The 72,089-nt window shown below is 37.5% G+C and overlaps 1 protein-coding gene, 1 long non-coding RNA gene and 2 other non-coding genes across 4 annotated transcripts; all 4 read left to right on the top strand.

Annotated features, from left to right (window-relative positions):
* Positions 1-37,293: 37,293 nt before the first annotated feature.
* Positions 37,294-42,834, top strand: COX7C (cytochrome c oxidase subunit 7C). Its single transcript, XM_072606204.1, has 3 exons — positions 37,294-37,479; positions 40,599-40,735; positions 42,735-42,834. Exons 1-2 carry the CDS (start codon positions 37,405-37,407, stop codon positions 40,713-40,715), a joined length of 192 nt encoding a protein of 63 aa, XP_072462305.1. The 5' UTR covers positions 37,294-37,404; the 3' UTR covers positions 40,716-40,735; positions 42,735-42,834.
* LOC140502911 (small nucleolar RNA Z39) lies at positions 38,117-38,182 on the top strand. The gene has a single exon (XR_011966634.1). It is a non-coding gene; the product is annotated as a small nucleolar RNA Z39 (small nucleolar RNA).
* LOC140502910 (small nucleolar RNA Z39) lies at positions 42,455-42,517 on the top strand. Its single transcript, XR_011966633.1, has one exon. It is a non-coding gene; the product is annotated as a small nucleolar RNA Z39 (small nucleolar RNA).
* A 5,754-nt stretch (positions 42,835-48,588) lies between the features above and the next one.
* Positions 48,589-71,193, top strand: LOC140501982 (uncharacterized). The gene is made up of 3 exons (XR_011966471.1): positions 48,589-48,723; positions 65,816-66,025; positions 71,096-71,193. It is a non-coding gene; the product is annotated as an uncharacterized lncRNA (long non-coding RNA).
* The last annotated feature ends 896 nt before the right edge of the window (positions 71,194-72,089 follow it).

The following is a 72,089-nucleotide window of genomic DNA, read 5'->3' as shown; positions in this document are numbered from 1 at the left end:
AACGATGCCCAAAGGGCTGAAAAACCGTGTAAACTCTTTGACCTAGCAAGGTCTTAGCCTAAAAGACCAATATCTCATATTGCATTATGGATTTCTCCAGTCATCCTGATGAATATCTGGTCACTGAATCCAGATGGCTCAGGAGGAGAAAGTAAGATGGTGACCTTGAACAGCCATCCTTTACTCAAAACAAAGTCAAGTGCCAGTCATGTCCATCATTTCTCTGATGTCATGGTCCTCTTCAAAAACAAAGGACTAAGACAAACAACAAAAACAACCGCTATTAGGTCTGTATCCCAAAGAGCCCAAAGAAAAGGAAAAGGGTCTGTGTGTGTATGTGTTTTTGTGTGTATAAAACAACTACATATAACTAATTATAAATAAAACAACTATATGTAACTGTATATACATATATATATAAAGCACAACTATATATTTGCATACATACGGGTGTATGTATGCACATATCTATCTATCTATATCTATCAATCTATCTATCTATCTATCTATCTATCTATCTATCTATCTATCCATCCATATGTGCTATAGTTATAGCTGCTCTCCTTGTGGTGGCAAGGAATTGGAAATTAAGGTGATGCCCATCAACTGGGATATAACTGAATCATCTGTGATATATGATTGTGATGGAATACTATTGTTCTATAAGATATCAGAAGCAGGATGGCTTCAGAAAAACCTGAGAAGACTTATATGAAGTGATGCAAAGTGAAATGAGCAAATAAGAACATTGTACATAGTACCATCCATATTGCAACAATGATCAACTATGGATGAATTAATTATTCTGATTAATACAATGATCCACAACAATTCAGAAGGATTTATGATGAACAATGCTATCCAGCTTCAGAAAAACAACTGATAGAGTATGAATGCAGATTGAAGCATGAATTTTTTCACCTTGTTTTTCTTGTTTTTTTTTTCAACATGACTATTATGGAAATATATTTTGTATTATTCCACATTTATAATTGATATCACATTTCTTTACTCTTTAATGTATAAGGGAGGTGTGGGAGGGAGCGAGTAAATTTGCAACTCAGTATTTAAAGAAAATGAATGCTAAAATAAAAGAAAGGAAAGAAAGAAGGAAAGAAGGAAGGAAGGAAAGAAGGAAGGAAGGAAGGAAAAAGAAAGAAGGAAAAAGGAAGAAAGAAAGAAAGAAAGAAAGAAAGAAAGAAAGAAAGAAAGAAAGAAAGAAAGAAAGAAAGAGAGAAAGAGAGAGAGAGAGAGAGAGAGAGAGAGAAAGAAAGAAAGAAAGAAAGAAAGAAAGAAAGAAAGAAAGAAAGAAAGAAAGAAAGAAAGAAAGAAAGAAAGAAAGAAAGAAAGAAAAAACAGGTTTTAAAATTACAGGACCTTCACTAGAATCCCAGCTTTGTCACTTAAAACCTACGTTAATGTTACCTTGGGCTATTCACTTCATCTCTTAGGGTCTTATTTTCTTAATCTATAAAACAATGCTTTTGGACTATATGACTTTAAGGGCCCCTTCCAATGAATAAAAAGGAAAAATGACTTTATGATATACTGTGCATGCATTGTCAAGGCTGTTTGTTGGAAAAGAGAGGTGAATTTACAATTAGTTTTATAATTTTGATTGCCATCTCTTACTCTATTACATCCTTTTGTTATTTTTCTTTTTTACAGTCCACTAAGAAATGGAAGAATTGATATTTAAATATTAGTAAATTAGTAAAATGTACCTATACTGACAAAGCAAGAGATCTTTTAGAGTATTAAAATATTACAGAATTTAGGTGCACTCCAGAGAGTACCTAGGCAGGTATATAGACTTATGGTTTCTAGGTGCTACTATAAGTTTTAAAATATTGTACTAAGTCAAACAAATTGATTCAAGATCAGGGGTCAGCAAACTATACTCCATAGAAAAGATCTAGTCTGTCACCTTATATCATTAAGGAGATACGTGCAGCTGCTTTAATTATTTGTAAGATCGAATTCAATGGCATAATGAACACACACACCAGATTCGTATCAGCATAACATGTATTCTGTACAAGAGGAAAGTATAAAGCAGTATTAACAAAATATAGAAACACATGTATAAAGATAAAACTTAACAGAATAATAGCTATATTTACATCACCAAATTGGGAGAACACCTATATCTGGGTCATGCATCTGGGGAGTTCCAGTTCAGCCTCCAGAGGCCCAACAAGGAAAAAAATCTCTGCTAGAGCATCCTCCCCACATATGAAACTCCAGAGATTAGGAGAATTTCCCCAGGTTATATCCAGTTTTAAACAAAGAAGGCATTGAGCCAATTAATCAGTTTGTCTCCAGAACCTTACATGACTTAGAGTAATTATCTGCACTGGACATGTCACAGCTCTGGACTGAGTCCAAAGGAGGAAAATATCTGTGACTGATATGGTGAAATGTCTGTGTTCAAAAGGACACAGGACTTCCAGGAAGAGGAATCAGCCAAGGACACGGTAATCTTTTAGTCCTGGGAATCAGGATAGGTTGACCAGGGCAAGCTGACCAGGGTAAACAGACAAAGCAAAGTCACTCTTTTAGCCCTGTGAATGCAACCCCTGTTCCAAAGAGAAAAAAACAACATATATATTCACCTAGGCCTATAAATGTACAAGGAAGATCTTGAACATTTCATTAACCCTTCACATCTGTTTTTGTGTCACTAGATAAGAATTTTTTCCCTTGCGTTAAAAAAAGTCTTCTTATATTTTAAAATATTAAAAAATATATATTCTTGAATCATAGCTATACAAAAAGAGGCAGATCTGGCCCTTGGTACAAAGAATGAAAACCTCTCATCTAGGTACAAAATTTTGAAATAGAAACTAGGAATTCTCAGTTCTTTCCTCATCCAGTTGCTTCGACTTTGATACCTATAACATATAACTATTCAAAAAGAATTTGTTTTTGTTTTGTTGTTGTTGTTGTTGTTTTTATCACACACATTTGGAGAGTAAGGCCAATGTTGGTGTAGTAAGAAATTATAAAAAGGTTAGATAAAAATAAGAGGAAAAAAATGAGAATGACTAGCAAAATCTAAATGGAATATTTTTTAAAGGAGGACCTTATAATCTTACCACATTACTCTTATGGAAAAAGATCTCAAAGCCTACCTAATTTTGTTGAGATTATAGAGAGTTTAACATTACAGCAAAGGATTGTGGACTAAAAACCATTACCTATGATAGACAATAAGACATGATTTTATTTTTCCTGGAAAATTTGCTTCATCTAGACAGAAAAATGAAAAGCACCTGCTCAACTTACTATAATCAATTATTTATCAATATTTTACCTTTATCAGAATATTCAAAAATTCTCCCAGTAGCCTACCAATCTTCACGAATTATCCCAGCATTCTATGTCTACCCTCATCAATCTCCTGCTTTGTGCATGCCTCTTCCAGATCCCTTTTTACCATGTGCATTTGATTTTTCTGAATTCTCAAAAGATAATAAATTGTTTAGCTATTTGCAGCTCAGATAAACAGTTGGACTGTGGTACCTGATTAGTTTGTCTTTAGTCTGACTCTTCTCTTGCATAAGAAATAAAAACGATTAAACTGAAATTGCAGTGCTCTAGGTTAATTTTTCAACACCTGGAATAAATAAAAGAAGAACAATTAGTGTAAAGGTTTAGAATAAATGATACTAAACAACTTGATTTGTCATCCTCTGATGCATTTACAATAAATGACATACTTCTGGAAGGAATGTGAGACTACTAATTTAAGGCCTCTGAAAGATCTTCAAATCCTAATTCTGAGGGTGGTTCTGGGATTGAGGATATACATGTTGGGGTCTACGTTAAATATGTTTGGCATTGCCAGAGTTTCTTTCAAAGAACCTCTAGATGCTCCTGGATTAGGTGGACAATGACAACATTATCTAAAGAAGAATTGGCCCTGGAGAGCATGGAAGTAGAAAAGAGAATCTGTTGTGTTCATGAAAATTTCACACTTGTAAAGGTGGATAAACTAATAGAAAGAAACTGATTCTACCAACAAAAGGAGACTTGTTACTGAATTAGAAATAATGATGACCTTGAAAGGAAATGTTTACTACACATGAGAGTCTGTGTTTCAGTAAGAGAAGAAAGGCAGCTAGATGGCACAGTTGATAGAGTACAAGGCCTGGAGTCAGGAAGACCCGTGTTTAAATTCAGCCTCAGATACTTACTGGCTGTGTGACCCTGGGAGAGTCACTTAGCCTCTATTTGCCTCAGTTTCCTTATCTGTAAAAATGAGCTGGGGAATGGCAAAGCTTTCCATTATCTTTGCCAAGAAAATCCAAAATGGGGTCACAAAGAGATGGACACAACTCAACAAAAACAATAACAAGAGAAGAAAAGCAAAGCCTAGTCTGATCCTAGATTTGTAGAGAGTATATTTCAAAGAGTTGTGAGAAATGATAAGTAGGATACCAAGAAATAAATTTCTAGCCAGCAAGGCAGGCTAGTAGGAATGGAAAGAACTCAGAAAGGAAAATCTGAAGATATAAAAGGAAAGATTTCAATGAAAAGGAAAAAATGAACTATAGCATGCTTTTTAGAGGTCATGTTTCAGTTTGCAATTCTTTCAAAAAAAAACCAATTCATATCCTTTAACTTCATACTCATTGTGAATGGCTTTGATGCAATTTTTTTTAAAAGATGCTGAAGAATAAGAAATTGAAGTAACAGAAAATTGAAATTTTGTCCCAATTTTCCAAAGAAGTTAGAAAGTGAGTCAAAGTGGGATTGACTAGCAAGATTATAGAATATACCATTAAAGGTATGGTTAGTGAGCATCTAAAAAAGTAAGCAATGATCCCAGAAAACCAGAATGGCATCATCAATAACAAGTTATGTCAAATGGACATGATTTCTTTTGTTTTTAATAAGGTCACTAGAAAGGAAAACATACTGTGTATATACATACAGATTTTAGCAAAGTATTAAATGTCTCTAGTGCTATATATGCCATGAACTAGACAATAATCAATGCCTGACACATAGGATGTACTTAGTAAATGTTCATTGACTGATCGACTGACTACAAGTAAGTGAATTCAGAACTGGCTGAATAGTCAAATCCAGAAGAGTCTTAATGTTCAGAGGTTGTCAGATTGTGACTCTAATGCCAATACTCTTTAAGTTCACGTTTGATGATGGGATAAAATGAAGCACTCAAAAGTCATTGAACATTTAACGCAAGAGGTTTACTTTGCCCTAATAGAGCAAAAATGTGGGTACAGGTGACACTTTTCTCAAGTCATAGCCCCTCTCATCTCCAACACTTCTAGTCAGCAGGGTAAAGTAGGATTACATGTGAGAACTTTAGAAATCTACCAGGTTTTGAGGGGTCTAGATTCCATGTATCAGGAACTTCTTATACTCATATATGATAAGGAAATGCATCAGGGAGTCTAAGATCAATTGCATTACACAAGACAATTAGGTCCAAAGGGTAACTCTATCTTCTTTTAAGTAAAGCCTCCCTAATTTTGTTGGTAGGTGGAAAGAAACTGAATCAGAGAAACACTGGTTCTATTACAGACGTCATCTTAGAAGGAACAATCTAGCAAAATGTCCTAGGAATAAATACTTAGCCCTATGCTGTTTAAAAAATTTTAGTGACTTGGATAAATGCATAAATGGGATGCTTATCAAAGCTTCATGTAATGCAAAGCCAGAAGAGCTAGCTAACATATTGAATGACAGTTAGGATTCAAAACAACCTTAACAGGTTAGCACAATTGACTGAATCTGATAAGATGAAATTTAGTAGGAATAAATATGAAGTTTTACACTTCTGTTCAAACAGTGAAATTTGCAAATATAATATAGGGGGAAAGGAAGAGGACAAGGAATAGACACATATTAAGCACTAGCCATGTGCCAAATACTTTGTTAAACACTTTAAAAATATCTCATCTCATCCTCACCAAAACCCTGTAAGGGAAATGGTATTATCTTCATTTTTATAGTTGAGAAAAGTGATGCAGACAGAAGTCAAGTGGTTTGTCCAGAGTCACACACATAATAAATGTCTGAGAAAGGATTTGAACTCATATCTTAATGACTCTAGGCCAACTACTCTGACTGCTATGCCATCTAATTGCCCTAATGTATGGGGAAGTCATGACTAGTTAATACTTTGCCTAAAAAAATAATTAGGGAGGTTTCAGGGACCACATGTTCAATGTCACTTGAATGATATGGAAGCTAAGAAAGCTCATGCAATCTTAAGTCTCAATAAGAGGCATAAAGATCAAGTCTAGAGAGGGCCACTGTGCACTGCTGTGGTCAGATTGTATCTGTTTCATTAAGTTTAGTTTGCAGTAAGAAGGACATTGATTATCTGGGGAATGTCTAAAGGAAGGCAACCAGTATTACAAATTCATATTCTATAAGGATTAGTTGAAAGAATTGGGGATTTTGGCTATAGGAAAGGAAGATTTAGGAGAGAAATGCTGGTTTTCTTTTAATGTTTGAAAGGATGTTATTGGAAAGAAGATTATACTTGTTCTGCTTGGCCCCAGAGGGAAGAATTCAGAATATAGATAGAAATAGCAAAGAAGTAACTTTAGTTTTCATGTAAGAAAAAGCTTTCTAACAAATACAGCTGTCCCAATGTGTAAGGCACTACTCAGGAGCTAATGGGCCCTCAATGGAGGCCTTTGAGCAATGGCTGGATGACTATTTTTTGGGAATATTTGAGAAATAATATTTTTTCAGGTGTGGGTGGAACAAGATATGTTTTCCAATTATTTCCAACCCTTAGATCTTGTGGTTCTGTGACACTTTGCCCTGTGCCTTACAGATTTCTCTTTGTCTTTGGACAGAAGGAAATGATAGCCAATTGTACCAGCAACACTGCCAGTGCACTTATCAGAGTCAGATATATGACTCTGGGGATTAGTGCATGTTGGCCTAAATCAATCTATAAATAGTAATGGTGGCACCAAATAGAGAAAGTATAGAGAGGAGGATGCAGGCTGGAAGAGCAGGCTAGCCACATTTCCTGCATAATTTAATCAATCAGTCTAAAAGCACTTATTAAACACCTTGTATCCCAGGTACATTGCCAAGCATGCAGAATACAAAAACAAGAATGGAACAGCTCCTGCCTTCCAGTAATTTATTTTCTATTGTGAGACACAAAATGTCGCAATGTTAGTATATTTGAAACGTATAAAAAGTAAACACATGATAAATAAAAGCAAAAGGTATAGTGCTCAGTAAAGGCATTATGTAATAAGTGACATTTGAGTGGAATATTAAAGAAAGCAAGCGTATATAAGAAAAAGAGGTGAGAAGAGGTTACATTTCAGAAATGAGACAAAGTCAGTTCACAGGCATGATGATTAAAAATGGAATTTCCTGTATGAGGAAGAGCACGAAGATTAGTTGGACTGGACAATCATGTACAGAAAGGGGAATAATTTTAAGTTATGTTGGAAAAGGTAGGTTGAGGTCAGGTTTTGAAGGGCTTTAAAAGTCTCAAAGTGGTATTTACGCAAGATGAGACCGAAAGTTTTAATATAGGCAGTCTTACACTATTAAGGCTTAAAATTGCCCCAACTTTTGGGGACAACTTGTATTTTTTCCCAGAAGCAATAGTCCTTGGCCTTTTACTCCTTGTCTTGTTAAGGTACTGAGGTAATGATTAATATTCTTAGATGTCTTGGGGTTCTTGTATATGCTGCTCCACAAACTATACCTCTACCAGAACTACAATAAGTTGGGGCAATGGAAAGTGTTCAAAATTTGTGGTGAGAGGAACTGGTTACTGATCAAGGTTACTACCAATAAGAGTTTCAGTGTCCTTTAGTCTTTTGGGCAAATATTTTCTCTGTTCTTTACATGTGAGATGAAGGAGTCAAGTCCCTTCCAGCTAAATATGTGATTTAAATAAATGATGGTGATAAATTGATTCAGATCTGGGCTAAACCTGACTTTCTGAATGTTATGAGAATTTATACTATGTCTGATTAAATGTCCATAGAGCATGGTACACCATGACAGACATCAAGCATGTCATACATTGGTTAGACATAGTATGACATCTCTTATGCTCTTCTGAGATCATAGTTCCATCCTTGCATCTTTCAGATACCTAAAGAAACTAAGACTTCATGATCAACAAGAGGAACAGAACTGTAGATTGCACATTTAGTCAGACTTTGCCAATACTATAAAACTGAGTCATTTCTTTCTAAAGCTTCAGCTTAATCTCTCCAAATTGTCTTGCATTTCAAAATTATATAGTTGTAATTAAAATCCAATTATACTTTCTTCATCTTTTCCAATACTTCCTGGTGCCATTTCTACATAGGCTGAAAAGGCTATTCACATATGTAACAGATTGGGCAATTGTTTTAATGTTCCTTCAAATGGAAAAGAAAAACTGAAAAAAAAAATCTGGTGTTTTCCATCTTTAAAAAACAGCTTGTCCTTATATGGTTCTGTGCATAATACAAGTTAAACATTTTCATTTAATTGAATAAAAATATTGACATACTTCTGTAAAATCTGAATCAAGTTATTTAAAATTGAACAGCTACCAAGTCACTGTGTTTCTCTCCCTTTCCTTCACCTCCACCCCACAACAGAAGAATGTGCTTTAAAAAATGGGAAAGCTAGTGCCCTCCTTGGTTCTCAGCTGTGATGTCCATTTAGCTGTACATATTCTTCACTTGAAATTCCATAAAGTTATACATTAGTGGATTTAGTTGAGCCCTAGGGATATTGATTACTTAACATTCTTCTGTTTTCTATCTTATCTACTTCATCTCAGGGGGAATATTTCTTTTCATTGAAGTGAACAAAATAAAGAGTCTAAGTAAAAAGCCAGAATTCAGTATTGAAATCATTTCTTCGTGTACTTATACTTTCAAAACGGTCCCTAAAATTATCAGTGAACTGATGCAAAAGCAGAAATATTCATCCTAATATATATATAGGGTTAGATAACCTGGAATTTAGATCCTTAATTACAAGTCAGTTGTTATCAAAATATACTTTTTAAATTGTTATATATCAGTAATAATAAAGACTTCAAATACCGTCATTTAAGATAATGACAATCTCAAATAATATTCAAAAGAAAAAGAAATGTCCCACAATACCAATATAATGTTCATAATAAATCTTCTTTAACTTTGAAAATAAAACTGAAAGACTGCTCGGTAAGATGATGTGAAAGGTCATAGCTAATACATAGTAAATAGCTGTAAATGGCCCCATCAATCATCAAGAAATTTGAGAAGTAAGCAGATCCACCAAGGCCAAACTTTTAGATGAAGGCAGAGGAAGGGAGAAGTGCTGGACCATGAAAACCAGAGCCAGCTCAGGTAAACAAGAGGTAGAAGAGGCAGGAAGAAGTTAATGCTCGGGAAACTGGAACAATCTCAGGTAATCTTGACAGAAGCTCATATTGACGGGGAGTGGGGAGTGGCAAGTGGGAGAAGGAAAGCCTATAAACAGATCTGAAGCCAGCCAGAGCTCTGAAAAAAGACATTAAAAACCAAAGCCAGCTCTAATACTTGAGCACCTGAAGCCATATTCTGACTCTGACTTCTCAGAAAATAAGTAGATGACAGAATCACCCTCTTCTATTGCTGTAGCTGAATATGCAGGGCCACAGAACCTGTCTATACAGACCTCAGAGCACTGGAAACCCAGATCAATTATGTACCTAAACACAAAGGCTAACCAGTTACATTTTAAAAGAGACAAAGAACGGATCAATGAATTGGCAGGGAAGCCTCCTTCTGAAGGCCCTGGGGAAATTGAGCAGCTGATATGAATCTCAGCCCTGAGTGCTGGCCAGATATAACTGGAGGTGGTTGTGAAGAGGGAATTCTACTACTTGCAGATTCTGGGCAGAGAAGTTTCTGTTTTCTCCCAGACCAGTATGCAGGTTTGATTGTGCCACCTTGGAGGAATTGAGATCTTACTGGTTCCCAGAGTACACCCTCCTCTTGACAAAGGAATCAAAAGTCAAGTAACTGGTTGGAAAAATGCCCAAAAAATAGGGGAAAAAATAAGACTATATAAGGTTACTTTCTTGGTGAAGAGGTATTTTCTCCCATCCCTTTGGATGATGAAGAAGAATGATTACTATCAGGGGAAGACATAAAAGTCTATGCTTCTGCATCCCAAACATTCAAAATAAATATGCAATGGAGGGGGGGGAGGAGCCAGGATGGAGGAGTAGAAAGATACACATACACTAGCTCCAAACCTACGGCCCATAAAATACCTGTGGAGAAGAGCTCCCAATGGGTTCTGGAGCAGCAGAGGCCATGGAGCAGTGGAGCAGAGGGGGTTTCTGTTCCAGAGAGACCTGGAGGGCTGACATGGAGGGTCTGTCCCTCACCTGGCCCGGGGTGGAGTCCAGCCCTGCATTGGTCACGTGACACGGGATTGGGGGGGGGGGCTTCGGGACAGGGTCTCTGGCAGCCACTCAGGTCCCTCCACCCATAGGTATCAAAGGTCAGTGAAAGGGTCTTTTTGCCTTGCCAAGAGGGGAGTGGGGTATCCCCGTAGCTCAGGCCCCCTCAGGGGATAATGACAGGGGCGGCAGTGGGACGGGGGCTCCCGGGGCAGGCAGGAGCCCAGATCCATTCTTGAAGGTCTTCTCATAAACTCCCTGAGGGAACTGAGCCCCCTGTGGCTGCCCTGCCCCCACTTGAGCACCTGAACTTAATCTCACACTGAATAGCAGCCCTGCCCCCACCCAAAGCCCTAAGGCTGGGAAGCAGCATTTGAATCTCAGACCCCAAGCTCTGACTGGGTGGATCTGGAGGCAAGGTGGGTGTGGAGAGGACACTCAGAAGTCAAGTCACTGGCTGGGAAAATGCCCAGAAAAGGGGGAAAAAAAAATAAGACCATAGAAGGTTACTTTCTTGGTGAACAGATATCTCCTCCCATCCTTTCAGATGAGGAAGAACAATGCTTACCATCAGGGAAAGACATAGAAATCAAGGTTTCTGTATCCCAAACATCCAAAATAAATACTCAATGGGCTCAGGCCATGGAAGAGCTCAAAAAGGATTTTGAAAATCAAGTCAGAGAGGTGGAGGAAAAACTGGGAAGAGAAATGAGAGAGATGCAAGAAAAACATGAAAAGCAGGTCAATGTCCTACTAAAGGAGACCCAAAAAAATGCTGAAGAAAATAACACCTTGAAAAATAGGCTAACTCAATTGGCAAAAGAGGTTCAAAAAGCCAATGAGGAGAAGAATGCTTTCAAAAGCAGAATTAGCCAAATGAAAAAGGAGGTTCAAAAGCTCACTGAAGAAAATAGTTCTTTCAAAATTAGAATGGAACATATGGAGGCTAATGACTTTATGAGAAACCAAGAAATTACAAAACAAAACCAAAAGAATGAAAAAAATGAAAGTTAATGTGAAATATCTCATTGGAAAAACAACCGAGCTAGAAAATAGATCCAGGAGAGACAATTTAAAAATTATGGGACTGCCTGAAAGCCATGATCAAAAAAAGAACCTAGATATCATCTTTCATGAAATTATCAAGGAAAACTGCCCTGAGATTCTAGAACCAGAGGGCAAAAGAAGTATTCAAGGAATCCACTGATCACCACCTGAAAGAGATCTTAAAAGAGAAACTCCTAGGAACATTGTGGCCAAATTCCAGAGTTCCCTGGACAAGGAGAAAATATTGCAAGCCGCTGGAAAGAAGCAATTCAAGTACTGTGGAAATACAATCAGGATAACGCAAGATCTAGCAGCTTCTACATTAAGGGATCAAAGGGCATGGAATATCATATTCCAGAAGTCAAAGGAACTAGGACTAAAACCAAGAATCACCTACCCAGCAAAACTGAGTATAATACTTCAGGGGGAAAAATGGTCTTTCAATGAAATAGAGGACTTTCAAGCGTTCTTGATGAAAAGACCAGAGCTGAAAAGAAAATTTGACTTTCAAACACAAGAATGAAGAGAAGCATGAAAAGGTAAACAGCAAAGAGAAGTCATAAGGGACTTACTAAAGTTGAACTGTTTATATTCCTACATGGAAAGACAATATTTGCAACTCTTGAAACTTTTCAGTATCTGGGTAGTAGGTAGGAGTACACACACACACACACACACACACACACACACACTCATATATATATAAAGAGAGAGAGACAGAGAGCATAGGGTGAGTTGAATAGGAAGGGATCATATATAAAAAATACAATTAAGGGGTGAGAGAGGAATATATTGGGAGAAAAAAGGGAGAAATGGATGGGGCAAAATATAAAAGGGGCAAGAAAAAGCTTTTTTAATGGAGGAAAAAAGCAGGGAGGTGAGAGGGAAAAAGTGAGACTTACTCTCGTTACATTTGGCTGGAAGAAGGAATAACATGCACACTCAATTTGGTATGAAAACTTATCTTACAGTATAGGAAAACAGGGGGAAGGGGATAAGCAGGGTGGGGGGGATGATGGAAGGCAGGGCAAATGGGAAGAGGAAGAAATTAGAAATAAACCCTCTTGGGGAGGGACAAGGTCAAAACAGAGAATAGAAGAAATGTGGTTAGGATTACACAAGATGACTATTATGGAACTCATTTGCAAAACTACATATATATAGCCTATACTGAATTGCTTCCCTTCCCAGTGAGGATGGGTGGGGAGGGAGGAAACAAGAGAAGTTGAAACTCAAAGTTTTGGGAACAAACTTTGAGAATTGTTTTTGCATACAACTGGGAAATAAGAAATACAGGGTATAGAAATTCATCTCTCACTACAGGACAAAAGAGAAAATGAAGATAAAGGAAAGGAGGAGTGTTAGAAGGGAGGGCAGATTGGTGGAAAGGATAATCAGAATGCTTGGTGTTTTGGGGTGGGGGGACGAGAGAGCTGGGGAGAAAATTTGGAACTCAAAATTTTGTGGAAGTGAATGTTGACAACTTAAAATAAATAAATAGATAAATTAATAGATAGATAAATGATTAAATAAATAAATGAAAGTTTTTGCTCCTGGCCACCATCTTTCCTAGTCTGCCCTCCCTTTCATCAGCCATTCCCTTTTCTCTTTTCCCCTCCCCTCCTACTTTTCTTTAAGTTAAGATAGTTTCCTATACTCAGCTCAGTGTGTGGGGGTGTAATTTTATCTTTAAACTCACCGATGCAAAGTTGCCTATTACCACTACCCCTTTTTCCCCTCCATCGTACACAGCTTTTTTTATGTCTATTTTTTGTGAATTAATTCATCCCATTCTACTTCTACCTTCCCCTTCTCCTAGTGAAACCTTTTTCCTCATACCTTAACTTCATCTTAACTTTAACAACTTTATCATCCCATCAAATTCAGCTCTCACCCATGTTCACTGTCTACATATACTTTTTCTAACTGCCATAGTTAAGGTAAAGTTCTTAGGATTTATAAGTACCTTCTTCCTGTTTAGGGGTGTAAATAGTTTAAGCTTTGAATTCCTTATTATTTCTCATTCCTGTTTACCTTTTATGCTTCTCTTGAGTCCTGTGTTTGAAAGTGAAATGTCTAGTCAGCTCTGGTCTTTTTATCATAAGCCCTTAAAGGTCCTCTATTTCATTAAATATCCATTTTTTCCCTGAAAGATTGTAGTCACATTTGCTGGGTAGGTGATTTGTGGTTGTAATCCTAGCTCTTTTGCTTTCTGGTATATCATATTGTAAGCCTTCCAGGCCCTTAACGTAAAAGCTACTAATTTTTGTGTTATTATGACTGTGGCTCCATGATATCTGAATTGTTTCTTTTTGACTGTTTACAGTTTTTTTTTTTCTCCTTGCGTGGGAGCTCTGAGATTTATCTATAATATTCCTGGGAGTTTCCATTTTAGGATCTCTTTCAGTAAGTGATCAGTGGATTCTTTCAGTTTCTTTTTGAACCTCTGGTTTTAGAACATCAGGGTAGTTTTCCTTGCAAATTTCTTGAAATATGATATCTAGGTTCTTTTCTTGATTGTGGCTTTCACATAATCCAATAATTCTTAAATTATCTCTCCTAGGTCTATTTTCTAGGTCAGTTGTTATGGGGATGAGATATTTCACATTTTCTTCTATTTTTTTTTTCCATATGTTGGGCTTTGTTTTATTGTTTCTTGGTGTCTTGTGGAGTCATTAGCTTCCACTTACCAATTCTCACTTCTAAGGAATTATTTTCATCAGTTAGCTTTTGTCTCTCTTTTTCCATTTGGCCAATTCTGCTTTTTAATTACTTCTTCTCTTCCATTGATTTTTGTGCCTCTTTTACAATTTGGCCTATTCCATTTTTAAGATGTTATTATATTTAGTATTTTTGCGCCTCCTTGACCAACCTTTTGACTCCTTTGTCATTAATTTCTTGCATCAATTTCTTTTATTTTCCCAATTTTTCTTCTATTCCTATTATTTGATTTTTAAAATCCTTTCTGAGCTCTTCCAGGTCCTGAGACCAAATAACATTTTAATTTGACACTTTGCATGTAGCCACTTTGATTCTGTTGTCTTCAGAGTTTTTGTTTTGAGCTTCCCTGTCACCACAGTGACTTTTTGTGGTCAGGTAACTTTTTTGTTTGTTTGTCCAGTTTCCAGTCTATTTCCTGATTTTTAACTTTATATTAAATTGTGTTCTGCTCCACTGGCAGCGCAGGCACTATTTCAACCTTCAGTGTTGTTGTTCCACTGTTTTAAGAGTTAGTTCTGGGTGTCTGTAATTTTTCAGTTATACCAAGGATGTATGATCTAAGGAAATATGTGTTCACTGTTCTTCTGTTCTGTTTTCTGGTCTGAGAGTGACCACAAGCACTCTTTTTTTTTTCCTCAAACTCTGACCAGTGTCAGGTCTGGTTCTGCTAGTGCTCTTCCTTGTCCTGGAACTGTGCCCCAGAATTATATATGAACAATGTAATAGAATCCTACTTTCAGTGCTTGCAATATCCCCCTAAACAGCCTTCCAACTGCTTTATTATGTGAGGGCTGAGATCTCAGAGAGCCATGACTGCCACCAATTCAATTGCCCCCAGACCTGCTGTTGGCTTACCAGGTGAGGCCTGTGCTGGTGCAGCCTGAGCTGGACTGCCCTCCACTCCCTTCCCAGTGAGACAAACCTCTCCTGTCAATCTTCTAAGTTACCTTGGGCTGGAAAATTCTTTCACTCTGTCATTTTGTTGGCTCTGTCACTCCAGAATCCATTCTGAGGCATCATTTTAACATTGTTTGGAGTGACATTTGGGAGAGCTGAGGTGAGTCTCTGCCTTTACTTGGAATCTTGGCAAATAAAATTATTTTGAAAAGAAAAGAAAAGAAAACTAGTAGTTTTAAATTTAGTGCCTTATAAAAATAAAGAAAAAGAATATTCAAATAGGGTTAGTTTTGTAAATACAAAACCGAAGTGAATTCAGAGTTGTTTATCCAGAATTTGGTGCTTTAATTATCTGTACCTTGGGTAATTTTTTTTTTAATCTATGAAATTGCTTTTCATTCTTCACTGTACTTTGTGTTCACTCCAGTAAAATGTAAGCTCTGTATGCAAACGGACATTTTTTATCTCTTTTTTTTGGTCATATCTCTATCACCTAGAATAGTGCCTTCTACATTCGCAGTAGGCACTAAATAAATGCTTTTTGATTGAAAGATTATATATGTTTATATTTGTATGATCTGTAAATGCTCAGTGCATTATTAACTTGGGTGAACTGAGTATTTTCATTATTTCATTATTTTCTTGTAGAAATGCAATATATATTAGTTTCTTGGTTATCCCTTATTTCTTAATACCTTTTAATTCTCAAGACTGTAGTCATTTCCTTTTTGCTTTGAATTATTTATATTCTTAACTGGAATCATTAATAAATTAACATCTCATTAGGCTATCATCCTTTACTAAAGGTACTTGGTTCACACATAAAATTCATTTTAGCTATTCAGCAACTGTAGATTTAAATCTCTCTTTAAAATAATATTTATGGAGTGAATTTATATGAAATAGGAGAGAACAATGGGTCAGTTGTCTTTAAAACCAATGATGTTTTAAAGACTTAAATCAAAATGAAATGTACAATTATATTTTCTTCTATTTATTCTAACTTCTCTACCTACTCAGTTTGGGAGATCTAGGAAATGTGTAATAAATGAATCAACAAATAGCCTAAATTTTAACTATGATTAAAAGAATATTCGAATATGCCTATGTCAAAGTCAGCAATTCTGTGTTTAGTCATAAATTTTCCTGTATAGGGCCTGCCTTATAGATAAACAATCCCCTTATTTTCTATTGCTGTCTAAGGCAACACTATCCTTACAACAATTCAAGCTCACAACCTTGCTATTACCCTCAACATCTCACTCAAACTCCCCTTTAAGTATCTTCAGTACTTACTATTCACCAAGACTTGCACTAAATTTTGAGAATAAAAAAATTCTGAGAATAATAAAAATAGTAAGACAGAAATGATTCCTGTGCCATGGAGATTATATTCTAATGGAGTAGATGACATGAAAATAACTCAATTCATAAATGATAATTTCAGAGTAAATGGAAAGTAATCTTAGAGGGAAAGGCACTGGTAGCTAGAGATACTAGGAATAGTCTTCTGAAGATGGTGGGCCTTGAATGAATCCTTGAAGGAAGTCAGAGGAGTTAGAAGGCAGAGGTAAGGAAGGAAACAGCCTGTACAAATATATGGAGACTGGAAGTAGAATGTCATTGTACAAGAACCACAAGTTGGTTTGTATAGAAGTATCCTAGAAAAAGTGGAAGAGAGATAAGTGAAATAAGACCTAAAAGGTAAAGGCCCAGATTGAGATCTTTAAATACCAAAAAGAAGACTTTATATTTGATCTTGGAGATAATAGGGAACCCCTGAAATTTATTGAGTAGATGAGTATATGATTTGTTCAGACTTATATTTCATAGGGCAGCTAGGTGGTATGGTGAATAGAGTGTTGAGTCTGAAGTCAGGAAGAATCATCTTCTTGAGTTCAAATCTGGACTGAGACACATATTGTTTGTGTGACCCTGGGCAAGTCACTTTACCTTATTTGTCTCAGTTCCTCATCTGTAAAATGAGATGGGGAAGGAAAGGGGAGCAGGAAGACATCTGAGGTAGGGAGATCAAGTTAAGGTGAAAGGTGATAAGAAGGTAGAAATGACAATATTTAACAACAGATTGGATATGTGAGTGAGTTTGAGTGAGGAGTTGAGGGTAACAGCAAGGTCACATTATCCTAATTTTCACTGATTTCAACTCCCTTGAAAAAGCTTGAAAGAAAAGGTTTAAATAGGGAGAAGAGATCACTGGGTAAGGAGTAGATCAAATGTATAAGGAGAAGAGGAGTGAAGAAGGCAAAGAAATGAGCCTTTAAACTATGAGAATAAGAGCCCCCAAAATAAATGATTTGATTCCTAAGTTTACCTACGACTGGTACATAATGTGTTCATATCCAGGAGTAATTACATTCAGAAAGCTGGACACCTTGCCCTCTATGAAGAACAAACCTAGAGTGACAGTATTTAGAGTGGAAAGGCTCATTAAAATTCATTATTGTCCAACTTCTCATTTTATACCTGAGAAAACAAAGGTCCAAAGTTAAATGACTTGCCCAGGTTTCCACCAGTAACATTGACACTTTGGGCATTTTAGCTCTATGAGATAAAATGCTATTTCCAAGAAAGGTGATGTTAGGTATCAGCCAAAGAGGAGATTATACTTTTTGTAGAAAATTCTCTCTCTAAACCATGAAATTCACTCGAATAAATATAGATATATTGCTTGTTGTGTGTAAAGCACTGGGCTAGGCAGTGATATCATAGAAAGAGCACAGGATTAGAGCTATTCAAATACCAGATGTATTCCTAACTACCTGTGTGACCATGGACAAATAATTCAATCTTTCTTGGTTTCACCATTTTCATCTGCAAAATTTGGGACTGAACTAAATTACCTCAAAGGACGGAGCACCTGGCCTCAAGTCAGGAACATCCAAGTTCAAATCTAACCTCAGACACTCACTAGGTACACAAGTCACTTAATTTCTGTCTGGCCCAGTTTCCTCAACTGTAAAACTGGGGGTAATAATAGCACATACCTTTTAGGGTTGTTGTGAGGATCAAAAGTACTTAGCACAGTATCTGGCACACATTAGGCACTTAATAAATGCTTTTCCCTCTCTCCTCTCCCCCCAAAGATTTCATCCAGTTTTCAATATATGATGCATCTATACTGCTTCCCCCTTGTTATTTACCTCCTACTTTCTGTAGCTGTAATTGAACGTATACTTACAAACTTCATCACATAATCGACTAGAAGATGTGGATAAAACAGCTCTTAGGTAGACAGAACAAAATATTGCCTTAAAAGTTTTGTTACTAAAAAAGATTTTCCCATTTATACATGAAAAGTATATAAGATTGCCCCAAAGACAGAATAGAAATGACTTGTTCAAACCCATTCTGATCATTAATGTCAGGCAAGGCACAAACCAGTGAGGTATTTGTCACTGTCATGGAGGACGTCCAAAGTGAACTCCAAGTTGAACAGGGATTTCCTATACAGCAGGAGATTTTATCTTTTTGTGTCTGTGTCATGAACCCTTTCTCAGATTAATATTTTTCAAATGTATAAAATCAAATGCATGGAGTTTTTTTTGTTGTTATTCAGTTTTTTCCATGATGTCCAACTTTGCCTTAATTAACAATGCCTTAATGGTTTTCTGGTTCCTTCTCCAGCTCATTTTACAGATACAAAAACTGAGGCCAATGGGATTAAGTGACTTGCCCAGAGTCACAAAGCTAGTACATGTCTGAGGCTGGATTTGAACACATGAAGAGTCTTCCTGATTTCAAATCCAGTGCTCTATCCGCTGCACTACCCAACTGCTCACATAGGATTATAAAGACAATCAATTGTATTGAAATAAAGTTATTAATTTTGTTTATTTGTTTGCAGGCCCCAGGTTAAGAGCCCCTGGTGTAGGTGATGTAGTATCAAATCCCAGAACAATTTAGAGCCTCTTAGATGAGACCCATACTAGTTGAGAAGAGTTTGAATATCATGAATACAGGAAAAACCAAGTGGATGAAGAATTCCTATTCTTTAGATTATGACATGGAGGGAAATGAACAATGTACGGAGCTCATTCATTGCTATTTGAGCAGACTCTGAAAATAGACAAGGTGGGCCTAGAATTAAATAGAGAAGAGCAGCTGAATTCCCTTTGGAATATTCCAAAACTGCTTTAAGAATCCCAAATTTCTCCCTCAAAAGAATGACTCATTTTTAAATATAAAAGTATTCTACTATCGTAGTTGTTAGAATATTGTGAGTCCCAGAATAATATAGCCAACAAAGAATTAACAATTAGTCTCAGAGTGATGGACAAGTGGACTGCAACCAATAATTTTTTTGTAAAGTACAATCATGAAAAACCACAGTAAAAGATATCGTCAAAGACATGTCGGTGAGTTGTTGTCTTTTGTTTTTGAGGAGGACCAAAAAGGCATCACTATGTTGGGGTCAAGGTACAGCATGTCCACTTGTGGCTGATCAGACCAATATGAGCTCAGAAGACTCTACCATAGGTTGGGCAGAAGTAATCTGTTTGCACATTTGGAGTGCAGAGCATATGAGAAGTATATAAATTGAAAAGAAAATGGATTGGTCATTTGGCAAGGCAGGATAATTGACTGACAGTCCACATGCCACACTCTAATCAGTGTGATATGAAAAGCTCAGCTCATACCTTCTACTAAGGGCCAACTTAAGACTTTTTCTGATATTCCCAGCTAATGTCTCTTGTGTGCACGTGCATGCACATACACATACACACACACACACACACACACACATGCACACCACGTATTTTATTATATGAAATCTCTTCTACAGGAAGCTTTTCTTGATACCCCTTAAATGCTAGTGCCTTATCTTCATTGATTATTCCAGTTTATCCAGTATTTAATTTGTTTGTATTGTCAAGACACTATTAGGAGACTCCTTGTTTTCCAGAGCTAAGGTCCAGCAAGCAAGCTGTGCTCTGAGCTTGGCGTAACAACAATCCTTTGCACTCACCCTCTGGATGAACTCAACCACAGCAAAATGCCAGAACTGCTTCACATCATTATTTCATTGTTTTGAGCAGCATCAGGTGTTCTCTGACCTCGGACAAGCACCTGCTGTGTCCATATTCCCATCATAAAACCCTGCTAGGAATCAAACTTGCCTCATTGTTGCTATTACCCCTCCCTGGTGGCAGTATTGAGATTTATCCACATTAAAGCTGGTCCACCACTGGTGGGGGGGATGCAGGGCACATGTGTCTAGATTCCCTCCTTGCTTGCAAGTCATTTACTTCATTATAGCAAATAGATTTGTCTTAGTGTCTGCACAGCTATTCTTGTCTGCCCAACCATTGAGGTCAGGTCAAGAGGTTCAGACCAGTTGACAGTATGCAGTTATTTGTATGTCATCTCTCCCATTAAACTGACTTCCTTGAGAACAAAGACTGTCTTTTACCTTTCTTTGTATCCCTAGTGCTTAACAGAGTGTCTGACTTAAATCAGGGCCTGATTTACTGTTTTATTGATTTCGAGTTTTAGGAAAGTGATGGAGAAAATGTTAATAATGTAGATTTTTTAAAGAGTGGCATAGCTGTATGTTTATATGTGATAGATAGAGACATATGATATACATACATATACTACACACATATATTTATATATGTGTATATATACATGTATTTTCCAGAGAGCCAGTTCTTAAATATTTACTAGCATAGCATTGCAACAAGGCATAATAGAATAAAAGCTGCCCTCAGAACCAGGCAGACCTGACTACAGATGCTACATCTGTTGAGTACTAGCTGTGGGCAATTCATTTAAATTCACAGTGCTCTAGGTGACTCTTGGGGATGCTGAAGTTTCAGAGAAAGCAACAAGCTACATGGATGGAGAGAAGTTCCCCATGTCATTGAAATCACAGACTCCCATTCTACTTACTTTATGTTTACTTATGTGAGTTTGTGTTGTCTCCCTCAAAAGAATACAATCTCCTTGAAGACATGGACAGTATCATTGTCTTTTTACTCCTCAGCTCTAAGCACAGTATTTGGCACATAGTATATGCTTAATCAAGTGTCTGCTAATTGATCAGGTAGAAGATAAAAGGGGAAAAGGCCTTTAGTAAGTCAGATACTCCTTCCTTCCACACTTTCCCTCCTCTCCCATTGAACTTGTGGGAGAAAATGGATCAATTCAGTTGTTTCTTTTATGTCTGACTCTTCATGAACCCATTTGGGGTTTTCTAAGCAAAGATACCAGAGTGGTTTGCATTTCCTCTTCCAGAGAGCATGGATAACAGTCAGAAAGATAAATGAGATATAATCACAAATTCATTATAGTAGTATCTGAATGACTTTGGCCAAATCATTTAACTTCTCTGGGCCTCAGTTTTCTCATTTGTAAAATAAGAGGAAAAAAACTACATGACTACTAAGGTCCTAGCTAGCCCTAAATCTATGGTCCTATTTATTTTTCCTAGACTTCTTAGATGTTTTGATTCAAACACTCACTATATACACTCTGTCCCAGAGTGCCAATCATTTTGTCCTAAATCAATATTTCTTGGTGTTTTTTTCATTTTTTTATATGCCAATATTTTATCCATATACAATCAAGCAGTCGATCAATAAACATTAACTAAACACGCAGTCTGAGCCAGTCACATAGGCACTGAGGATACAAGACAAGAGTCAAATAGTCCCTGCACTGCAAAGGTCTGTATTTTATTAGGGAGACAAAATGCAAACACATAAATGCAGCAAGGGATTTATCAAGGGATTTCTAATTAAATGAATCCCTCAGTCTCCTCAAGGAAATAATAAGATGTAAGGAACAGGTAACAGGGAAAATGAGATAAAAGGGTACATTCCATTTGGACTCTGAAGCAGTCTGTTTTCACCTTGTAAAGAGTGTGCCCCTTCAAGATTTTGACTATTTGTTGTTCAATTGTTTCAGTCATGTCTGATTCTTCATGACTCCATTTCAGATTTTCTTGACAAAGATACTAGAGTGGTTTGCCATTTCCTTCTCCAGCTCATTTTACAGATGAGGAAACTGAGGCAAACAGGATGTCGTGACTTGCCCAGGGTCATACCACTAGTAAGTGTCTAAGGTCAGATTTGAACTCAGGAAGATGAGTCTTCCTGAATCCATGTGGGTCACTCTATCCACTGCATTACCTAGCTGCCTTTTTGATTGTCTATGGAAAGGAAATATAAAGAAACATTTTCATTACTTTATTATGTTATGACATGCAAAGAAGTTCTTTACTCAATTTAAAGGGATTATAATGATTTGTCTGTTGGAAGAAGGCAACTGATGCCACATAGGAATAATAATAACTAGTCTGTAAAGGATCAGCCATTCCCCTGTATAACATAAGTGAATCAATCAGGTCTGAAGAGAGGAAGGTGATGGTGGAGAAAATAACGAACTATGAAGAAAGAACTTAGTTCCTGAGACATTTTTCACCTAACTGCTTGCTTCTTGTACCCCCACCATCACAGTATCTTTTAGCCTAAGATTTGGCCAGAGTGCAACTTCAGAATCAGGTTGAACCAGCAGCAAGAAGAACTGATTGATCATCCAGCCCCTAGCTCAAGAAATGGAAAACCACAGAGCCAAGATTCCTGCTGGTTCTAGGTCACAGGTTCCAGTTTTGTTTGTTTTTTGGTTTTCCCAAAAAAAGTATGGAAGTATTCTAAGCCAGGATGTTAGCTGAGTACAAGTTGGAAGCACTGGTGATTACAGTCAAGCAGAGAAGGAACGTCATTAAAGACTATGAGAAAAAGGTTGGCAAGAATAATGGAAGAACATCAGTGGCCCTGCAACACTCAACGACTGCAGTTAAATGTCCTCGTGTGTACCTTGGCCACATTTGTTCACTATGTGGTTGCCTCTCTACTTATAAACTCTATGCGTTTCCACTCTTCCCATTGACACTATACAGAATTCTGGAATACCATGCCTCAAGTTTTATGGGAAAATGTTTCATAAGACTCTTATCCTTGCCTTGAGGTAACTGTGACCTTTAGCTGTCTAGAGAAAAGAGGTGTGTGTAGAGGTAAAGGACATGATGAATTTGATATAGCTGTAACTTGATAATGCCTATCTAACAATCACTTGATAGAGCGTAGGAGAGAAATCAGGGCTTCTATATGGATAGAGATGATAATTGAACCTACGAGACATGATGAGTTCACTGAGAAAACATATAGAGAAGAAATGAAGACCCAGGACAGAACCTTAACATATACACGCAGTAAAGAGATGGGATATAAATGATGATCCAACAAGAGTTAGAAGGAACTGTCAGACGAATAGTAGTAGAACCAAGAGATAGCAGTGTCACAAAAATTCAGTGGAAGAAAATAGTCAGGAAAAGAGAGTAGTTGATAGTGTTAAATGCTGCAAGGATGTCAGGAGGGTTGAGAACCACACAGGAAATAAGCTTCTGCTTCACTTTAATTCTCACTGTGACTTAGTAATTTTTAAATTTCTAATGGAAGTTGTTATATCTTCAGAATGTCATATACCACCCTAATTTCACCCAGTAAATCTCTGTTTTGATACTATATTAATTAAATTGTACACCCTCATTAGTTTGTCAGTTTTAATTTTTGCCTACAATGAATGAAGTAAATGTATGAATCCTTTGGTGGATAAAAAAAATAAGTCTTTTGATATCTATGCTTCCAACTCCAAAAGCAGACAGGAAATGTCATAATGAATTTAAAGAAATCTGGCAACAACAATGACAAACGGTGTCTTTGCACGTCAAATTGTAATCAACTCAAGATGGCAATGGAAAATAATAGTAACTAATATTGATGATTTCCATATTGAGAAAGACTATCTTCTGTATTCAGTTTTTGAACATTTAACTATCCATATCTGCCAATTTCCAGGGAAACAAGAAGGATAAATAATTCCATGATGGAATTTTAAACTAATTAACTATCTTCACCATTTACAGATTAACCAGGTGGAGATGGCCTGAGGAACAAATGAACTACTTTCAAGCAGCATATTTTTTTGAATATCCTCAATTATTCCAAATCTTTATCTTTTACATATAGATTTAATTTTTAGAAAAAAATCTAAAAGTCATTTAAAGCCAGACCTGATGAAGAAAGGTATAAGAGTAATCTGAATAATAATATTTGTGGTTTGAAATTTTAAAAAAAGAGAAAAAAATAAGAACCTTTAGATCAGAGTTCTGGACCTGGGGTCCATGAATTGTTTTTAATGTTTTAATAACTACATTCCACTGTAATTACTTTCTTTTATTTCATGTATTTAAAAAACATAACTCTGAGGAGTCTATAAGTTTCACGAGACTGATGAAAGGATTCCTGAGATGAAAAAGGTAACAAGCTCCTACCTCAGGAAAAAAGACACTTTTTCCTGAGTCTCACAGTTTGAAAAAAAGGGCACAGTCCAATCAGCCTCCATACTGGCCTCCCTCCTGACCTTTCACAGATATCTCTTGAAGTTCAATCCAGCCCAATTCAACAAACATTTATCAAGCATCTAATGTGCAGTATAGGAGGTATAATGCACTGTGATATCTTTGCCCATGTAGGTCATACATGTCCATATTGGTCTGTCTGGATGGGACTTAAAGAAAGACAAAAATAGATACCTCTTGGTATCCTTTGTCCACTGTTCTCTAAAGGAAACTTTGATTCCAGGAAAGGAAGTAAAAGAAGGAGCCAGAGGCTGGCCTCTCTTCTCAGAGAGTAGGGATCCTGAGCTAGAGCTATCTGCTCCCTTGCTCCTGATCACTGTATCTTTACAGGGAAGGAATGACTCAGCCTATATCGAAGACCTAACTCCCTTTCCAACAAATACCAAATTCACAATGATGACATATAGCAAATAGTGAATAAATCCAATTTTTTTTCAAGTCACTATATCAGAAAAGGCGAGACTATGCCAGACAACACAAAGTGCATGAGCTATCCTATTGGAAACAAGATTACCAGATTCAATTAAGAGAGGCTTAGGTCTCACCCAAGGAAAAATTCCCTCATGTCTCTAGTATTAATAAATCAGGTTGCACGCTCCTCTACAGGTAGGCTTCTTCCCACAGTATTTCTCTGGGAAAGACTTTTTTGTTAAATAAGTTGTGGTGGCTACTACTAGAGAGTTGTTAGCTAGCTTTTATCAGGAAGAGGTTTTACTCAGTATACTCTAGGATAGTCATCTGTAAACTTTTTTTTTTATCTTCCTTTCTATCCATAAGACAAAGTCTTGAGAGTTACTAAGATATGCATATTAATTTATTTAAATTTTATGCAATTACTACTTATAATTATGTATTTTGTTAGATTTACAGAAAAATAAAAATGAAGAAAGGATAGGGCAAAGATGAAGTAATTTTTGGGTTTATTGTCAGACCTACTTGCCCTTTAAGGAAATCACTTTGTTAGCTTTGTAGAAGATATATCATAGCAGCGAAAATAGCTATAAGACAGGGACTCTAATTAGGGGGTTATTGCAATAGTCCAGGTAAATGGTGATAAGGGTTTTAACTAGAGAGATGGCTAGCTTAGTAGAGGGAAGGAAACAAATCTGAGAGATACTGTGGACAAAGAAGTGACATCATTTAGCAATGGATTGGATAGGTGGATGAGGAAGAACAAAGAGACAAGATGGTGCCTTTGACAGAAATAGGGAAGCCTGGAAAAGAAGTTGATCTGGTGGTAAGAAAATGTAATAAGTAGCTAGGTGATACGGCGAAATCTAGGACTAGAGTCAGAAAGATGTCAGTTCAAATCCAGCCTCAGACACTTACTAGCTATCTAACCCCAGTCAATTCAGTTTTCCTCTATCTCAGTTTCCTCAACTATAAAATAAGAATTATAGCACTTACCTCCTAGGGCTGTTGTGAGGATTCAATCAGGTATTTGGAAAGTGTTTAGCACAGAGCCTGGAATATAGTATGTACTTAATAAATGCCTGTTCCCTTCTCATATGCAAATCACAAATCATCTTTGCCTCTTCATTTTACAAGGCTCATTCTGTCCCACCCAAAGAGAAAAGGGAAGTAGCAGGAATTTTGCTCATCATTCATTGCCTTGAAGAACGAAGGGATACTTTCCTGCCAGTAGGGGAAACAGGAGCTTGGGGCTAGAAAGTGGTCACTCTGATATCTTAAGACAGAGGGGATACTAGGATAGAACTATATCATTCTTCTCTCTTAAATGTTGCTAGTCGGACATAAATAAGTTTTAGGTTCAAGCTGTGCTTTCCTTCTGAGCGTCACCACCCAGCCATAAGATGATCAAGGTGAAAAGGAGTGGATATGGGGGTAGAAGACAAAGGGAAAATATTTCCCCCTACTAGCACCAGAGTAGCTGTGAGTTTCTTGGTAGCCATCAGGTTTTAACTGCTCTGAGTGGCTGACACTCGTTCAGAAAAGGAAATGTTGAAATCTTGCACAGGGAAGGAATAGGGGCTGAGAGAATAGGAGAAGGAGGAGGAGATTCCCTGAGGAGAGGTGCTGATGCAGCTGTCAGTCTACCTGTTAATAAAAATAAAGAAGCCTGTTGTCTACCTAGGGCATGTATTTAAGACATAACAGATAACTTTCCAAAACCTAACTAAATGGATGGCAATTTAAAATGATTCATGCAGACACAAATGATGCTGCCAGAAGGAATTTTAAAAATGTTGCCAACAATCATGGTGTCTTGGGCACGAACTAAAGACCAAATAGATTGTGTTTTACTTGCTTTCATTCGTTGAATGTAAGAGCTGCTAAAGACAAAAATTAATTTGTGAAGCAAACAGTCAACTTAGAAAGCAATGTCTAAGAATGGGATTTGACTTCTGTTCCACAACTTACAATGCAATAATGATGGATTCCTGGCCAGAAAAAGAATACACCTAATAAAATATGGTAAGAATGTATTTACATTAGATTCTACATATCTAATCAAAAAGGATTTAATATTTAAAAAAGTGGAGAATAAAGAAGAACATATATAAATGTGCATAAAATTTAGGCTTTGGGTGTGTGCTTACATGTATATGTATACATATACATATATATGTATATATGTGTGTGTGTATATATATAAAGAGAAAAAATGCTCTCTCTATATAAACACACACACACACACAACCATTTGCATATTTGTGTATGTATATAAATGAATATATATATATACATACACACACAGTATGTATTTGGGTATAGATTTGAGTCTATGAGTTTTGTCATTTGTGTAGAAACTTTTGGATTCTATGAGTTTTACCTTTATCAGCCTCTCTAATTGAGACACCTAAAAGTTCATACAGTTGAGACACCTGGAAGTTCATAAGAGACAAAATCCAAGGGAGGAATTCATAGCAAAATTCATGGACTCGAACATCTCTACACAAAGTTTAAGGCACAAACAGGAGGAACTAGGGTTCTTCATGCAAAGAGGCAAATGTGACCTCATTGTTATTGCTGAGACTTGGTAGGATGAAGCCCATTACTAGTCCAGGGCTCAGAATACAAATGCCTTATTCCAAAGAAATAGGATAAGTAGAAAAGGTAAGAAGGTATAAGCGGTTATGTGAAGAAATCCAAGAAACAGAACCAAATTCATAATAGGGAAGAGCTGGATGAAGTTGAATGGTGGAAAAAGCAAAAGTGATTTTATCTCTGAAATAGATTATGTTACAGACTACCTGGACAAGGAAGAAGGAATATATAAGGAGTTTGGGGAATAGATCACAAGCCCAACATGAAAGCCTGCTATTTTGTTGTAAAGAGACTTCACTTATCTAGATATCTACTGGAGCATTTTCTCTGCCAAATAATTAATAAATCCTTGGCTTTTCTTAGTAATATTTTCATCCTTCAAAAAGTGGAAGAACCCAAGGGACATTCTATTCTGCATAGATGCTCATGAATAGGGAGAGTTGTTCACTAGGTTGAAAAAGATGAGAACCCTAATAAGAAATTACTGTTCCCTCCTTGTTTGTGACATAGAAGAAAAGAAAATCTGGGCAAGTAGCTTTCAAAGAGTTCAGAGAAAAGATCAGATAGCAAGGGCTAAATTAGATTTTTAAATTAAGTGTAGAGAAGATGGAAGCAAGACCAGGAGACAGTGGATGACTATAAAGTATGGCATGGTCCTGTGAAAATAGTGTCAGGAATATTAAAACTCAGAATGAGTTGGGGCTGTCCTGGAAGCTCAGGACAATAAACGGTTCTGTTTGAAAATTTTTTTTTTTTTTGGTGTTCAGTTATTTCACTGGTGTCTGACCCTTTGGGATTTTCTTGCCAAAAATATTACAGTGGTTGGTCATTTCCTCCTCCAGCTCCTTTTTCAGATGAGAAAATGAGGCAAACAGGGATAAGTGACTTGCCCAGGATCACACAGCTAGTAAGTGTCTAAGCCTGGATTTGAACTCAGGAAGATGAATTTTCCTGACTTCAGGCCCAGCACTCTGTACACTGAGACACTTAGCTGTCCCAGTATAACTGTTTCAAGTAATATTGGCAGAAAAAGGAAAACGTAGGACCTTTAATAGGCATGAATGGAGCACAGATAACTGACAAAATAAACAGTGCAAAGCAGCTTAATTTTTGTTTTGTTTCTATTTTGTCTGCCATAGAAGCTGATGTTTACCCTGAAAATGAAAGAACAAAGATGACTAACAATGATCAGATACCAAACATAAATAAGGCAATAATAAGTTACAGTTGATGAATTCAAATCACCTGGCCCAAATGAACGACAACCTCAGGTTCTGAAAGGGCAGATGTGGCTGATGAGCCACTCAGTGATATTTGGGGAAAAAAGAAAAACATGGAAAATTGGAGATGGAAGAAAAGCAAAAAACAGAGGACATTACAATCTGCAAACTGTAGTTCAGTTAATTAGACTGATTGCAGAGAAATCTGTCTATCTACCTACCTACCTATCCATCTATCTATCTATCTATCTATCTATCTATCTGTCTGTCTGTCTGTCTGTCTGTCTGTCTGTCTGTATAATATATATAATGCATATAATATATGTAATATAATACAAGTGATATATGTAATACAATACATAATAATATAATATAAAGATATAACACATACACAAAATGTATATCATGCATATAATACATATGTATATATCGTTAAAGAGAAAGTGGTTGTGCTCCATTGGGCATCTTCATCATGCCTCACCATCATCATCATCATCCTGCAAGGTGACATCAGCCTTGGTACTCACAACTCATGAATATCTTTTGTTCCCTGGACCCCTCTGAATGGAGGATATAACAAAGAGGTTCTACCCAAATCTCCATTAAGCAGTACACCTTGGCCATCCAGCTCTTCATCTTCCAACTGGCTGCATTCTTTTGGCCATCATCCTAACTCAATGCCATGTACCTCTCCCCTCTCCTTGCAGCTTCTTTTTGTGCACCGTTTGTAAGTTCTTGGAGGACAAGAACTGTCTTTTTTTCATATTTGTATCCTCATCACTTAGCACAGTGCCTGCAACATAGTTTACTGACTGACTGAAATCAGGTAAGGGAAACGGTAATTACAAAGAGACAGCACAGACTCATCAATAACGGATCAAGCCAAGTTAACCTTATTTCCATTTCTGACTTGATCGCTAAACTAATAGAAGATTTTAGCAGGGTTTTTGATAAAAATCTGATGGTTTCCTCATGGGAAATATGGAGAGATGTGAAATGGAGGCTAACACATCTAGATGGATCTGAAACTGGTTGGATGGTCAATCTCAAAGAATAACTATTAATTCTTCAACGTCAATGTGGGGGGTCAGGTCGGAATAAGTATGTATGTATTGGCTACTAAGTGCCAGGCATTGTGCTAAGCACTTTACAAGCACTATCTCATTTGGTCTTCATAGTGACCCTATGAGGTAAGTGCTATCACTGCCCCCATTTTACAGTTGAGGAAATTGAGACAAACAGAGATAAAGAGATTTGCCTCCCTTAAATCCCTTAAATCAAGCTAAGACATCATCCTCATGATGTTATGGGTTGTCTCCAAGAACAAATAATGAAGGGCAGTAACAAAAGCTAGTAAGTTTCTGAGGCTGGAATCAAACTCAGGTCCTTCTGACTCCAGACCCAGCACTCCATTCTCTGTATGACTTAGTGACCTCTAACATCACAGGAGCTATTCAGTAAAGGACAGCAGGAATATGTGCTTGGTCTTGTGTTGTTTAATATTTTAATTAATGATGTGGATAAAGGAAGACATTTCTATGATTCCACTAAGTAAGTCTATTACTGCTACATAGCATGGCATAGTAGCATGGAATTAATAGCATACCTAAAAAATACAAGTATTTTAAAATAACATAACTGAGTCTGCATTTATCAGTGAGTATGATATTCCCTCCTGACCGTTGGGAGAAATCATGCCTTATGCTATTTTAGGAGCGCCTCATCCTAGAAAAGAAACTCTAATCCCTGGAACCAGACACTTTCATTGATACCAGAAAAGGAGCTTTCCTATAGCAGCATTAAAGGGTTCTTACACATCGGTGGGGTCATAGTACCCAGAAACATAACAGGGATAGCACCCAGGTTATAGTGGAGAGCATAGGATTGTACGGAATTAGCCTCGTGGCCTTTGCAAGAGCACAATATTCTTTCTTTTCTTTCTATTAAATCTATGTAGGGAATTGTTTTGAAGATATGGAACAGATGTCTCTTCATTCTGGGATTAAAAAATCATGCTTAATAATACAAGTTAGTGTTTTATCTAAATCAAAACTTCTTTCCTTTGAGCCCTCATTGAATTAGTTAGAGGCCTGACAGAATAATTCCAGGCTTCCTGCTCCTTGTTTACCTTTCAGTAAAGCATACTTCCTCAGCTGGTTGACTTTTTCTCAGTTTATAGAAACAAAATGTCTCTGCTCATCTGAAAGTTCAAAGATGTCGACATCAGAAACTCTTCAACTCGTGATTTTGTAAACTTTAAATCAAAATGCATTTGTCAGCTTGTATTATGTACTACAGAGGAGAAGCCCTCATTTTTCTACTAAACAATTTATTTTAAAATAAATTTGGGCCTACTTTTCAAAATTTGATCTATTACCTGGTGAATAAAATGACTAATACTCTAATTTTTAGGTACATTGAACTACATAATATAATTCCAGCCACAGAATGCTCATGAGGGCCTAGAATATACAGCCCAGATTTCATGACAGACACCCAGTTCACTACTTAAAATAATAGGATTTTATTTTTTAAATATAACTCAGGGGTAATGCTGACTTCCCTAAAGATGCTTTTCCATTTTGTACCAAAAAATTCATGAAATGCCTCGCTTCTTTGTAAAATGTATTTTATACTGAAAGGTCTCCATTCCTCATTGCTAGTTTCCAAAGGACCATTGCTAGTTTACTTGTCTAGGTATGGAAACTATCATGTGGGGAATGATAAATATAGATTTGTCATCTCTCATCATTATCATAAGATGATAAACTAGAGTTACGAGGGCCTTGAGGTCATCTAATTGAACTCTCATACTTCATAGATGAGGAAACTAAACCCCCCCAAAACTGTGCTTCATCCAAGGTCACATAGATAAATGGTTAACAATAGAATTTGAACTGGGGTTCTCTGACTCTGTTAACATGCTTTCTTCTACATTATGCTGATTCTTACAATACCTACTGTACTTATAGTCAAATTAGAGATTCCTAGAAGTTCTCTAAATTTAAATGCATTTTCCATGAAAGAGTGGATAAGGAAATTTGAGATATAGCTTACAAAGAGGTTATTATATATGCACAGAAGGAGATGGTAAAGTTATGTATATACAGAAGAGTTGCTCCATGAAAGCCCAGGACCAAATCATAGTAAAGGGACCAATGAGATGATAAAAAGTCAGTCTATTCAAAACATGCTTGAAAGGAGACCCAAGGGTATGTGAGAAAATTAGAGCCAGAGAGAAAGAAGTTCAGGCTGTGCCTGCCACTATGGGAAGTGAGGCCAGGATTCTGGGAGTGAAGTTATTTTTTAACAACCCTGCACTGTTGAGTATATATGTGTGTGTGTGTGTGTGTGTGTGTGTGTGTGTGTGTGTGTGTGTGTGTGTGTATGTATGTATATATAATAATCTATCTATATGTAGATATCTATATGCATAGAGAAATAAGTATATCCCCCTCTCCTTTCCCATTTTTAGTGTTTTGAACCTTTTGAATTACTTTAGTTAAGCTTTAGTGTGATTCTAAAGGAGCAAAATAGCAAGTAGTTCTCTAGCAAGAGGTTCTCCCTATTGAAGGCTTGATCCTCCTTTGCTGTAATAAGCAAATTGAAAACTATCCAATGAGACATATTGGGCCAGAGATGAGAAACTGTTTTCAGTTAGCAATTAATTAAAAGTTAGTAAAGAGAATTAGGTCCCTGTAAAAGTGATTTAATCCTAGCTTTGCCCCTGAACAGTTGTACAGCCTGGGACAGATCTTTTACTTAACCTTTCTAGTCCTCAATTCCCTAATCTTTAAAATAAAGTGGCTAGCATGAGACTGTCAAAGATAATGAAATGAAAACTGTCAGAAGGACTATGGGGAAATGGCTAAACTACTGAATTGTTGAAGGCGTTGTAAATAGGTGACTATATTCCTGAAAGAAATTTGGAATTATGCCCTTTGACCCAGCAACACTATTACTAGACCAAAGAAATGAAAGTGGATAAAGACCTATATGTACAAAAATATTTATAGCAGCTTTTCTTGTTAGTCAAAAATTGGAAACTAAGGGATGGTCTTCCTACTGGGGAATGGGTAAATGGTATATAAAAGTAATAGAATATTATCATGAATTTGGTAAAATGAATATTTGTAGAAATACTTTAAGATTGAACCCATTCTACCCAGAAACCAAGGTAATAGAGGAGAATGTGATTCCAATACCAGAGGATTTTGTACTTGGGTACTTGCTGTATCTTCTCAGTAAACAGTCTTTTGTCAAAGCTAAGTAGTGCTAATTGGTCCATTGGTATTAAAAAGAAAGAAACTGCCTGATTAATATCAGGAGACAATAACTGGCGATTGGCTTTGGGAGAAGAACACTTTTGTTCAAGAGCAAAAGTACTAGAGAAAAACCCCTAAACCCTCAGAGTTTCCCTTAGAGCTGTGAGGTAGGGGAAATTAGACTTGCTCTGGGGATCTGACCCTCCGGTGAAGTAGAGGTTGGAAGATGTGGGACTACAATTTAGTAAAGAGGTTAGGGTCAGATACATATATACACACTCTCCATATATTATATATAATATATATGTGAAGATCTAATGGCCAGCTGCACAGAGATGGGAGCCAATGAGTTCATCAAGAGAGTATATAGAGAAGAAAGAAGAAGCCTGAAGTTGGGGTGCATTCAGAGTTAAGGTTCAGGATATTGATGATGATCTGGTAAAGGAGACTGAAGTCTAGTGCCCAGGATTTTATTTTTGATCTTGAAATTAATAGAGAACTGCTGGAATAAACTTAGTAGGGGGGTGACATAGTCAAAACTGCTCTTTAAGAAAAATTGCTTGGGCGGCTGAATGAAGGATGGATTAGAGGGGGAACAGAGGATGCAGAGACACCAACCAGAAAGTTATTGTAATTGTCCAGGTATGAGGTGATGAAAGACCTGAACCAGGGTAGTATCTGTGTGCATAGAAAGAAGAGGACCTGTAACTTCTTTTTATTGTTACATCATTTCGATGTCTTTGTGTCCCCATTTGGGGTTTTCTTTGCAAAGGTACGGAAGTGGTTTGGCATTTCCTTCTTCAGCTCATTTTACAGATGAGGAAACAGAGGCAAACAAGGTCACATGGATCACACAACTAGTATGGTCTGAGGCCAAATTTGAACTCAGGAAGGTGAGTCTTCCTGACTTCAGGCCCAACACTTTATTCATTGTGTCTGTAAAAGAGATGAGGTAAAGATAGAAACAACAAGGCTTGTCTGTATGAGGTGACAGTCCAGAGTTGAGGATGACATTAAACTTGCAAACTGAGTGATTGGAGGTGCTTTCAACAGTCATAGGGAAGTTTGAAAGGTAAGATTGGGGAAAGGTAAAGATTAGTTGTATTTTGTACAAATTAAGTTTGAGATGCTTATGGCACATTTATTTTGTCAGGATGCCCATACCAAGACCACTCCTCTCTTTTACTATTAGGAGACATCCTGTTGCTCAGGACTAAGGCCCAGCAAACAAGCTGTGCCCTGAGACTGGCATAAGAACAATCGCTTTGAACTCACCCTCTAGATGAACTTTGCTGTAGCCAAATCACAGAATTGTTTCACACCAGCATCCAGTGGTTCTTGAACTTGTACAAGCACCTATAGTACCCATGTTCTAGTCATGAAGCCTTGCTATGAATCAAACTTGTCTCCCTGTCAGGGCCACAGCTCAATGTAAAAACACTACCGAGATTTGTCCAAACTAACACAGGTCTCATGCAGAGGGGGAGTGAGAGGCTGGGGGGTGGGAGGTCCTGGTATATATGTATCTAGTTTTCCTTTTCCAAAGGAATGAAGACAGTTTTTTGCTTATAACGGTCAGCTCTTTGAGTTTATTTTCTTTTCTTTGTAGAGTTAACTGTGGTTTTGATAATCTGTGTGTGATTTCTGGGTTTTTAGTGCTATCAGCTATCAGAGCTGCTGTGGCTTATTGGCTATTTGGTCAGGGTTGACATTTGAGATGTACAATAAGTATTTAGTAATGCCTGGAGGAAACTCAGAAGAATTAAGATAGTATATCCCTGGATGGAGACTATATTCATTTTTCAATTTTGGTCCCAAGTGTCTTGTACATACTAGGTCTTTAATTGTGTGAATGTATTCTTTTTAATGCTTGGACAAAAGTCTCAAAAGTATTTTTATTTTTAATCATTTTTATTGACATCTTCTGTTTTTTATGTCATCATAGTTTTCCCTGGTAACACACTTCCTTCTCTCCCGGAAAAGCCATACCCCATAACATATAGCATTTTTAAGACAAAAAGGAAAGAAAAAGTAGAGAACAGAAATCAGCACAGTCGTTCAATACAATGAAAAAGTTCCAAAGCAAGTACAGTAAAGGCACAGATTTGGGAATGACTCTTTGGAGTCATGATCACTGTCTCTCATTCTGCAATATTCTCTTCGGATCTGTGTGTGTGGTTGTTCTTTCAATTTGCATCGTTGTAGTCATCACGTATATTGTTTTCTTGGCTCCGTTTTACTTCACTCTGCATCAGTATATATATATACACATATATATACATGTATATGTGTGTAGACATATATACACATACATGTATATGAATATGTATGTGTGATTATATATGTATATATGTATATGTGTGTAGAAACACACACATATATACATACATGTATATGTATTTATACGTTTCTCTGTATCATTATATCCATTATTTCTTCTAGCGTAGTAGTAGCATTCTATTACAATTATGTATGATCATTTTTTAAGCCATTCTCCAATGTTTCTAAGCTTTTGCCATCACAAAAAGTGCTACTACAAATATTTTGGTGCACATGGGGATTTTCTTCTCATCAGTGGCTTCTTTGGGGTATAAGCCCAGCACTACAATCTCTGGGTCAAAGGGTATGGATAATTGAGCATAATTTCTGCTTTCCTAAGTTATTGTATCAATTCACAGCACCACCAATAATACAGCACTGGGCCATCTCTCTACAACCTTTCCAATAGCCTCAAATATATTGTAATAGAATAGATTTTCATGTTCATGAAACTCATATTGACTCACAAGGCTCTCTTTAATATATTTGTAGATATAGGCATCAAATCTTTGCTAGTTGTGAATAAATTTTATTTTTGAAAACAGCCAGTTAATACACAATGGAAATTGTCAATTAAATGTTAGTGATTAATTCCAGTAATCCTATTTTGGATCAAAAATGAAGCGTGATAAAAGTACAAAGAAGAATAGATAAGACTTCTTCCTTATCCATTCCATCTGAGAGAAGTGAAAACCAGGTTAAATGAATAGGAAGAATTCAGAACAAAATGGTCTCTGAAGATTCAATTCACTTAAATTTTACAAACTCTTATTAAGTATAAGCTATATGCAAAACATGGGGGTCTCTATGAAGGATAGAAAGATTTATTTCAATTGTATTCAATTTATTGAAACAAATGTTTACTAAGGACCAATTATCTTTAAAATATTAAGCCAGTACAATTCTTTTAAATCCTGCCCTCATGGAGCTTACATTCTCCTGCAAAATAAGACATATAAAAAGCTAAGTAAGTAGACAAAATTTGAGGAGAGAAAGGTGACTAATCATCAGGGAAAGAGATAAGTATCAAGAAAACCTTCTCATGAGAGGCAGCACCTAAAATGAACCTTAAAGCAGGGACTCTTAACCTGAGATCAGCGGACTTGTGTGTATGTGTAAAGAAAGACATATACATATGCACATATGAACATACATAGGATGTGTGCATATGCATGTGTGTGTTTGTGAGTGTGTCTATGACAACCATTTTGATGTAACTGGTTTCCTTTACAATCTTGTGTATTTTATTTTAGGTGTTTAAAAGACATTATTCTGAGAAGGGGGTCTGGTCTGCAGGCTGCTGCCGTCTGCCCAAGGGGTCCATGATGGCACAGACAAGAACAGCTAAGAGCACTTGCCTTATAGGAAGTTAAGGATTCTAATATTGATGTGTGTGTTTGTGCTTCATTGCTGAAGAAGACCAGGCCATCAGAGACATGAGGACATGACTTGTACTTGACTTTGTCTTGAGTGAGGGAGGGCTGTGCAGGTCACCAGCCTCAATTTTCCTCCAGAGTCATCTGAATCCAGTGGCCAGATATTCATCAGGATGACTAGAGATGACCCAGGACGAGGCAATTGGGGTTAAGTGACTTGGCCAAGGTCACACAGTTAGTGAGGTGAAATTTGCACTCAGGTCCTCCTGACCTCTATCCACTGCACCATAAGCTCAGTGGGATAAGACACAGCTTGTGCAAAGGTTCAGAAGTGCTAAGAGGTATTCTCAGTTGCAGGCACAATTCCAGTAGGGGATAAAACCACAGTAATCACATTAGTCCCTAATATCAGGAAGAAGGGCCAGCAGAGCTGGAGAATGAATGTGAGCTCAACCAATCACAGAAGTTAAAGGGAAACAAGACTTCGCCCTCGGAACTACATTTCCCACAATGCCCCGGACCCGTTCGCAGCGCCGCATTTCCGACTTTTGTCCGCCTCTTCCTTCCCCGCACATCCCATCATCCTCCTTGAGCTGTCGCCCGCCCAGGAAGGAGAAAGGTCAGTAGGGAGAGGGGACTCGGTAGCCATCTCTTCCTCCTCCGTTGCGGCCTCCTCTGCGGTCGTCGCGGAGCCCTCGGCAGCGCCATGTTGGGGCAGAGCTTGCGTAGGTTCTCCACCTCCTTGGTCCGCAGGAGCCATTATGAAGAGGGCCCGGGGAAGGTAAGTGCGTCCGGGGGCCGGGCAGGGGCAGGCTGGGGCAGGCTGGGGCAGACGGGCCGACCTTCCAGCGGAGGCCGGGACTGAGGGGAAAGCGGGGGGCCCAGCACGGCCTAGGGTCCCGCCGCAGGCAGAGCTCCGTGGCCGCGCATGGAGCCTCAGGGTGGACCCGGACCGGACGCCCTCCGGAAGGGCACCCGGGCCTTCCCTCCATACGGGGATGCCGAGGCCCGTGGTGAAGGTCATTGATTCACGTGCCTGCGAAGCCGGGCCCCTGTGCTCAGGGCCCCGTCAGCCTCCCCTGGGGTGTTATTTAAGTCAAGGCGCCGGACAGGGATGATTGTATTTGGAACCGGAAGGCCTGGGGGCCGCCTCCAACCTGCGTGACCTTGGACAAGTAACCGGTGGTGTTAGCCTTAGCTCCCTCCTCTGTTCAGTGAGCGGTTGGAGCAATCGATCCGAATCGGCCTTTGGAGGAAGATCTCTGCCCCTCCAAAGCCTTCATCCTCCTTCTGAATGGCCTTGTGTGGAAGGAGGGGCCTGGTGGCTCAGAGCAGAAAAAGAGGCTAGCTGATAAAAAATGGCCGGTCTGCGATGCGGCCAAGCCCCTCTTTTCATTGGCCTGATGTCCTGTCCGGTGGCACATGTGATGAGAACCGTACGTACGGTATGAGGAACGATGATGCTGTAAACGCTTTCTGATGTGCCGCGTGGTCACCAGCACCGTGCATTTGGGATCCCCTGCCCAGAGCGGTGTCCTGGGCCCTGGGGGTGCGTATGAGAAACAAGCATAGGCGCATGGGGACCTTGGTGTGGAAGGACGCAGGTAACTGGAAGCAGCTCAGCCAGATACCCTGTTCTTAATTAAGATTCCCTTTATAAATGTTTTAAAATTTAAATTATTATTTAATTTATATATATAATTATATAATTATAATTTAATTTGAATTAAAATTTATTTCCCCTTGGCCTTACTGTAATAGCATTAAACTTTATAGTAATGAAGTAATGACTTTGAAACTGTGACACTGCTTCAATCCAATGTTCCTTTCAGCAAAGAACCTTGCCACTAATCTGGAATTAGGTAAAATCTAGTCTTTCCCTCCACCCCCGTTTCATATTCATTTCAAGGATAGAAGATGTGCCCTCATGCTTATGACCTAGTAAATTCTTCATTTCAGTTCACTTAGATAACTCTTCCATGATAGTGGAGAGGACACAGCCTACAGCTTTATTGTTTTCTTGATTTGTTCCCCCACCCCACACTGAAATTCAGACTTACTGATAATTATTGCCTGCCTCCAAGTTATGAGTAATTATTTTTTTTAAATCAACTTTTTTACCAAAGTTTATAGAACAAATAGAGTAGTACTGCTGAGGGAATATTTCATAAAGGAGTGATCAGGTAGCACTTCCATTTCTTTCCCCAGTTCTCTTTTAAGATCTTTCTGGCAGTTATTGACTTTTCACCAGTATCTACTATGATTTTATCATTATCCATTATGTTGTTTACAAAGAAAACAAAATTTCTTTTTGTTAGAGATCGTTTAGTCTAAGATTGTCCTCAACCCAAACTGTAAATTTCTTCTTAATAGTCCTGACAGAATAAACCTTCATTCAGATATCTCTTGACATGGAAAATGTGAGCTTAATTAAGTCAGCTCATTCTGTTTTTTGGAAGGTTCTAAGTGAGTAAGTGCTTTCTTATAATGACCTGGGGTTTATCTCCCTATAATTTTCAGTGGTTATTGAGTACTATACATGCATCTATGTTTTAATAAAACAGTTCCTTTGCAGGTTTAACACAAAGTGAGTAAGTTAGGATCTCATAATATATTGTAGAAACTTGTAAAATTTTTAAAGATTGGTTTAATTTTATTTGTAAACCTAAAGTATAGAAGCACTGATTTTTGTCAGGAGGTTAGAAGATGTCTGGTTTTCCAGAGCTAAGGCCCAGCAAGCAGGCTGTGCCCTGAGCTTGGTGTAGCAACAATCCTTTGCATTCACTCCCTGGATGATCTTGGCCACAGCAAAATCCCAGAATGGCTTCGGGTCATGAAGCCCTTGTCACATTGTTGCTGTTACCCTTCATTTTCAGGGCTGTAGCTCACTGTGTAGCCTTAGGTATAAGTATTGAGATCTCCCCACACTAAACCAGAGCCCTCTCGTTAGGTGCGTTGCTCTAGCACTTGTGTCCTGCCTTGTAAGCCCTTTCTCTCATTTCAGAATTAAACTTCAGTTTAATTCCTGACTCATCCTGGTTCTAGCCTGCTTTGTTTTCTTCCAGCTACCTACAGATTAGAGACTGGTTCTGCTCTGGTTGACATTTCCAGCTTCCAATCTTGGGTTTTTTTTTTCCATTCTCATTGAAATGTAGTTTTGATTCTAGAAATCTCTTGCTTTAAAAACTTCTGTTGTCTACCATGTGAAGTCAGATACCATAGCCTGATATTTAAATCTTTTGACTATGACCCTTTATAGTCTTTTTAATCTTAACTGCTACTGTTCCGTTATAGAAAACCTTTGATTCCACCAAATATGTCTGCCCCCTCAATACACACCTTGGGCCTTCCCTAACTCCCTTGTTTGTCCAAACTGCCTTCGTGAAATCTTACCACTATTGTTTTTGTCTCCCCTTTCACATCAAAAATGTAATCTAGCCATTAAGGCCCTTCTCTGATATCATCTCCATAAAACCTGTAATCACTAGTGATTTTTCTTTCCTCTGACTTCCTGTAGCACTGTGTACTGCTCATGACACTACTGTGACATATAATATTTTTGCAAATCTTTTCTCCAAGTGTAGTCTATATGTTCCTAAAAGATAAAGATAATCTCTTGTGATAAAAAAAAATACATTTGCACAGACATGCAAAATTTTCTTTATTCTGTAGAGAATTTACTTTTTATCTATACATTTTTTATACAGAGATTTTTTTTTTTCCGTTAACTCTGCCCTTTAAAGAGCTCGCAGTAGAGATATATTTGTGCTTTTGTTATACTGAAACTCAAGAAAGGAAGTATTCATTTAGGAGTTAATCTTATTTCCCCTCAATTCACTGATTACTAATTACTATGTTACTATCAACATTCATTCATTACTGTTACTCTTTTCTTCAAAGAACCTGCCCTTTTCAGTGGAAAACAAATGGAAGTTGTTGGCAAAGATGACTCTGTTCTTTGGATCTGGATTTGCTGCACCTTTCTTTATAGTAAGACATCAGCTGCTTAAGAAATAAGATTCTCCTATACAGCAATCGGTAAGTACATTTATTTGACCTTCTGTAAAGGAAATATTTGCATCATTCTTTTGCTTTCCCCTTAGAATAAACTTTTCTTTAAAAATCTGTGATTTCATAAATGGGATGATTCCCACCACATTAATATTTATTTAAGACAATCCTTTATAATTATGACCAAAAAATTGCTCCACCTCTCCAACTCAGTTCAACTCTTTAAATTTAGCTAGACTTCTCAGAAATGTCCGATTTGCCATTGGGTCTTTCTAGTTTTCTGCCATTTTCAGATAATCTTCATGTGAATCCTACCATCTTCTCAAATTATTATTATATTGGTCCTTTCTCTGTTAAACTTCTTGGAAGGGCTCAGTCTTGAACCTATATTTTCTGCCTTCATTTGCACATGAGCTCCTTATTTTTCAGCTCTTTGTGATCTGTCTTATTAGCCCTTTTGTTTTTCTAAAACTTCTTTCCCAGCCTATTAGGGGTGCAGCAGGATACAGGGTAAATAGTGTAGCATTTGGAATCAAGACCTGAATTCAAATCCTGGTTGTGCCACTTAATAACCATGTAAGTGCCTAATGTGTACGTGATACTGTATTAGTCTTTAGGTCTGTAAAGATACTACATAGAAAAAATGCTCTTCCCTCAAGAGCTTATATTTTACTGAGAAGTAACCACGTGTACACAGATACAGATTTATTGTAGGTCTGGGAGGGAAGCAGATTGAACCTTAAGAAGACTGAGAGGCAGAGGGGTTGGAGTGTTACGTAGACATGAAGAAACCCTTTGTTCTAATTAATGCACAGTGATAAGAAATAGTATGTTGAGTCTCAGAAATGGCTGATAGTCAACTTTTTCTGAAATTTAGAGTGTGTGGCGGGTAGCAGTAAGGCAAAATGAAGCTAAATTATGGGGCTATGCCTTACATGCTGAATTGGAAAGGTTGTCTTCTTTTAGAAGCAGCAGGAAGCCACTGAAGACTCTTGAACAGAAGGGTAGTATATGGTCACAGGAAGATTTGTTCTTTCTGAAGGATAAATTGGAAAGGTGAGAAACTGAAAAGGAAGCTCTATTAAGAAGCCAACTACAGTGGTAGTAAGATGGAGATGATAAGGACCTGAATTAGCATACTTAATATGGTTCTTCATTGTGCTCAGGGAAGACTGCCTTTGTGGAATTTAAGAAAAGCCCTCATGGAAGTAGTACTAATTTTTAACATCTCTGGATTTTAAGGTTTGCAAAGTCGTTTTCAAATAATTCATTTGATCCTCACAACAGCCCTGGTAGGTGGGTTACTGTTTTAAAGATGAGTTTACGTGATTTTGCCCAGGGTCACAGTTAAGAAGTATCTCTGACCAGAAGCTTTGTGGGTACAGGTCTTCATGGCTGAGGTCCAGTACACTTATCCACTGCATCACCTAGTTGATTACATACTTATTTCTGATGAGAATTTTCCCCCATGAAGGCTCCTTGCAAGAAGCTTTAGTTAGCCCCAGGAAGGACTATGAAGTGTGGAGGTAGATATTGATCATATTAGTGAATTCATGCTCAAAAATTGGAAGGAACTCTCAGTGCTTATCTAAAGATATATAGATAGAGAGATAGATACATATAGATATAGATAGATATATGTACACACACACACACACACACACACACACACACATACACATACATACATACATACATACATATATATATCCCTCCCCTTAGTTGAATAGAAATTAGGTTTATTGGTACATGTGATGTGGCAATTCAGTATGAATAAAACCATGATACTGTAAACGCTTTCTGATGTACCGGTCATAACTGAATGAGCTTATACAGTAGATGATTCTAGAAACTGGGTCTCTAAGTTGTATATTGGTGTTTTTTTAGCTAATAGACTAGAACCTATCAATATAGTTCATGGAACTTGAGGTTTAAAAATTCAGGACCCCATTGTTCTGTGAAATGAACAGATATTTAGATATTTGCACGCATGATTAATTGAGGTTCTGTGCTTTCTTCCTTCTCAGGCTTCAAGAACAACCACTTACACAAGTAGTTCCGAAGAATGGAGTAAGCAATCTGTTGACCAGAGTGTATGTCTTTGTAAATAAACCTGTTCAATGAACCTTTTGGAGTTATCTCTTTATTGAATGTGCTGGGTCGTATTTTCATTCATTTGACCATTTTGCTGTCAGTCATATCTAAAATAGTGTCTGTTTTAGACTGTATTCACTTGTTAAATAATTGTCACTGCCAAGGTGGGTGACTTGGGCTCGAAACTCAGGAACAGCGTTATTCATGCAGAGTTATGACTGACTCTCCTCTGACCTTTTTGTTTTACATGAATGAAGACATTATCACTTATCTTTTCTGAGCTTTTAACCAAATTTTATAGCAGAATTTCTACATATGTGAACAACTGATAATCTGTGCCAGTGACCAGATCAAAAAGTGCTTAAACAGCAATTACTTCTTTTGATTACTTTGTGTATGTATTTCTTTTTCTTCTGCAGATGCTGAAGTCCTCCATTTAAAAACCTTTGGTATTCTTATTTTGCATATAAGACAAAATTTCAGTTTCCTTGCTTTTTGATATCTCCGTAATCTAATAATCTCATCCTTCCTTTTTAAGTTAAGTAACTACTAACTCTTTACTGCTAAACAACTACTAAACTCTTTACTAACCTATGTCTCAAGATAAACTTATATTTTCACCATTTCCCCTGCACACAACCAGATATTATATTCACTTTTTCTGATCTTTTGATATTTTCTGCAACTGAAACCATTCAGCAAGTAATTATTTAAACTCCTCCCATGTACTGTAATAGGTACTAGGGTTTCACAGTTTTTGAATCTCTGCTGTCAAGGAACTTACATTCCATCAGGAGGGAGACTGTGTCCATTTACAAGTTTGTACAAAAAACGTACAAAATCTAAAATAATTTATAGGAAGGAATCAGGAAAGATTTCAAGGTGAAGTTTGAGTTGAGACTTGAAGGATTTGAGTGGAGCTGAGCATGCATTCCAGTTGTGAAAAGATACAAAGGGGATAGGAAAAGTGAGAGGAGCAACAAGGTGTGTAATTCAGCATAAAGTAGAGCAATATATAAGGCAGTCTGTAAAGGGCTAGATACGGGAATTTGTATGCAACCATAAGAAGGATTTGCTGGAGTTTAATGATTAGTGGAATGTCATGGCCAGCCAGAACCATACTTTAGGGAAATCGTTTTGGAATGTCCTCCCTGTTAATCTGTCTGAAACCTTTATAGCATAAAAAGAAATTCATGTGTTTGCATGGAGAATGAAATTAATATACCATTTCCAGAAACATGCTGACTATAATGCTTTAGATGGTTTTCTAAAGTACAAGTCCCCAATATTTATGTAGCTCTTCAATTTAAAAATTCCTTCCTCAAAACTAGCCTGGGTAGTTGGTAGTATGGACACCCCCTTCAAGAGGAAAAAAAAAACAAGTTGAAAGATTTGTCAAACATCTGATTAGTAGCTGTCAGAGTTAGGATGGGAGCAAATCTGATTACTCAGGGCTGTATTTCCTGATTTGCACCTAGGACCTAGAGGTTTTTTGTTTGTTTGTTTTTTGTTTTTTAATAATATGCCTCTTAGTTCCCCCTTTGGTTTACCTGGATAAAGAATTTTCTAACAGCAGGATCTGCTACAATGATTAATATGTGTTGAGAATGGCTCATCTCACAACTATGGAAATTGGCAAGTCTCAAAGTCCTGGGCCTGAAAACAAGCAAAAAACATTAAAAATATTTTGCACTGCTATTGTTTCCACTACTATTGCTTGATGTCTTCATATGTAACATCACTATGACAGTAGCATGTGGGGAAGGACCTGTGCATGTTTTAATATACTTTTAGTTGTTTCCTCTTTTATATTGCTATATGCTGTTAAATAGAATTGGAAGGTATATATAATCTCCAAGCTGAAAGGAACCTCAGAGGCAAATATCCATGATGCAGTGGAAAGAATTACAGTAAGAGGAACTGAGTCAAGTCCTTAGGTCACGTATTTGTGACTTAGAGGAAAGCTCTTAAAATCTCTGGACTTCTGTTATCACAACTATAAAATGAAGAGATTGGACTCAACCACAAGAGTCTCTTCCAGCTCTAAATGTATGACCCTGTAAGGTCATCTATTTTAGTGATCACACATGAGCAGTAATCACCTTCTATACTTTACACACAAGGCATTTAAGTACTTATCCTGGTGTTAGTGTGTCACACCTTTCCAAGTGCTAAGATAAATACTTTTAATTTGAACTCACAGAGATCCTTATAACATAATTATGGAGAAAATAAATTACGCCATTGAAAGTGCGTCTCAGGAGAATTGCAGAGGGAAAAAAATTCACATTTTCTATTTTGGATATGGAAATAAGTATGTGCTTATCATCTGCAAGCATATTATTTACACGTCAATTAAATTCATCCTTCCTACAAATGGTTTAATTATACTGCTGTTAAGGGCTAGAAAATTATAGCTATGCTGGTTTTCTGATAGTGATTCACAGATATCAAGCTAAATTACAGGTGAAGGAAAAACAACCATCTCACATAATCAAGCTACAGTAATATACACAATCCATAAAACAAATATAGGTATTGTTTTTTGTTTGTTTTTTTTTACCACACTTCACTTAGAAGACAGTTAATTTGAGAGAAAGAAGAGTTATTTTCATTCTTAAAAACAATTTATTTTTCAGTTCTCAACATTCACTTCCATAAGAATTTGAATTCAAAATTTTCTTCCCATCTTCCCCAACTCCACCCCAGGACAGCATGCACCCCATCCACCCCTTCCTCTAGTCTCTCCTCCCTTCTATTCTCCTTCCATCCTCCTCCTCTCTATTTTCCTGTAGGGCAAAATAGATTTCTGTACCCCATTGCCTGTACATGTTATTTTCCAGCTGTATGTTAAAACAATTTTTAACATTCCCTATTAAAGATTTGAGTTCCACATTCTCTCCTTCCCTCACTACCCACCCTCGTTGAGAAAACAAGCAATTAAATAAAGGTCGTACATGTGTAGCCATGAAAAACTTACATAATAGTTATGTTGCAGAAGACTAACCACATTTCCCTGTGTCCTATCCTGCCCTCCATTTATTCCAGTCTCTCCCTTGACATGTCCTCCCACAATAATGTTGGCTTCTGATTGTCCCTTTCCCCAATTTGCTGTCCCTTTTATTATCTTCTCTCCTCATCCCCTTCCTCTGCCTTACTGCAGGGTAAAATAGATTTCCATATCCAGTTGAGTGTGTGTTATTCCCTCCTTAAGCCAGATTTCATGAGAGTAAGGTTCACTTATTTCCTTTCATCTCCCCCTCTTCCCCTCCATTGTAAAAGCTCTTTTCTTGCCTCTTTTATGTGAAATGATTTGTTATGTTCTACCTCTCCTTTTCTCTTACTCCTAGTACATTCCTCTCAAGTAAATATTATTTTTTAGGTATTCTCTGTTCATATTCCAGTTACCATGTGCCCTCTGTTTATGTACATACATACACACACATATATACATGCATACACCCATGTACACATATATAATATGTACATACACATGCACACCTATATATATTCCCTCTAACTCCCCCAATACTGAAAATGTTCTCATGAGTTACAAGTAACATCTTTCCATGTAGGAATATAAACATTTCAACGTTAATGAGTTCCTTAAGATTTCTGTTTTCTCTTTACCTTTTCATGTTTCTCTTGATTCTTGTACTTGAAAATCAAATTTGCTATTCACCTCTGGTATTGTCAACAAAAATGCTTGGAAGTCCTCTATTGCATTGAAATTCCATCTTTTTCCCTGAAGTGTTATACCCAGTTTTGCTGGGTATGTGATTCATGGTTTTAATCCTATCTCCTTTGACCTCTGGAATTTGATATTCTAAGCCTTCCAATCCCTTAGCGTAGAAGCTGCTAAATCTTGTGTTATCCTGATTGTATTTCCACAATGCTTAAATTGTTTCTTTCTGGATGCTTGTAATATTTTCTCCTTGACCTGGGATCTTTGGAATTTGGCTACAATGTTCCTAGTTTTCCTTTGGGAATCTCAGGAGGTGATCAGTAGATTCTTTCCATTTCTATTTTACCATCTGGTTCTAGAATATCAGGACAGTTTTCCTTGATAATTTCTTTCAAGATGATGTCTAGGCTCTTATTTTGATCATGGTTTTCAGGTAGACCAGTAATTTGTAAATTATCTTCCTGTATCTATTTTCCAGGTCAGTTGTTTTCCCAATGAGATATTTCATCTTGTCTTCTATTTTTTATTTCTTTTGGTTTTGTTTCATAATTTCATGGTTTCTCATAAAGTCATTAGCTTCCATCTGCTCCAATCTATTAAAGAATATTTTCTTCAGTGAGCTTTTGAACCTCCTTTTCCATTTGTCGAATTCTGCTTTTTAAAACATTTTTCTCATTGGCTCTTTGGACCTCTTTTGCCATTTGGGTTAGTCTTTTTTAAAAGTGTTATTGTCTTCAGCATTTTGGGGGTCTCCTTTTGCAAGCTGTTGACTCCATTTTCATGATTTTCTTCCATCACTCTCATTTATCTTCCCAATTTTTCCTCCACCTCTCTTACTTGATTTTCAAAATCCTTTTTGAGCTCTTCCATGGCTTGAGACCATTGCATATTTTTTTTTTTTGGAGGCTTTGAATGTAGAAGCCTTGACTTTGATATTTTCCTCTGATTGTATGCTTTATTCTTCTTCAGTCAAAAGGATGGAAGAAAATATCTTTTCACCAAGAAAGTAACCTTCTACAGTCTTATTTTTCCCCTGTTTTGGGGCATTTTTCCAGACAGTTACTTGACTTTTAAGGCCTTTGTCAAGTGGAGGGTATGCTACCCCAGGCTTCAGAGGTTTTGTGCAGCTGTTCTCTGAGAAATCTCTAGGGACATGTAATTTCTCAGTTCCTCCAAGGTGGCACAATCAAAACAGTTTATTCCTCTCCTGGCCTGAGCTCTGGTCTGTGAGCAACCAAAAGCACTCTTTTCTTCCCTGAAACTGAGAGTAGGATTCTGTCTCCACAGCCGCCACCAGCCACACTACAACAGCGCTCTTCTTCACAGCAGGACAGCCACTCAGGGTGATCAGCTGCTCAATTCCCCCAGGGTCTTTAGGCCAAGGCCTCCAAAAGTGGAAGCTGCTGCTGCAGTGGCTGCTGCAACCCAGGGGCCAGGAGTGGGACCTTGCTCCCCTTTTACCCAAGTGAAATAGCTTTCTTACTGACCTTTGAAGCTCTCTTTGGCATTTGTGGGTTGATAAATTTGGAAACCACAGCAGCTACTCATGATTCAGCACCCTGAAGCCTGCTCCAGTCCTGTCCATGCTGTGTGACCAAGGTTGGGCTGTGTTTCACCTCGAGCCCCTTGTGATAGACCTTTCCTATTAGCCTTTAAGGTTGTCTTGGACTGGAAATCTGTTTCATTCTGTCATTTTGTGGCTTCTGCTGCTCCAGAATTTGTTTAGTCATTTTTATAGGTATTTTAAGGGCTATGAGCAGAGAACTAGAGCAAGACCATCCTTCTACTCCACCATCCTGGCTCTCAACCCCCAAGAAGAGTTATTTTCATTGAAAATAATTGACCTTTTGGGCAAGTATAAGAATTTATTTTATAAAAAAAAGAATTACTTTTAACATTGTTTTTAAATTTTGAGTTCCAGATTCTGTCACTCCATCCCTTCCCTACTCACTGAGAAGCCAAACTATGACATCAGTTGTAAATATGAAATCGTGCAAAACATTTCTATATTAGCCATATTACAAAGAAAAAGTAAAAAAAATAACTGAGAAAATTATATTTCAATTTGCACTCGAACTTTTTTTTTTTTTTTTTTTTTAGCATGAACCCTTTGTAATTGTCTTGGATCACTATTGATCAGAGCACCTAATCCTTTCACATTTGATCAACATTACAGCCTTGTTGTGGATGTGCCCAATGATCTGGTTCTTCTCACTTCATTTTGCATCAGTTCATGTAAGTCTTGCCATGCTTTTTTTTTCCTTCTGAAACTACCTCCCTCCATAATTTGTTATAGCTCAACAGTATTGCATCACAATCATACCACAACTTGTTCAGCCATTCCCCAATTGATTAGAATTCTCTCAGTTTCCAACTTTGTCACCACAAAAAGCTTCCATTTTTGTACATACAGATCCTTTCCTTTTTTAAAAACTCTCTTTGGAGTACATACCTAAAAGTGGTATTACTAGATCAAAGGGTATGCACAGTTATATAGCCCTTTGAGCATAGTTCCAGACCATACTCCAGAATGCTTGGAGCAGTTCACTATTCTGCCAACAATTCACTAATGTACCTTTTTTCCTTCATTCCTTATACCATTTGTCATTTTTAATAGGTATGAGGTGGTACCCAGAGCTATTTTAATTTATATTTCTCTAATCAATAATCATTTAAAGTATTTTTTCATGTGACCATAGATACCTTTGATTTCTTTTTATAACTGACTGTTCATATCCTTTGACCATTTATCAATTGCGGAATGACTGGCTCTTATATGTTGGAGAAATGAGTCCGTTATCAGAGAAATTTGCTCAATTTTTTTTTTAATTACTTCATTGTTATGTCTCCAAGGCAATACCTACAGCACTTGCTGGAGAATTTCCAGGTTTGAATCGCAAGATATAACAAAATCTGTCCATGGAAGACAAAACCAAGACATTTATTCAAATGCCAAAAAGCCGAATCCATCACAGTAGCAAAGAAATCCATTATAGTAACCGAGAAGTCTATACACATTATCAGACCTTCCCACAAACCAACTCGCTCAAGCAAAACCACTCCCTCTCTCACAGCTATCTGCTTGCTTCCTGTCTTTCAGCTCTGCCTTCTCTGTCTCACTTCCTCTCAGCTCTGCTCCACCCTTCCTGCTCCATGTGACTTAGACTCATGGGATTCATGCTTCCATGTGACCTAAGTAGGTTACATAGACCTATTAATGGATGGAAAAGATGTTCCCATTTCATTAACAAATTAACAATACATTCGGCCCCAAGATCTTTCATATCCATTACACAGGGCAATGGGGCAACTGGTATCAGCAGAACTTTGAAACAATATAACAGGAATAACACAAAATAAGCACATAAAATAATGTCTTAGGGTGGGACTTGAGCACAAGCACCCCATCATTCAACTAGGTCAGTTTTTACTTTTGGTTTGTCTGAGATCATGATAGCCACCCCTGCCTTCTTCACTTCAGATGAAACATAATGTACTCTCCTTCAGCTCTTCGTTTCAACTCTGCATATGTCTTTCTGTCCCAAATGTGTTTCTTGTACACAACATATTGAATTCTGGTTTCCAATCCATTCTGCTATCCACTTCTGTTCCTTACCTTAGCTCATTCTATTCACATTCAGTTCCCACCATCCCATTTTCCTCTGTTTATTCTCTTTTTATCCTATCCCTCTTCAAAAGTCTGTTTTACTCCTACCCATTGCCTTGACTAAGCCCCTTTCCTTTATTATCCTTCCTGCTCCCCTCTCCAATAGCTCTTATCCCCTCTCCTTTTAATCTCCCTATTGGGTAAGATAGATTTCTATACCCAGCTGAGTGAATATATGCCTTCTTCCCTCTGAAAAAAAATTCTATGAGAGTGAGGTTCAAGCATTACTTGCCAGGCTATCACCATTTTCCCCACCACCATAAAAGCTGTTCTTTTCATGCCTCCTTTATGTAAGAAAATTCACCCCATTCTACTTTTCTCTTCTGCCTTCTCCCAGTGTATCTCTCCTCACTCCTACATTCTTTGTTTGGAGATTAACCCAACATAATCAACTCACTCCCACAGCCTCTATCTATGCAGACTTCAACTGCCCTAATAATCACAGTGTATAGTAACATGAATCATCTTCATATGATAGGAATGTAAATAGTTCAACTTATTGATCCTTTATGATTACTCTTTCATTTTTACCTTTTCATGTCTTTCCTTGAGTCTTCTGTTTAAATGTCAAATTTTCTATTCAGCTGTTTTTCCCCCAAATCAGAAATGCTTGGAAGCCCTCTATTTCATTAAATATCCAATTTTCCCTAGAAGGATTATACTCAGTTTTTCTGGGTGCATAATTCTTGGTTGGAACCCTAACTCCTTTGGCCTCCAGAATATCATGTTCTAAGCCCTCTGCTCCTTTAATATAGAAGCTGCTAAATCTTGTGTGATCCTGACTGTGGTCCCACAATACTGGAATTGTTTCTTTCTGGTTGCTTGCACTATTTTCTCCTTGGTCTAGGAGCTCTGGAACTTGGCTATAATATTCCCAGTAGTTTTCCCAGGAATTTCTTTCAAAAGGTCATTCATTAATGGATTCTTTCCATTTCTATTTTGCCTTCTGGCTCTAGGATATTAAGGCAGTTTTCTTGATAATTTCATGAGACTTGATGTCTCGGCTCTTTTCTTAATTATGGCTTTCTGGGAGTCCGATAATTCTTAAATTATCTCCAATCAATTTTCTAGGTCAGTTGTTTTTCTGATGAGATTTAACATTTTCTTCTATTTTTGTTTTATTATTTCTTGAAATCTCATGGAGTTATTAGCTTATACTTGCCTAATTCTAATTTTAAAGTAAATATTTTCTACAGTTAGCTTTTGTATCACTTTTTTCATTTGACCATTTCTGCTTTTTAGGGAGTTCTTTTCTTCAATGATTTTTTTGTGCCTCATTTAACATTAGGCCAATGCTGTTTCATAAGGTGATATTTTCTTCAGTATTTTTTGTGCCTCATTTACCAAGCACCCCTACAGCTGCAAGCGCTAGCACTCTTCTTAGCCCTAGAACTATGACTACGGCCCCTGTTCCCTTGAGATCGATCACAAATGCTCCTTTCCACCTTGGAACTGCAACCCAGAACTGCTTATGGCAAGAGAGTTACCAATCAGCCCCAGCTGTACCCAGCACCGCTGATGGGTCCCCTGTAATCTCTTTCTGGTCAGTTGTCTGAACCCTTTACCATCTCTGGACTAATAACTTCTGAAGTTGCTGCTGATGATGCTACTGCTGCTATGGCCACTTCTAAGGCCCACCACTCTAGGTGGTCTAGGCGTTCACCCATCCTAGCCTTACCCCTTCTGCAGACTTCCTAAGTTGTCTTGGGCTAGGAAAATGGCTCCCTCTAATCTTTTCTTGGCTCTGTTACTTCAAAATTTGATTTGTGGTTTTATTTTACAGTTGTTTGCAAGGGATTATTGGTAGAGTTGAGCTGGGTCCCAGCCTATCTTCTTCCATCTTGGCTCCACCAAGTGTAAGAATTTTAAAGGCAAGTCCCTAATCATTTTAAAGTTAATAAACTAAATTCAAGAAGAAAAACTAGAGCAACAGGGAAAAGTTCATATCACATTTCCCATGGCTCTTTTGAGCTTTCTGTTTACACTGGTAGAAATCTTAGCCACTGGAAACAATAGAATTTTTTTTTTTTAATTCTTAAAACCTTGGATTCTCAAGAAAATCACAGATCCCCAGACACCTAGATTAGAATTTACATTCAAAAAGATTTTGCAGCTAATAATTTAGAGCTCCTTTTAATCACATTTAATGAAGTAATAAAACAGCCCCAGATATGAGTGTTTGTTTTAGCATTTTGTAGGAAGACTTATAATTGATCCTGTCTCCAAAGATATCAGGTCCAATTTAGAGCAGAGAGTGTATGCAGGATTTCAGTAACATAACTGCTGAAATTCTGCAGCAGTCAATCAATAAACATTTATTAAGACTTTATTATATATTCTAAGCCATGAAATAAAATGATGGTCACCACATAGCATCTGCTGTAACAGAGTGCCAGGATAAAGGAAGTTTCTTTACAGTAATCACTTTCTGAATCCAATGGTAGATTGATGTAAGCTAGTCACTTTAAGGCACCAGTCCTTCACTTTCAGCCAACTTCAAGTTTTTTTTTCTTTGCTTTTTTTTTAAATTTGTAAATAAAAGTTTCTTCTGTAACATTATAAATTTCATGGTTTGTTGTATGTGAGCAATTTCTGCTAAAGGAGTTATTTATATGTCTTTATTATCTTACTATGTGTATGTGTCTGTGTGTATGTGTGTGTGTTAGGGGAAAGGGAGCTGGCCATAGAAGGAAGAAACAAGATGCACTTGTAATGAATAAAAGGGACAGTTCTCTAGGGAGGCATTCAAATTCTCTGCTTGGTCGTTTAGTAATCTCTATCCTCACTAAGCATTTATAACTACTTATTTATATTTGTAGAAGGCTCTGGAAAGAAAAGTGAGCCCAAGTAGGAATTCTAGCAGAACACTTGGAATCTTAAGTAATCACTAGGACCAGATAGCCATCCTGAGGCTCAAATCGAATAATATATAGAAAGCACTTTGCAGGCCTTCTGGTGCTAAATACACATCGCTTCTTTGTATTATTATACAACTTCCTGTGGATGCTGCTTGAGAGATCCATACTTGAAACTGAAGTCTTACTTTATTCATCTTGACTTGTTTTGAGTGTTTATATTTTTAAGGTCTTACTGATGTTTGCAATTTCACACAATCACATAAATGTTTGACAATTTCTAATGTTTTATGTTCAATATAAAATTCAGAATATAAATCAGAAAAGTCTCTATCAAGCACACCTGCATTCAGTAGAACAGTATAGAGGGATCATTTTTGCAAGCATAGATATATCCATTGACAAGCATGGAATTTAACAAGTAAGAAGAAAATTTTGTCTGAAAATTTAAAAAAAAGCAAGGAAAACAAAACTAAAAGTTATCTATGGTGATTATTCATCCTAAAGAGCTAGGTAAATCCCCATCATGGGGATTTATAAAATTATAAATTTTAAATTATATTTATTAAATTATATTTAAATTATAAAATTATAAAATAGGAAGGTTTCTCTTTTCCTGTATGTAAAGCCTCAGACAGACAAATCACTCAGAAAGGGGAGAGGAGAAAGAACTTACCACCACCTGAGCAATACGTTTGATTGGAGGTGAAAGGGAAGGGAGATTTGCTTCTGTGGGGTCACCTAGCATTTTGAAAAGATATTTGATTTTTTTTTCAAGCACTAAATCAAATTACAAGGTATTTCTGTTTTGCATCAAATGAATTAGTTTTGTGTTCTATCTAGGAGATGCAGTTTTTCTGTCTAATGTACTTCATCAACAAATTTATCTTTTTTTCAAAATTCTTTTCATTGCATTTTTATTCAAGAGTGGGTTATGGGAGATTCAATTTAGTGAATATTAAAGACCTTATCTTTAAAAGTATTTTCAAAGTTGTTAAGAAGGTATTACTTATGCTCTTATTAAATTAAACTATATATCTCTCATGCAATTAATCATCAAGGCCCTGTCAATTCATTTTCTTTAATATATTTTTTGCATCTATTCATAGCATGCTAGGCCTTTCTTTTCCTTCACTTTTTTCCAAAGTCTGTTAAAGCTCATGTATATTACTTCCATGGCCCTACCTACCCATCTGTCCTCTGCTGTCTCCTTTTCCTTTTGCCTTCAGTCTTTCCCAATATCAGGGTCTTTTTCAATGAGTCTTCTCTTCTCCTTAGTATTTAAGCTTCAGTTTTGGTATTTGTCCTTCTAATGTATTCATTAGAATTAATCTGATTAATTAATAGATTAATTAGAATTAATCATTCATCTGAATTAATTTATTTAATCATTGACTGATTTAATCTCCTTTCTGTTCAAGGGACCCTTAAAAGTATTTTTTTCAGATTGCAATTCAAAAATGTCAGATCTGTGGCACTCAGCTTTCCTTATAGTCCAACTCTCATTGCCATACATGACTACTGGAAAAACTATTTCTTTGAATATATAGAGTTTATAGAGCATTGTTGGCAAGGTAATGACTGTGCTTTTTAGTCTACTGTCCAGATTTGCCATAGCTTTCCTTCCAAGGAAAATGTGTCCTTAAATTTCATAGCTGCAATGATCTTTGAGCACAAGAATATGAAATCTGACACTGCTTCCATATCTTCTTCCTCCATTTGCCAGGAAGTGGTGATATCAGTTGCCATGATCCTAGGTTTGTTTTCTTTTTGATGTTTAGCTTCAAGATATTTTTTACACTCTCCTCTTTAGCCCTCACCAAGAGCCTTCCGAATTCTTCTTCACTTTTTGTCATCAGAGTGGTATTATCTGCATATCTGAGACTGTTGATATTTCTCCAGGAAACTTTAATTCTGGCTTTTGATTCATCCAACCTGACATATTGCATGATGTATTCTGCACATAAATAAATAAGGCAACAGTATATAACCTTGTACACTTTTTCCAGTATTGAACCAACCAATTCTTCCATGTTTGGTTCTAACTCTTGCTTCTGGACCCTTATGTGAGTTCCTCTCAGGAGACAAGTCCATCTTTTTTAAGGCCTTGACATTTTTGTTGTGATCCACAGGCAAAGGTGTTAGTGTGGTGAATGAAGTAGAAATAGATGTTTGTTTGTTTGTTTTCCTGGAACCCTTTTATTTTCCCCATAATCCGGAGAATGCTGCTAAATTGGTCTTTAGTTTCTGTGCCTTTTTGAAAACGAGCCTGCATTTCTGGTTCCTTTGGGTTGAATGGGGACAGGCATACTCAGTTTTTTGGATACTCACTGAGGCATGATAACAAGCCAGGAGTAATTTTCAGTCACACTTTAATAAGCCACAGCCAGTACAGCGGCAAATAGTTAGGAGTGGGATTCAGAGGTAAATGGCATGGAGAATGAGGATAGGGTGGCAGAGGAAGTTAGGCAGCAATGGGGAAGAGAATGGGGAGGGGAGGGGCACAGACTGTCATCTAACCAAGGGTCACAGTTGGGTGCATAAAAACAATTAAGTCGTCTAATACTTCCACTCAGTTCTCCTCATATAGCAATAAATCTAGGGTTTGCACTATTATATTAAAGTCTGTAACCTTTTCATGTTGATTTGTTTTTGTTTTTGGTTTGACCTATATTCAATCAGTGGAGTACTGGATTCTCCTACTACTGATATTTTTTTCGTTCAAATAATTTTTGAAATTCATTTAACTTTATAAAAATTAGTTATTATTTCTATCTCTTGTTGAAATCAAAGCAGCATTGCCATTGCCTCTAAAAAGACTATGTCAGTGGGTTGCCCTATTATTTTACTCATATTCATTGTGACTTCCCAAACCAAGAAACCCTCCTATTGCTACCACTCTCCTCCAGTTTATGATTTGATTCTTTTTAATAATATTTATTGAGCACCTAGTATGAGCCAAGCACTGTGCTAAGCACTGGGGATACAAATAAGAAAAAGAAAGACCCTGCTCTCAGGGAGCTTATAATGTAATGGGGAAATAAATCACATAACAGGAAGCTGAGAGTTCAAACCAAGCAGAGCTGCATCTGGAAAGTGGAGAGTCAGAGTCCAGTTTCAATCCTGCATAATAAAAAGCTTTGGGAATAATTTAATATAATTATTTTATATTGTACTGTGTTGTCTACTACTCCCGTCTATTCCTAAGATTATTCGTGATCTTTAATTTCCATTTGAGATAGCCTATCTGACACTTTATTTTCCTCCAATGGTATCCTAAAGGTTTTTGTTAATCATGTCAAAGACATTGTCACTTTGATGTTTCCCTATGATGAAGCCAGTGGGAAAGTGTTTAATCATGCCAACACTCCTGTAACTCTGATTCTTCTTCCCAAATCTGCCTCCCTTGCTTTTGAGACCATTATAAATCATGCTGTTTTTATTATAATATGTAATATTTATGTTGAAATCCCGTCTAATTATTCAAAATTTTAAAGCTCCCTGGGCTTTACCTTATTGAAATTCATTGTGGATTTGCATATCAAAGGACTTATCTAGGTCTGTCCCTGTGATGGGGTGCTTGGTTGCATGTACTTGGGCCCCAATTCTAAAATCACATTTCTCTTTAAAAATCACATTTCTCCCTAGCCTCTAAATACTATCTCAGGCAGTTTCTCCCCAGCCCAAGGACACAGGCTGCCCTAGCAACAACCGTTATCTTCCTTCCTGATACAGTAGCCAGCTGCACCTTTAGAATTTATCACTTGGAGCCAGCTGCATACTGGCTTAACAGGCTGTGTACTGGCCCATAGGGACATTTACTACTCACTGACCAATCATATGTATCCTAGACTGGACATACCTATATTTATCTTGTCTAACCAGCCATCGATGAGAACAACCTGGTTTTTCTGAGCCAGCCTTGACCGCTGGTTGAGTTGGTGACGTTTCAGGCCTAAAACCACATCTCCAGATAGCCCCGCCTTGGACTATTTCCCTGATGAATTTTGGGTAAAATATCTGTGCAGTAGAAACCAAAAGTGCATGTTTCCTTAACCACTCCCTAATCCCACCCCAACACACCTAGTTAGCATATTTGGCACAAGAGATACTATAGAATATCCTATATAAACTTTCCCTGTACCCCTCTAAAGTTGCAGGTTCCCTAAGAACTCTTGCCTGCTGAAAAGTGTAATAAATCTTTACCTTGACGTCAACAATGCTTGAGTCTGTGAACTCTTCTCCAGACAACCTGCCCCTGCTACCCTGGTCTTTGTGGGGGTCTCACACCCCCTTTCCATCCCTCATCACTTGTATACCAGAGAGCTATGTGCTGAACTTAAAGTGAGGAAGGTCTGAGCTAAAATCCTGCCTGTGTGATGATGGACAAATCCTCTCTCAGACTTAATTTCCTCATCAGAAAAATGGGAATTATACACTTGTAGTAACTGCCTTATTGCATTTTAGTGGTGCTCAAAAGAGATAATGTCCGTAAAATATTTTATCAATTTTAAATCTCTAATAATAATAGTATTTATATGGTGTTTTGAGGCTTGCAAAATTCCTTTCCAATAGTAACTCATTTTATCTTCACAACAATCCTGGAAGGGAGATGCTATTATTATCCCATTTTTCAATGAAGAAACAGGGAGATAGAGGTTATGACTTCCCTAGTGTCAAACAACAAGTGACTGAGTCTGGATTTGAAATCAAGTATTCCTAATATTATCCTTTGCATCACCTACCTGTTTAAATATATGCCCCTTTTAAATATCAGTTATTGGGGCAGAGCCAAGATGGCGGAGTGAAAGCAACGACTCACCTAAGCTCCTGGAAAAACTCCTCTGGATATCTCTGGGGGGAGAGTCTGACCAGACTTTGGAGGTGTAGAATCCAGTGGGAGATGGACTTTGACGGATTTGGAGCCCAGGCTGGACTGGAGGGTCCACGGGAGGGATCTGTTCCACGGGGGTAAGACCCCGGCGCACAGCGCAGCGCGGTCGGCGCGGCAGGGCGGAGGGGACCCGAGGGGCCCAAGAGTGGCGGGCGAGACCAACGGAGCAGGAGATAAGCCAGGCCGAGCCAACGATATCAGCGCAACAGCCCTTGAAATCTTCAGCCTAAAGACGGGACTTCAGTGGGTCACTACTTGAACATCCAGGAGCTGGGATGCCGGAGTGATCAGTAAGTGCTCTCCCCTCCCCCCCCCCCGATGACCGTGAGGGAACCATAAAATTCTTCCCCAGATTAATCCTGGATCAGTGGGAACAGCAGAAGGGGGCGGGTGGTCTCATAACACCAGAGGCTGGAAAAGTGGCAAAGGGGAATTCTTCCTACGGTAGCGGAGGCTATCTGGAGGGACAGACGACCCAGGGCAGAGAAAATTCGCACTGAGACCCAGGCAAGCCTCAGCCCGGGAGACGAGCCCCAGGAGGGGCGGGAACACGCATTAGCCTCTAGGCGTGCCCCAGCCCTCCAGGGGAAAAGGGAAGACAATAGGGAAGCTGGGATCACCATCCCCTGACCTTGCCTTTGCCTCAGGTCAGCTGAGGAGATATCCTGAGACCAGACCACCCCTCCCACACACCTATCAAGCTAACCCCAGGGTTGATCTGGGAAACAACAACAACAACAACAACAACAAAAAGCCTGCTTTTAGCCTAGACAAACATCAACTCAACTTAAAAGATCTGTATCTTCTGACTGAAAGAACCAAAAGCTACAACACTCAGCCAACATCATGAATCGGAAAAAGCAGACGAAAAGTGAAAAAACCATAGAATCTTTCTATGGGGATAAGGACCAAAACACAAACACCAAAGAGGTCAGAGCTGAGACTGTACTTCCATCTGAAACCTCAGATGGGACTATGAATTTCTCGCAAGCACAACTAGATTACCTGGAACGTCTGAAGAAGGATATAAAAGAAAAACTGGCCAATGATTTTAAAACTATAAAAAAAGAATTCACTGATGAGAACATCACTCTGAAAAAGAAAATTGAAGAAATGGAAAAGGAAGTTCAAAAATTAACTGGAGAGAATAATTCCCTAAAAGTAAGAGTTAATCAAACGGAAAAGGAAACTCAAAACCTAATAGGGAAAATTGATCAGATGGAAAAGGAAACCCAAAACCTAACTGGGAAAATTGGTCGAATGGAAAAAGAAGTACAAAAATTAAATGGAGAAAATAGCTCCTTAAAGGGAAAAATTGGTCAGATGGAAAAGGAGATGCGAAAGCTAACTGAAGAAAACAATACGATCAAGATTAGAATTGGGCAAGTAGAAACTAATGACTCAATGAGGCAACAAGAATCAGTCAAACAAAATCTAAAGAATGAAAAGATAGAAGAAAATCTAAAATATTTAATTGGAAAAGCAACTGACCTGGAAAATAGATCCAGGAGAGAAAATCTAAGAATTATTGGCCTGCCAGAAACCCATGATGAAGAAAAGAGTCTGGACAATATCTTCCAGGAAATCATCAAGGAAAACTGCCCAGAAGTACTAGACTCAGAGGGCAAAATAGTCATCGAAAGAATCCACCGTTCCCCACCCAAAAGGGATCCCAAACTCAAAACCCCAAGAAATATAGTTGCCAAATTCCAGAGCTATCAAGTGAAGGAGAAAATACTACAAGCAGCCAGAAAGAAACAATTCAAATATCGAGGTCACACAGTCAGGATCACACAGGACTTTGCAGCTTCTACATTAAAAGATCAAAAGAATTGGAACCCAATATTCCGTAAGGCAGAAGAGTTGGGACTTCAACCAAGGATCAACTACCCAGCAAAGTTCAGCATAACATTTCAGGCAAGGAGAAAGTCATTCAACGAAATAAGGGATTTCCAGAGCTTCCTGACCAAAACACCAGAACTCAATAGACAATTTGATCTTCAAATGCAGGTCTCCAGAGAATCATAAAAAGGTAAACAGAGGGGAAAAAACAAAAACAAAAACTTGCAACTCAATTAGGGCAATCTGTTTACCTCCCTATAAGGGAAGATGATACCTGTTAATCTTGAGAACTGTGCAGCTATTATGATAAAAGGGATATATGTAGAGGGAACGGGCATAAAGTAAATGATGTCATGTCAAAAATATGATTTAAGTATGAGAAGGGAATGTAATAGGAGGTGTGGAAAGGGGGAAGCAGAAAATGGCAAATTATATCACAGGAAGAAGTACAAAACTATAGTAGAGGGAAGGAGGGGAGGGAGATGAGCATTGTTTGAGAGGTACTCTCATCTGATTTGTTCAAAGGAGGGAACAATAATCTTAAGTAGATAATCCTAACTAGCTCTATAGGTAGTAGGAGGGGAAGGGGGAAGAAAGGGGAGGGTGGCAAAAAGGGAGGAAAGAAGCAATAAGAGTAAAGGGGACTAAAAGGGAGGGGGGCTAAAAGAAGGAGGGGAAGGCTGCAGGAGGAGGGGGAGAAAAGTGAATACTATTGAGTAAGGGAAGGGAGACGGGAGAGTTGAAAGCACAAATGGTGGGAAAGAGGGTGGAGGGAAATACACAGATTGTAATCATAACTGTGAATGTGAATGGGATGAACTCTCCCATAAAACAGAGACGGATAGCAGAATGGATTAAAAGCCATAATCCAACAATATGCTGCTTACAAGAAACACATTTGAAACGGGGGGATACACATAGGATAAAGGTCAAAGGATGGAGCAGAATATATTGTGCCTCAGCTCATGTAAGAAAGGCAGGAGTAGCAATCCTAATCTCAGACAAAGCAAAAGCAGAAATAGATCTAATCAAAAGGGATAAGGATGGAAACTATATCCTACTAAAAGGCACCTTAGACAATGAAGCAATATGATTACTAAACATGTATGCTCCAAGTGGTATAGCATCCAGATTCTTAGAGGAGAGGTTGGGGGAGTTGAAGGAAGAAATTGATAGCAAAACTATACTAGTGGGGGACCTCAACCTCCCCCTCTCTGAACTAGATAAATCCAACCTCAAAATAAACAAGAAAGAGGTTAAGGAGGTAAATAAAACTCTGGATAAGGTAGATATGATAGATCTTTGGAGAAAATTAAATGGTAATAGAAAGGAATATACCTTTTTCTCAGCGGTACATGGAACATTTACAAAAATTGACCATGTACTAGGACATAAAAATCTCACAATCCAGTGCAGAAAGGTAGAGATAATCAATGCATCCTTTTCAGATCATAATGCATTAAAAATTACATGTAATAAAAGGCCATGGAAAGAGAAACCAAAAATCAATTGGAAACTAAATAATCTAATTCTAAAGAAGGATTGGATTAAAGAAGAAATCATAGAAACAATCAACAACTTCATTCAAGAGAATGACAATAGTGAGACAACATACCAAAACTTATGGGACACTGCAAAAGCAGTTATTAGGGGAAGTTTTATATCTCTGAATGCTTACATAAATAAAATAGAGAAAGAGGAGATCAATGACTTAGGCTTGCAGTTGAAAGAGCTAGAAAAAGAACAAATTGAAAATCCCCAAGTAAATACCAAATTAGAAATACTGAAAACCAAAGAAGAGATTAATAAAATTGAAATAAAGAAAACTATTGAATTAATAAATAAAACCAATAGTTGGTTTTATGAAAAAACTAATAAAATTGATAAACCTTTGGTTAATCTGATCAAAAAAAAGAAAGAAGAAAACCAAATTACTAACATTAAAAATGAAAGGGGTGAACTCACCTCCAATGAGGAGGAAATTAAAACAATAATTAGAAACTACTTTGCCCAACTTTATGCCCACAAATTCGACAATCTAAACGAGATGGATGAATATTTTAAAAAATACAAATTGCCCAGATTAACAGAAGAGGAAGTTGAATACTTAAACAACCCCATCTCAGAAAAAGAAATTGAACAAGCCATCAATGAACTCCCTAGGAAAAAATCTCCAGGGCCAGATGGATTCACAAGTGAATTCTATCAAACATTTAAAGAACAGATAATTCCAATAATACATACACTATTCTTGAAAATTGGGGAAGAAGGAGTCCTCCCAAATTCTTTCTATGATACAAATATGGTTTTGATACCCAAACCAGGAAGAGACAAAACAGAGAAAGAAAATTATAGACCAATTTCCCTAATGAATATAGATGGACAAATTTTAAATAAGATTTTAGCAAAATGAATACAGCATCTTATCACGAGATTAATACATTATGATCAGGTAGGATTCATACCAGGACTACAGGGCTGGTTCAATATTAGGAAAACTATTAGCATTATCGATCACATCAACAACAAAGCTAACAAAAACCACATGATTATCTCAATAGATGCAGAAAAAGCTTTTGACAAAATACAACATCCATTCCTACTAAAAACATTGGAGAATGTAGGAATAAAGGGAACTTTCCATAAAATAATAAGCAGTATCTATCTAAAACCTTCAGCAAGCATTATATGCAATGGGGATAAGCTAGATGCATTCCCAATAAGATCAGGGGTGAGACAAGGTTGTCCATTATCACCACTATTATTCAATATGGTACTAGAAATGTTAGCTGTAGCAATTAGACAAGATAAAGATATCCAAGGAATTAAAATAGCCAAAGAAGAAACTAAGTTATCACTCTTTGCAGATGATATGATGATTTACCTAGAGAATCCCAGAGATTCAAGTAAAAAATTACTTGAATTAATAAACAACTTTGGCAAAGTTGCAGGGTACAAAATAAACCCACACAAATCTTCTGCATTCCTATATATTAGCAACAAAGTCCAACAGCAAGAGATAGAAAGAGAAATCCCATTTAAAGTTAGGGTAGACAGTATAAAATACTTAGGAGTCTACCTGCCAAAACAAACCCAGGGACTATATGAACACAATTACAAGACACTTTTTGCACAAATAAAGTCAGATTTAAGTAAGTGGAAAAACATTAGTTGCTCATGGGTAGGCCGTGCTAATATAATAAAAATGACAATTCTACCCAAATTAATATACTTATTTAGTGCCATACCAATTAAACTATCAGACAATTACTTTCTAGAGCTGGATAAAATAATATCAAAATTCATTTGGAAAAACAAAAGGTCCAGAATATCAAAGGGACTAATGAAAAGAATTGCTTGGGAAGGTGGCCTAGCGCTACCAGACCTTAAACTGTACTATAAAGCAGCAATTATCAAAACCACTTGGTATTGTCTAAGAAACAGAGAGGTAGACAAGTGGAATAGACTTGGCACTCAAGATGCAGTAGGCAAGGAATATAGCAACCTTCTGTTTGATAAACCCAAGGACCCCAGCTTCTGGGATAAGAACTCATTGTTTGACAAAAATTGCTGGGAAAACTGGATAACAGTGTGGCGGAAATTAGGCATAGACCCATACCTGACACTGTACACAAGAATAAAGTCCAAATGGGTACATGATTTAGGTATAAAGATTGATACCATGAATAAACTGGAGAAGCAAGGAATAGTGTATTTATCAGATCTATGGAGAAGGGAAGAATTCTTTACTAAAGGAGAGATAGAATGCATTATGAAATGCAAAATGGATAACTTTGAGTACATTAAACTGAGAAGTTTTTGCACAACCAAACCCAATGCAACCAAAATCCGGAGGGATGTAGTAAATTGGGAAAAAATTTTTACAGCTAAGCTCGGGGATAAAGGCCTCATTTCTAGAATATATAGAGAACTGATCCAAATGTATAATCATACAAGTCATTCCCCAATTGATAAATGGTCAAAGGATATGAACAGGCAATTTTCAGAGGAAGAAATTAAAGCTATCTATAATCATATGAGAAAATGCTCTAAATCACTATTGGTTAGAGAGATGCAAATCAAAACAACTCTGAGGTACCACATCACACCTATAAGATTGGCAAACATGACAGAACAAGAAAATGATAAATGCTGGAGAGGATGTGGGAGAGTTGGAACACTAATTCATTGTTGGTGGAGCTGTGAGCGCATCCAACCATTCTGGAGAGCAATTTGGAACTATGCCCAAAGGGCTACAAAAATGTGCATACCCTTTGACCCAGCAATATCGCTACTAGGACTATATCCCCAAGAGATCATAAAAATGGGAAAGGGTCCCACATGTACAAAAATATTTATAGCAGCACTCTATGTAGTTGCCAAAAACTGGAAGTCAAGGGGATGTCCATCAATTGGGGAATGGCTGAATAAATTATGGTATATGAATGTAATGGAGTACTATTGTGCCATAAGAAATGATGAACAAGAAGACTTCAGAGAGGCCTGGAAGGACTTATATGACCTGATGCTGAGTGAAAGGAGCAGAACCAGGAGAACTTTATGCACAGCAACAACCACAGTGTGTGAGAGTTTTTTCTGGTAGACTTAGATTTTTGTAATAACACAAGAACTTCTGAAAAAAAAAAAATCCCAATGGTGGACCTCAAGGCAAAATGCCTTCCACACTCAGAGAGAGAAATATGGAAGTCACTCACATAATGTAGCAGATCATGTTTGTGTATGTGTATCTGTTTGTGTATCATGTTCTGATTTGTTATACAGATTCTTTCATTTATCTTAGTCTGACTACATAGCATGACTATAGTGAAAATATACTCAATAGGAAAGTATATGTAGAATCTATACAGAATTGTATGCAGTCATGGGGAGGGAGGGGGGTAGTGGGGGGTAGGTGGGGTGGATAAAATCGCAATTGTATGGCAGTGATTGTTAAACATTAAAAAAATAAAAAAATAATAAAAAAAAATAGGTTTGTAATGAGAAAATAAATAAATAAATATCAGTTATTACCCATTGAACCTGTATTTCTGTGTTGATTTATCAATATCAAAAGTCCTACAGAGTCTGCCTTTCAACTGTAGAATGTCTTGAAACAATTCTAGGAAATTAATTGTACCTTACTTTGCCTTCAAGTATTATGGTTAATTTAGTTGAGTGGTAGAAATTGGGATGAAGCCCAATTTTCCTGGCTTTTTAATATTTTATACTCACAAGTTGTTTCTTCTTTCTCAGATGAATAATGTCTGTGATTTGAATTTGATATTTCTTCTCAAATAATTCTATTTTTAGCTGACTAAGATATCACCTCATTGTAGTGTAACTGTGGAGTTAGGTGGCAATGCTTCTGACTGAGGGGAATATGAGATCCATCCCTGTTGGCATGTAGTGGATTCTTTCAATCTGTAATTTCTCTTTTATCTCAATTATTCTGAAAAATGCTGTTATGCTGAAAAATAGAGTCAGATTTTTGTCCCTCTGATTCTGGGGCCCAATGGCCCAAATCATTTCCCTCTGCTTTCTCCTCTAGTTACATCTTCTTTGGTTGTCAAGGCTCTGTCTTGTGTTACTGCTTCTGTCATCTTCTTTATTCCAGCAGAACAGTTATGTTTCTCATTGATTCCATAATTGTATTCGATTTTTAACAGAGCTCTCTGTATTGCTGTTTTGTTAGAATTTTATTTGTTCCTTTTCCCCATAGTAAAGGATTACTCTTAATCAGTGTTAGATCTTTCTTTACCAACATCAGTTCCTACTTTGTTTCACTTAGACTACCTAATATGTGATAAATCTAGATTTGTGAGTGTTAATTCATTATTATTTTTCCCTTCCTCATTGCTTTGCTCTGTATTCTTTTAATCCATACCATTTACTTATAATTTTAAAGGGTTTTATTTATTTTTTTCTACTTGCTTATTTTTTGACTATTCCTTTTCTTTTTTTTTTTTTTTTTGGTGGGTGAAGAGGGGATGATTTGCTTTTGAGACTCTTTGACTATACTTTTCCTGCCTATCCCCTTCCCTTTTAATTATTGAGTACTTCCATCTCTAGGCAACTCAAGTATACCAGCCAATGTGCTAAGAACTGAGAATACAAAGAAAGGCAAAAACACAGTTCCAGACCTCAAGGAGCTCCCATTCTAACAGGAGAGACAACAATTCAAAAATGACATACAAACAAGATATATACCATATAAATGGGCAGTTATCAAAGAGGGAAGGGATTACCACTGAGAAGGACTGACAAAAGCTTTTGCAAAAGGTATGATTTGAACTATCTTTTAAAAAATTATTTTATCCTGAACTTAAATAGAACAAGCATTTCCATAACACAGAATTTTTTTAAAGAGATGATTCCGTAGAAAACTGCATATCTATTATGTGCAATTTGCTACTCCTTTTAAATACATAATAAAGTTATCATGTGACTTTTTCCCTCCCCAGGGATGGCTATCATAAGACACAAATATATATATGCATATGTATGTATGTATATATACTTGTATGTAAAACCATTCTATACATACACTTCTATTTATCAGTTCTTTCTTTGGATGCAGATAGCATCTTCCTTCCTATGTCCTTTGTAGTTAATTTATTTATATTCATAATATTCTCTATAATTATTTATAATAGTCAAAATGACTGTCATTCAGAGTTGTTCTTAAAACAATATTGTTGTTGCTGTATGCAGTGTTCCCTCAGTTCTATTCCTTTTGTTATTCACTATTTCATGCAAATCTGTTTTTCTCATAATTCATAGCAGTAAACAACATAGTAACCTTGTATTTGACAAGTATAAAAACTTAAATTTTGGGAATTAGAATTCATTATTTGGTTAAAAATTCTTGGGAAAACTGAAAAGCAGTATGGCAGAAGCTGGGCATAAATCAATATCTTTTACTATTCACCAAGATAAAGCCAAAATGAAAAATTACTTAGAGAGATATTAAAAAATGTGAAGAACATTAAGTATTACCTATAAGACTTATGAACCAGTGAACAATTTATGTATAAACAAGAGATAAAAAGAAGTAAGAGGTGAATATTGAACTGAATTAAGTCTTGAAGGAAGCCAGGGAAGCTAGGAGGTGGACATGAAGAGGGATGACACGTGAAGCATGGAGATCAGCCAGTGAAAATGCACAGAGTCAGAAGAAGGAGTATCATAAGGGAAGCATAATAAGAAGGCCATTGTCCTTGGATCATAGAGTATGGAGAAGAATGTATAGTGTGAGAAGACTGGAAAGGTGGGAAGGGGCCAGGTTATAAAGGATTTTAAAAGCCCAGAAAAGTATTTTATATATGATCCTGGAGATAATAAGGGGGCACTGGGGTTTATTGAAAGGGGGTAGTGGGAGGGAGGTTGTGACATGGTGTATTGTTGATGCATTTTTAATGGAATGGGAAGATCTTGCCCATCCATTAATAGGCCTAGATGACCTGCTTAAGTGACATGGAAGCCTAAGTCACATGGGTTTGAATCATGAAACCTGTGGTAGGAGGAGCTACTGAATGGATGCAGCAGGAAAGGGTGGAGCTGGCAACCCACCATCCTCAGTCTATCTCTAGTCTGACCCATCTGCGCCAGAGCAAGTTTAGCCTATTTTAATTTTGCCCCTACCCCCACCAGGTTGTTCAAGGTCTGTCATGTAGGAACAGGACAAAGAAGACTTAGTGCCAAAAGATGGTCCATGGTCACTTGGGTGGTCGTGTAGTTTTTCTCATGGACAGATGTATAATAAAGCTGTTGTACTGTTTGCAATAATGGTGACACCCAGGTGTAGAAATATGCCAAAGGTCATGTTCTTGCAGCCTTGCTCCAACCATACAGGAGTGCTCATACAGATAGTTGGCTGTTGTCGTTGTTTGTCCTTTGTTCTCAGAGGTCTGTGACATCAGGAAAGAAATGCCATGACTACCAAGTGGATTGGATTTAAGTGAGGGAGGGCTGTGTAGAGTCACTAGCCTCATGCCCTTCTCCAGAGCCATCTGGGTCTCATGTCATAATATAGATCAGGATGACAGGACATGGTCCTAAATGCAGTGGGAGGCCTTGACCTTTTTGAGCTAAGATCTTTCCCAGGTCTCAGTTTGCCCATTCAGTCATTAAGACTAGGTAAAAATGAGGCAAAGAATGGCCTCTTTTATCTAGTCAGGAGAAAAAAAAATCAATCTGAGAGGGGAAGACCCTCAGGGTTTCTGGCCAAAAGAGAAACATTTAATATTTACATTCACTGTAAACCATCAAAAACTAAACAATGACCAAGTAAAGCTTGGGCTGGGACCCATAAGGCAACTAGTGAGAGCCTGAGTGATTTGGGTTTAAGGCATGGTCCATAAAAGAGAAATCTAGCCCCCAAACCCCAAGATATCTTGCCAGATTTCAGTGATCAAAATATATATTCCTTTGAGGAGAGCACTGGCAGGTAAGGGTATGATTCCCTGTATGGACAGAGAAGAGAGAGAAAGAAGGGAAGGGAAAGAAGGAAAGAAAGAAGGAAGAAAGGAAGGAAGGAAGGAAGGAAGGAAGGAAGGAAGGAAGGAAGGAAGGAAGGAAGCAAGGAAGGAAGCAAGGAAGGAAGGAAGAAGCATACACTATACCTAACAAACAGACTGTCCCAAAATACTAAGAGCAAGAGATCTTTGTTTGACTTATTTTAACTCACATCCTGAATCATCCTGAAGAATATCTGGTCACTGGATCCAGATGGCTCAGGAGGAGAAAGTGAGGCTGGTGACCTTGCGTGACCCTCCCTCACTCAAAACAAAGTCAAGTGCAAGTCATGTCATCATTTCTCTGATGTCATGGTTTTCTTTGAAAATGAAGGACAGACAAATTAACTCATAACATAAAGGAAAGCTTAAGAGAGACATCTGGAAGTGGGAATGGTGTGGGGAAGGCAGGGGCAATGAGGAAAGGTTACAACCAAAATTATCTGCATGGCCATTGTTCTCTGATATTGGTGTACCTGGCTCCAGTTTACTTGCTGCTTTAGTGGGGGAGGAGGAAAGTAATCATCTCTACCAGGGCAACATGTGCTCCATCAATGCATGTCAGGAACCACACCTCAAAAACTAGGTCAGCAAGAAACAGTGAGGGGGCAGGGTTCCACATGCATACTAAGATGGCCTCCATGCATAGAGCAATTTAAGTTGGCAGAGACAAAAACTTGGACCACATAATTTATAGGAAAGGGTAGGCTTAGTTGATGAGTGCCCCACTAATCATGCACTAGCAGGAAGATACCAGGATTGGCATGAAGGACCCTATCAAAGATGATTCCAGATATGAACAGTTCTAGGAAAGAGGGTGAAGACAGAGGGTGGATACAGCACAGGAGGAAAGAGTCTGTCTAGAGAAAAGACAACCTTCAGCCTAGTTAAGCAATGCAGAGACACTTTCTGAAATACCCCAAATTTTAAGGTAGGAGGAAACTAAGAAAAAAGCAGAAGACCCTTAAATGTTTTCCAGCCCTAACAATCTATATATCTAAATATATAGATATATATGTGCATAACTCCAGTTTATTTGATACATGGTAACGTGACTCAGTAAAGAAACTGTTGGTCTTCGAGTTAGGAAGAACTGAATTTCAAACTTGACTCTGACTCTTGCTGGTATGTGGTCATGGGCAGGTCACTTAAATCATTAAAAGCTTTCCTTTTCTCATCTCGAAAGAGGCTATTAGGTACAGTAACTATCTCACAACGTTTGTGAGGTTCAAATCATATTTAAGTTGGATAAGATGGGAATTGAGGTCCCTTCTAAATCCCAAATTTTCTAATTCTATGAAATATATGTATACATATACACATATTTACATATACACATGGTGCCTTGTAAACTCTAAAGTTCTATATAAATGCCAGTAATTATATACATTTCCATTTCAGCAATCAGATTCTCCTAGTGATTCATTTCTTTCTTATGGACAGTGACTATATGACCTGTGTTATTTTATCCTCCAATGTCAGCATACATAGGATATGTAGAGATAGCTACACAGGTGGCACAGTAGATAGAGTGCTGGCCTTGGAGTCAAAAGAAGCTGAATTCAAACGTCAGACATTTACTAGCTATGTGGTGTTGGGAAAGTCACTTAACTCTCTTTGCCTCAGTTTCCTCATCTGTAAAATGAGCTAGAAAAGGATGTAGCAAAACACTTAAGTATCTTTGCCAAAAAAACCCCAAACCAAATGGGGTCATGAAGTTAACCAATAACCTAACCTATAACAATAAAATAAACAGCAATTCACAATCTGTGATCTTTCACTCTACCGTCTTGCTTCCAGCAAGTCCTTTAGAGTACATTCTAATGAAATGTTTTCATAAATAAGGTTTTCATAACTAATGTTGATATTATTTTTCTCATCACAATTGGTTTTATTTAAAAACATAAGACAGTTCTAGGTTACTTTGAATTATGGAGAAAGGCTAAAAGAAAGATTTAGAGATCAGTTATACAAATTAGAAAACTGAATTTTAGAAAGATTAAGGTATCCCAGCCAACCTAGAAGACTAGTACTTTACTAGGCCAGAGCCTCCTCTTTTTGGACTCTAGAGTTGGCAGGTAAAGGAAAGAACTGAAAAATAAAGGAAACCTTTTTGCAAACAAAATTTCCTTTTTGTTAAGTGGAAAAATATAAACAAAATTATTTTTGCATTGCTTCCTCACTCCCATGGTGGGGTGGGGAGGTGAGAGAGGTAGCCTACCCAGACACATCTTTCACTCTGGGTCCCTCCCATTTACCCGCAGGGGTGCCTGGCTGCTTTTGCTTTTGAGTAGTTCCCTGATAGCCATAGCCCTGATCTATAAGAGTTAAGCTCCAGCAAGGGTAGAATTAGGCAGAAGAGGTGGAGAACTGGGACCATGAGAACAGGAGAGCTACAGTTAATGAGTTGGGAGAAAGATGGAAAATAGCAAAGCTTAAATGTTTGAGGAGAGGAAAAAAAGAAAAAAGGAACCAACCTTTAACTGCCACAGGGCAGATTTGGGGACTGGTTTAAAATCTGGATGCAAAAGGTTAGCTTCAAATTCTAAAATGCAGTGAAAATAGCTTCTTTTTATTGAGGAAAGAAGTCTGTATTTCCAGATCCCCAGAGTTTCCATCACTTTCATTTCAGTATTGACTATAAAATAAATGCAATTTCCTGGCATCTCTAGTAAGTTTGAAATTAGGACAATTAATTAAATGGATTTAAAATTAAAGAAAACTTTGCTCTTAATTAGAAATCAATGGTCTTTGAATAGATTAGTTACTAAATGGTAACAGTATACTATCAAAGTAAATTTAGATGATAAAACTGGTGTTTTCTCTTTTCAATCAGATAACAGACTACATCAGCTGAAGATATGCCTGAAAATCACAGAAGGGTTATGCAGTACCAACATGGCAGTCAAGCTGCTGCTATTTCAGGCAGACCAGGTCAGATCCAAAAGTCATGTACCCAAAGGCAATTTACTCACTGAAGTTCTGAATATCCCTGTCCTGATTTATAAAATGAGGATTATAATACTTATACTCCTGTCTCACAGGATTGTTATGAAGAAAGTATTCTGTATACTATAAAAAAGCAGCTAGATGTAGTACAGAGTGGGGAACCTGTGGCCTTGAGGACACGTGTGGCCCTCTAGGTCCTCAAATGCGACCCTTTGACTGAAGCCAAACTTCAGAGAACAAATCCCCTTTATAAAAGGATTTTTTCTGTAAAACTTGAATTCAGTCAAAAGCCTTTACTCAAGGACCTAGAAGCACAAATGTGGCCTTGAGGCCACGGGTTTCCATCCTCCCCCAGTAGAAGATAAAAGTGTGGAACTTGGAGTCTAGAAGACCTGAGTTCCAATCTTGCCACAGACGCTAGCTATATGATCCTGAGCAGGTCACTTAATCTCTCTTACCTTCCTTTCCCCATCTGTGAAATGGAGATAATAATAGCACTACTTCTTTGTGAGAATCCAATGAGACATCACCTTTATGAACCTTAAAATGCTATATAAATTGGGGCATTATTATAATGTGTAATATAAATGTATTCATTTACATAAAATGGGGTTCATAATGAGAACATTGAAATTATAGTCTCTTGCCATTCTTATTCATGCTCAGTACTACTGCCAAAGTAATTTTCTTTAACTACAGATCTCACCATGTGACTCTCCTATTCAACCAACTCCAGGGAATTACTACTGTCTTGTTAAATTCCTGTTTAACTTTTAAAGTCCTATAGTCCCTATAGCCTCAGCCTACCTACCTAGACCAGAGGTTCCCAAACTTTTTTGACCTACCATCCTCTTTTCAAAATAAAATTACTCAGCACCCCC

Source organism: Notamacropus eugenii, chromosome 4 (assembly GCF_028372415.1).
Source record: "Notamacropus eugenii isolate mMacEug1 chromosome 4, mMacEug1.pri_v2, whole genome shotgun sequence".
NCBI classification, from domain to species: Eukaryota; Metazoa; Chordata; class Mammalia; order Diprotodontia; family Macropodidae; genus Notamacropus; species Notamacropus eugenii.
This window is presented reverse-complemented; position numbering and strand designations above follow the sequence as displayed.

Excerpts from the sequence above, each read along its gene's own strand:
- COX7C (XM_072606204.1), top strand. The coding sequence starts at position 37,405 with ATGTTGGGGCAGAGCTTGCGTAGGTTCTCCACCTCCTTGGTCCGCAGG. Across the intron at positions 37,480-40,598 it reads ATGAAGAGGGCCCGGGGAAG|AACCTGCCCTTTTCAGTGGA; the intron begins GTAAGTGCGTCC and ends TTTTCTTCAAAG.